We start from the raw sequence: 72,089 nt of genomic DNA on the forward strand, positions 1-72,089 counted from the left end.
GCTTGCCCCTAACCGAATACATGCAACACCAATCTATCTCATGTGGCCGAATATGCATTTCTATGTTGAGGCCAATTATATGCTTAATACTTCCTACAAATATGGTTACTTGTATTAACTACATACCATTTTGTTTCAAGTTCAAAACTCGGCTAATACACATATGTACACTAGTAATCAAATACTAATATTTGCACTTCACCTTACTACCATTTCTCATGCAAATAACATGAACAACAACCATATTTCCTACTATGGCCGAATGCATCAAGACACCATACCATTTCAATTTTGGTCATGGGTTAAACAAAGAACCTAATGTCTATCTCAAAAAAATGCTAAAAAGAAAATCCAAGAGGCATCAATCCACCATCACATGTATCATTATAAAGCTTCACATTTAGCATGCAAATGACATCAACACAAATCCACCTTAGCCGAAACTTAACTCATCTTCATGCATCATCACCAACATCAAACACCACCCAAGAAGACAACACCAATGGCCGAATATCATCTCCATCACATAGCAAAGATTTAAACCATGGGCTAGGTAGAACTCAAGCTAACAACTAAAACATGCATGCATCTCATGGAACATCATCAAACATACCTTAATCTAGATACAAGTATGGCCGAACCTCCTCAACCTTTTCTTCCCCTTCTTCCTTTGATTTTTCGGTCATGAAGAAACAAATGAGAACCTTTTCTTTTTTTTTTCATCATCCTACTAACCATTATTATTTTATCATTTCTAACGTAAACCATTAACACAACATGTTTATGACATGTTTTACCCATCACACTTTGTCCACCCTTATTGTCATGGCCGGCCACTACCAATTAAATGGGGGAAATTGACATGCAAGTCCACCCTTTTGATTACATGCACTAATAGATCCTTATAGATTAACCTATCACATTACAAAAGTGTCACACATAAGTCCTATTAACTAAATTCACATGCAATTAACTAAATCAAAGCTTAAAACTTTCATACATTCATATTCACATATTTTAGACAATAATTATCATATTCAAATAATTTGGTGACTCGGTTTAGCGGTCCCGAAACCGCTTTCCGACTAGAGTCAATTTAGGGCTGTCACAACTCTCCCCCACTTAAGAAATTTTCGTCCCCGAAAATCTTACCGGTAAATAGGTTTGGGTATCGTTCTCTCATAGAGTTCTCGGTTTCCCAAGTAGCTTCTTCGATTCCGTGTTTGAGCCATAACACCTTTACTAACGGAACCCTTTTGTTTCGCAACTCTTTCACTTCACGAGCTAGGATACGAATCGGTTCTTCTTCATAACTCAAGTCAGATTGAATTTCAACCTCTGATGGACTAATTATGTGCGAAGGATCAGATCTGTAACGTCGAAGCATCGAAACATGAAAAACGTTGTGGATCCTTTCAAGTTCAGGGGGCAAAATCAATCTATACGCAACTGGACCGACTCGTTGGGATATTTCATATGGCCCGATGAACCTCGGACTCAATTTGCCCTTACGCCCAAATCTGAGTATCTTTTTCCAAGGTGAAACTTTAAGACACACTTTATCTCCCACATGATACTCAATGTCCTTTCGTTTCAAATCCGCGTACGACTTCTGACGATCTGATGCTGCCTTCAGACTTTCACGAATTATTTTTACTTTCTGCTCAGCATCTTTAATCAAATCAACTCCGAAAATTTTAGTTTCACCGAGCTCGATCCAAAACAATGGTGTACGGCATTTTCGACCGTACAAAGCCTCGTAAGGTGCCATCTTAATACTTGATTGAAAACTATTGTTGTAAGCGAATTCAATCAAAGGTAAATACCGTTCCCATGAACCACTAAACTCAAGGATGCAACATCTTAACATATCCTCGAGTATCTGAATTATCCGCTCGGATTGACCATCGGTTTGGGGATGAAAAGCGGAGCTAAAATGCAACTTGGTACCCAAAGCTTCTTGCAATTTCTTCCAAAATCGCGAGGTGAATCTCGGATCTCTATCCGACACAATAGAAATAGGTACCCCGTGTAATCTCACAATCTGAGAAACATACAATTCAGCTAGTTTATCCAATGAAAAATCCGTGCGTACGGGGATAAAGTGAGCCGACTTAGTCAGTCTATCAACAACAACCCAAATCGCATCTTTCTTACTTGCCGACACTGGCAACCCAGTTACAAAATCCATCGTGACTCGATCCCATTTCCATTCAGGTATCATGATCGGCTGAAGTAATCCCGTAGGCACTTGATGTTCCGCCATCACTTGCTGACATACTAAGCACTTCGAAACAAAATCGGAAATGTCTCGTTTCATACCATGCCACCAAAACTGACGTCTCAGATCGTTGTACATTTTCGTACTCCCCGGGTGAATTGACATTCGGCTACAATGAGCTTCGTTCAGAATCATCGAAATAAGTTCCGAATTTCTTGGAACACACAAACGACTTCTGAACCTCAAACAATCGTCATCATCAATTTGAAACTCTGATTCCATATTCGAGACACATTCAGCCTGTTTTGCAACCAGTTCATCATCGACTTTCTGAGCTCCACGAATTTGATGAATCAACAATGGTTTGGCCTTTAATTCTGCCACTAACACATTGTCGGATAGAACAGACAAGTGTACATTCATCGCTCGTAATCACATTAGCCTTTAAATCAACAATGGTTTTACGACTTAAGGCATCCGCAACCACATTAGCTTTTCTCGGGTGATAGTCAATGACAGGCTCATAATCTTTCAACAACTCGAACCAACGTCTTTGTCACAGATTCAAGTCTCTTTGAGTCATCAAATATTTGAGACTTTTGTGATCCGAATATACATGGCACTTCTCACCAAATAAGTAATGTCGCCATATTTTCAAAGCGAATAGGATGACAGCCAGTTCGAGATCATGGGTTGGATAATTTTTCTCATGTGGCTTCAGTTGCCTCGACGCATACCCTACAACTCGACCTTCTTGCATCAATACACAACCCAACCCAAGTAAGGATGCATCACTGTAAATGACGAACTCCTTGCCTAATTCGGGCTGCTCCAGTACTGGAGCTTCCATCAAATGAGTTTTCAATTGATCGAAACTTTTCTGACACTTTTCCGTCCATTCAAACTTAACATCTTTCTGAAGTAGTTTCGTCATTGGTGTGGTTATCATCGAGAAACCTTTTACAAACCGTCGGTAGTTATCGGCAAGTCCCAAAAAGCTCTGAACCTCAGTAATATTTCTCGGAGGCTTCCAGTTAAGTATGGCTGAAATTTTGCTCAAATCAACTCGAATACCCGATGCGGATACCACATGACCCAAGAAGCTCACCTCTCTCAACCAGAACTCACACTTACTGAACTTAGCATATAATTGCTTATCTCGTAAAATCTGCAACACTAATCTCAGGTGCTCAGCATGCTCGATTTCGTCTCTTTAGTAGACCAAGATGTCATCAATAAACACAACTACAAACCAGTCTAAATACGGTCTGAAGATTCGATTCATCAGATCCATAAATACCGCGGGGGCATTAGTGAGCCCAAACGGCATCACTAAGAATTCCTAGTGACCGTATCTCGTTCTAAAAGTAGTTTTGGGTATGTCCGAATCTCGAATTCGCAACTGATAATAACCCGATCTCAAATCTATCTTTGAAAACACCGAGGCTCCCTTTAGTTGATCAAACAAATCATCAATACGCGGTAACGGATAGTTATTCTTTATTGTCACTTTATTCAGCTGACGATAGTCGATGCACAACCTCATGGTTCCGTCCTTCTTTTTCACAAACAATACTGGTGCACCCCAAGGTGAAAAACTTGGTCGAGCGAAACCTCTATCCGTCAACTCTTGCAACTGAGCTTTCAACTCTTTTAACTCGGTTGGTGCCATACGATACGGAGCTATCGAAATCGGTGTAGTCCCAGGTACAAGCTCAATACCAAACTCTACCTCCCGAACAGGTGGTAAACCCGGTAATTCTTCGGGAAAAACATCCGGGTATTCACAAACCACCGGCACAAATTCAAGTTTCCTTTCTGGCTCTTTATTATCAAGTACATACGCAAGGTATGCTTCACACCCCTTTCTTACATATTTCTGAGCCAACATTGATGATATTACAGCTGGCAACCTATTCAAGTCAGTAGACTCAACTCGGATTACCTTGTTATTTACACACCTTAAATCGATGATTTGTCTTTTGTAATTTACAATTGCATCATGTACGGTCAACCAATCCATACCGAGGATAACATCAAATTTGTCAAACGGTAAAAGCATCAAATCGGCCGGAAAACAGGAGCCTCGGATTGCTAGGGGACATTTCTTACACACTTTGTCGACAAGCACGTAACGACCCAAAGGATTTGACACCCGAATTACAAACTCAGTAGACTCAACAGGTAGAGTCTTACTGGATGCTAAGGTTTCACATATATAAGAATGAGTAGAACCACGGTCAATCAAAGTAATCAAATTAGTATCAAAGAGAGTAAAAGTACCGGTAATAACATCTGGCGAAGAAGCATCCTCGCGTGCGCGTATGGCATAAGCTCTAGCAGGAGCACGAGCTTCAGATCTGGTTGTAGCATCTCTAGATCCTCTCTGACCGCCACTAGCATTGCCCGTAATCCTAGATCGTCTACCCCGAGCAGTAGTAGCACTAGGTTTCCCACTCTGATTTACGTTCTGTTCAGACAATCGCTGGCAATCTTTAATAAAGTGGTCAGCTGATCCGCACTTGTAACAGGAGCGATCATGGAATCTACAACTCCCCGAATGCAATTTACCACAATACTGACACTCCGTTCTGTCTTGACGATCATTTCCAACACTGGCGACCGAAGTGACTCGTGCACTCACAGGGGGTCGATCGCGATCTCGTCTAGAAAAACCCGAAGTGTCTCTAGACCGGCCTAAGTCATCTCTAAATTTCTTCGATGACTGTTGGAAGGGCTTCCCCGAAGACCTCTTACGAAACTCCTTTGCTCCCACCTCAGCTTTTCTTTCCTCCATACTGAGCTCCTCGGCTTTGCAAGCTCGCTCGACAAGTACCACAAATTCTCGGATTTCCAAAATGCCAACATACAGCTTTATATCATCATTCAACCCATCCTCGAAACGTTACACATCACGGCTTCTGAAGAGATACATTCTCGAGCGTACCGGCTAAGCCTTACAAACTTTCGTTCATAGTCGGTAACCGACATGGAACCTTGTTTAAGTTCAAGAAATTCCTTCCATTTTTGATCCGTGAATCTCTGACTGATATACTTTTTCTGAAACTCGGTTTGGAAAAACTCCCAAGTTACTTGCTCTCTGGGCACAACAGAAGTAAACGTATTTCACCAATAGTAGGTAGAATCACATAGCAAGGAGATAGTACACTTTAGGCACTCATCGGGTACCCGAATAGTGTTGTCCAACCAAAATTCAGCTTGCTCGGCATCATCGCTGTCCGTAGCTTTAAATTCAGTAGCCCCGTGTTTTCGGATTCTTTCGATTGGGGGCTTATTTGACCTTATTTGGTCAGCTGCCGGAGGTATTGTAGGTGCGGGGGTGGTATTAGTCGGGAATGGAGGTTGTGGAACAGCCGTATTAGTTCGAATGTATTGGTTGAACCAATCATTCATCACGCTATAAAAAGCTTGTCTAGCCTCATTATTCGGATCACTAGCAATAGGTTGAGAGTCCGCCGGTGCTGTCCCTTGTGCGGGAGCAGGCGCTACACTCTCAAGATCATCAGCTACCGCTCGATTGGGATTGGGATCCATTACTATAAATAAACACATTTTCAATTGTAAAACACAGTTCATTTAAAATTTCCAGACAAGCTGGCTAACTGCGTCACTGTCACCTTAAAAACCATATCTTGAGTTCCAAAACTTGAAAACTAGTTTCGTAAATTTTACCTGAAACTAGACTCACATATCCTTCTACAAATTTTTTTATAGAATTTTTAGTCGAGCCAATTAGTACAGTTTATTAGTTAAAGTCTCCCCTATTACAGGGTTCGACTACTCTGACCTTCATGGAATACGACTTCGCTATCTTCCTGTACAGGGCTTTAATACTTATGCCGTTTATTTCTAACGAAACTAGACTCAAAAAGGAATCTATACATATATGGAATGACTTCTAATTTTCTCTGGTTAATTTATAGTGAATTTCCAAAGTGAGATCAGGGGATCCAGAAATCGCTCTGGCCCTGTTCCACAAAAACTTAAATATCTCTTAAAATACGACTCATATGATCGTTTCGTTTCTTCCATATGAAATTAGATTTATCAAGGTTCGATTACATAATTTATTCACTATTTAATTCCAATCCTACTATATTTAGTGATTTTTCAAATCCACACCACTGCTGCTGTCAGCATCTGTTTTTAAGGTAAACTTTACCTATTTCATGGTTTTCCATGAATCAACTAGAATTTGTCATACAAAGCACCAAAATGATCATGATTAACCATTCCAATGGCTAATCGTTACCAAACATTTCCATACCTCTCAAGGTACAACATACAAAACGATTATAATGCTATGCTCAAAGTATATATAAGCCATTTTCGCATGGCTATCCAAATTTATACAAAACCAAAGGGTACATGACTAACAACAAAGAGGGTAGTCCTATACATGCCATTAGCAGAGTTCAACTAAAAGAGTACCAAAAGGGATTTGATAGTGTGGACAACTTCGACTTCGACAATCCCGAGTCCGATAGCTGACGAACCAAAATCTATAAAATAGAGATTCAAGGAACGAAGTAAGCATTTAATGCTTAGTATGTTTTGAGCAATGAAATCATGCACAACTGAAGTATAGCATTCATACGACTAAACGAATAATTTCATACCTTCGGGTCTTAGCCCGGATATAGCAACTCGGACAAATGCCTTCGGATCTTAGTCCGGATATAGTCACAAGCATAAAAGCCTTCGGGACTTAGCCCGGATATCATTCGAATAACCATGCACATATATCAATAATCACGACACATCCATATTTCATTTTCATTACCAAAGCTCAAACACAAGACACTTATCACACTTACTAATTTCGGCTCAATAGCCACGTACAAAGAGCACGATTTTGATTTGCATTATGACATGATCTCTATGCACATACGGCTACCCAATATATGTATAGACTAATTAATTCAACATATAATTCAAGTAGAATCATTATATCACCGTATTTTTGTTATGACTATACGTCATGACTTAATCAAATTGTAAACTAAGTTTCATTACTCGAAAACTTACCTCGGATGTTTTCGAACGATTTCGGCGGCTATTCGATCACTTTTTCCTTTCCCTTGTCCAACTTTGGTCCTCTAAGCTCTTGAGCTAATTCAAGCAAATTTAACTTATTAAGGTCTCATTATGCTAGCTTATGGCCGAATATGACAAGGAGTTGATAGGTCATATGGCCACCTTTAGCTCAAATACAAAGCGGTCATACGCATTTTTAATCACATTGAGCAATTTAGTACAATTAATCTAACATTTCCTCATGTGCACCTTCATGACCGAATACACATATCATTAACCTAATATCAATTAACTAAGCACTTTAACAAATTCTCCTTGAGCCGATTATCTAAGTCAAGATAAAAGCATCAATATGCTTGCCCCTAACCGAATACATGCAACACCAATCTATCTCATGTGGCCGAATATGCATGTCTATGTTGAGGCCAATTATATGCTTAATACTTCCTACAAATATGGTTACTTGTATTAACTACATACCATTTTGTTTCAATTTCAAAACTCGGCTAATACACATATGTACACTAGTAATCAAATACTAATATTTTCACTTCACCTTACTACCATTTCTCATGCAAATAACATGAACAACAACCATATTTCCTACTATGGCCGAATGCATCAAGACACCATACCATTTCAAATTTGGTCATGGGTTAAACAAAGAACCTAATGTCTATCTCAAAAAAAATGCTAAAAAGAAAATCCAAGAGGCATCAATCCACCATCACATGTATCATTATAAAGCTTCACATTTAGCATGCAAATGACATCAACACAAATCCACCTTAGCCGAAACTTAACTCATCTTCATGCATCATCACCAACATCAAACACCACCAAAGAAGACAACACCCATGGCCGAATATCATCTCTATCACATAGCAAAGATTTAAACCATGGGCTAGGTAGAACTCAAGCTAACAACTAAAACATGCATGCATCTCATGGAACATCATCAAACATACCTTAATCTAGATACAAGTATGGCCGAACCTCCTCAACCTCTTCTTCCCCTTCTTCCTTTGATTTTTCGGTCATGAAGAAACAAATGAGAACCTTTTCTTTTTTTTTCATCATCCTACTAACCATTATTATTTTATCATTTCTAACGTAAACCATTAACACAACATGTTTATGACATGTTTTACCCATCACACTTTGTCCACCCTTATTGTCATGGTCGGCCACTACTAATTAAATAGGGGAAATTGACATGCAAGTCCACCCTTTTGATTACATGCACTAATAGATCCTTATAGATTAACCTATCACATTTCAAAAGTGTCACACATAAGTCCTATTAACTAAATTCACATGCAATTAACTAAATCAAAGCTTAAAACTTTCACACATTCATATTCACATATTTTAGACAATAATTATCATATTCAAATAATTTGGTGACTCGGTTTAGCGGTCCCGAAACCGCTTTCCGACTAGAGTCACTTTAGGGCTGTCACAACTCTCCCCCACTTAAGAAATTTTCGTCCTCGAAAATCTTACCGGTAAATAGGTTTGGGTATCGTTCTCTCATAGAGTTCTCGGTTTCCCAAGTAGCTTCTTCGATTCCGTGTTTGAGCCATAACACCTTTACTAATGGAACCCTTTTGTTTCGCAACTCTTTCACTTCACGAGCTAGGATACGAATCGGTTCTTCTTCATAACTCAAGTCAGATTGAATTTCAACCTCTGATGGACTAATTATGTGCGAAGGATCAGATCTGTAACGTCGAAGCATCGAAACATGAAAAACGTTGTGGATCCTTTCAAGTTCAGGGGGCAAAATCAATCTATACGCAACTGGACCGACTCGTTGGGATATTTCATATGGCCCGATGAACCTCGGACTCAATTTGCCCTTACGCCCAAATCTGAGTATCTTTTTCCAAGGTGAAACTTTAAGAAACACTTTATCTCCCACATGATACTCAATGTCCTTTCGTTTCAAATCCGCGTACGACTTCTGACGATCTGATGCTGCCTTCAGACTTTCACGAATTATTTTTACTTTCTGCTCAGCATCTTTAATCAAATCAACTCCGAAAATTTTAGTTTCACCGAGCTCGGTCCAAAACAATGGTGTACGGCATTTTCGACCATACAAAGCCTCGTAAGGTGCCATCTTAATACTTGATTGAAAACTATTGTTGTAAGCGAATTCAATCAAAGGTAAATACCGTTCCCATGAACCACTAAACTCAAGGATGCAACATCTTAACATATCCTCGAGTATCTGAATTATCCGCTCGGATTGACCATCGGTTTGGGGATGAAAAGCGGTGCTAAAATGAAACTTGGAACCCAAAGCTTCTTGCAATTTCTTCCAAAATCGCGAGGTGAATCTCGGATCTCTATCCGACACAATAGAAATAGGTACCCCGTGTAATCTCACAATCTGAGAAACATACAATTCAGCTAGTTTATCCAATGAAAAATCCGTGCGTACGGGGATAAAGTGAGCCGACTTAGTCAGTCTATCAACAACAACCCAAATCGCATCTTTCTTACTTGCCGACACTGGCAACCCAGTTACAAAATCCATCGTGACTCGATCCCATTTCCATTCAGGTATCATGATCGGCTGAAGTAATCCCGTAGGCACTTGATGTTCCGCCATCACTTGCTGACATACTAAGCACTTCGAAACAAAATCGGAAATGTCTCGTTTCATACCATGCCACCAAAACTGACGTCTCAGATCGTTGTACATTTTCGTACTCCCCGGGTGAATTGACATTCGGCTACAATGAGCTTCGTTCAGAATCATCGAAATAAGTTCCGAATTTCTTGGAACACACAAACGACTTCTGAACCTCAAACAATCGTCATCATCAATTTGAAACTCTGATTCCATATTCGAGACACATTCAGCCTGTTTTGCAACCAGTTCATCATCGACTTTCTGAGCTCCACGAATTTGATGAATCAACAATGGTTTGGCCTTTAATTCTGCCACTAACACATTGTCGGATAGAACAGACAAGTGTACATTCATCGCTCGTAATCACATTAGCCTTTAAATCAACAATGGTTTTACGACTTAAGGCATCCGCAACCACATTAGCCTTTCCCGGGTGATAGTCAATGACAAGCTCATAATCTTTCAACAACTCGAGCCAACGTCTTTGTCACAGATTCAAGTCTCTTTGAGTCATCAAATATTTGAGACTTTTGTGATCCGAATATACATGGCACTTCTCACCAAATAAGTAATGTCGCCATATTTTCAAAGCGAATACGATGGCAGCCAGTTCTAGATCATGGGTTGGATAATTTTTCTCATGTGGCTTCAGTTGCCTCGACGCATACGCTACAACTCGACCTTCTTGCATCAATACACAACCCAACCCAAGTAAGGATGCATCACTGTAAATGACGAACTCCTTGCCTGATTCGGGCTGCTCTAGTACTGGAGCTTCCGTCAAATGAGTTTTCAATTGATCGAAACTTTTCTGACACTTTTCCGTCCATTCAAACTTAACATCTTTCTGAAGTAGTTTCGTCATTGGTGTGGCTATCATCGAGAAACCTTTTACAAACCGTCGGTAGTAACCGGCAAGTCCCAAAAAGCTCCGAACCTCAGTAATATTTCTCGGAGGCTTCCAGTTAAGTATGGCTGAATTTTTGCTCGGATCAACTCGAATACCCGATGCGGATACCACATGACCCAAGAAGCTCACCTCTCTGAACAAGAACTCACACTTACTGAACTTAGCATATAATTGCTTATCTCATAAAATCTGCAACACTAATCTCAAGTGCTCAGCATGCTCGGTTTCGTCTCTTGAGTAGACCAAGATGTCATCAATAAACACAACTACAAATCGGTCTAAATACGGTCTGAAGATCTGATTCATCAGATCCATAAATACCGCGGGGGCATTAGTGAGCCCAAACGGCATCACTAAGAATTCCTAGTGGCCGTATCTCGTTTTGAAAGCAGTTTTGGGTATGTCCGAATCTCGAATTCGCAACTGATAATAACCCGATCTCAAATCTATCTTTGAAAACACCGAGGCTCCCTTTAGTTGATCAAACAAATCATCAATACGCGGTAACGGATATTTATTCTTTATTGTCACTTTATTCAGCTGACGATAGTCGATGCACAACCTCATGGTTCCGTCCTTCTTTTTCACAAACAATACTGGTGCACCTCAAGGTGAGAAACTTGGTCGAGCGAAACCTCTATCTGTCAACTCTTGCAATTGAGCTTTCAACTCTTTTAACTCGATTGGTGCCATACGATACAGAGCTATCGAAATCGGTGTTGTCCCAGGTACAAGCTCAATACCAAACTCTACCTCCCAAACAGGTGGTAAACCCGGTAATTCTTCGGGAAAAACATCCGGGTATTCACAAACCACCAGCACAGATTCAAGTTTCCTTTCTGGCTCTTTATTATCAAGTACATACGCAAGGTATGCTTCACACCCCTTTCTTACATATTTCTGAGCCAATATTGATGATATTACAGCTGGCAACCTATTCAAGACAGTAGACTCAACTCGGATTACCTTGTTATTTACACACCTTAAATCGATGGTTTTTCTTTTGCAATTTACAATTACATCATGTACGGTCAACCAATCCATACCGAGGATAACATCAAGTTCGTCAAACGGTAAAAGCATCAAATCGGCTGGAAAATAGGAGCCTCGGATTACTAGGGGACATTTCTTGCACACTTTGTCAACAAGCACATAACGACCCAAAGGATTTGACACCCGAATTACAAACTCAGTAGACTCAACAGGTAGAGTCTTACTGGATGCTAAGGTTTCACATATATAAGAATGAGTAGAACCAGGGTCAATCAAAGTAATCACATTAGTATCAAAGAGAGTAAAAGTACCGGTAATAACATCTGGCGAAGAAGCATCCTCGCGTGCGCGTATAGCATAAGATCTAGCAGGAGCACGAGCCTCAGATCTGGTTGTAGCATCTCTAGATCCTCTCTGACCGCCACTAGCATTGCCCGTATTCCTAGATGGTCTACCCCGAGCAGTAGTAGCACCAGGTTTCCCACTCTGATTTACATTCTGTTCAGACAATCGCGGGCAATCTTTAATAAAGTGGTCAGCTGATCCGCACTTTTAACAGGAGCGGTCATGGAATCTACAACTCCCGAATGCCATTTACCACAATACTAACACTCCGTTCTGTCTTGACGATCATTTCCAACACTGGTGACCGAAGTGACTCGTGCACTCACAGGGGGTCGATCGCGATCTCGTCTAGAAAAACCCAAAGTGTCTCTAGACCGGCCTAAGTCATCTCTAAATTTCTTCGATGACTGTTGGAAGGGCTTCCCCGAAGACCTCTTACGAAACTCCTTTGCTCCCACCTGAGCTTTTCTTTTCTCCATACTAAGCTCCTCGGCTTTGGAAGCTCGCTCGACAAGTACCACAAATTCTCGGATTTCCAAAATGCCAACATACAGCTTTATATCATCATTCAGCCCATCCTCGAAACGTTTACACATCACGGCTTCTAAAGAGATACATTCTCGAGCGTACCGGCTAAGCCTTACAAACTTTCGTTCATAGTCGGTAACTGACATGGAACCTTGTTTAAGTTCAAGAAATTCCTTCCGTTTTTGATCCATGAATCTCTGACTGATATACTTTTTCTGAAACTCGGTTTGGAAAAACTCCGAAGTTACTTGCTCTCTGGGCACAACAGAAGTCAACGTATTCCACCAATAGTAGGCAGAATCACATAGCAAGGAGATAGTACACTTTAGGCACTCATCGGGTACCCGAATAGTGTTGTCAAACCAAAATTCAGCTTGCTCGGCATCATCGTTGTCCGTAGCTTTAAATTCAGTAGCCCCGTGTTTTCGAATTCTGTCAACTGGGTGCTTATTTGACCTTATTTGGTCAATTGCCGGAGGTATTGTAGGTGCGGGGGTGATATTAGTCGGGAATGGAGATTGTGGAACAGCCGTATTAGTTCGAATGTATTGGTTGAACCAATCATTCATCACGCTATAAAAAGCTTGTCTAGCCTCATCATTCGGATTACTAGCAATAGGTTGAGAGTCCGCCGACGCTGTCCCTTGTGCGGGAGCAGGCGCTACACTCTCAAGATCATCAGCTACCGCTCGATTGGGATCGGGATCCATTACTATAAATAAACACATTTTCAATTGTAAAACACAGTTCATTTAAAATTTCCAGACAAGCTGGTTAACTGCGTCACTGTCACCTTAAAAACCATATCTTGAGTTCCAAAACTCGAAAACCAGTTTCGTAAATTTTACCTGAAACTATACTCAAATATCCTTCTACAAATGTTTTTCTAGAATTTTTGGTTGAGCCAATTAGTACAGTTTATTAGTTAAATTCTCCCCTGTTACAGGGTTCGACTACTCTAACCTTCATGCAATACGACTTAGCTATCTTCCTGTACAGGGCTTCAATACTTTTGCCGTTTATTTCTAACGAAACTAGACTCAAAAAGGAATCTATAAATATATGAAATGACTTCTAATTTTCTCTGGTTAATTTATAGTGAATTTCCAAAGCCAGATCAGGGGACCTAGAAATTGCTCTGGCCCTGTTCCACAAAAACTTAAATATCTCTTAAAATACGACTCATATGATCATTTCGTTTCTTCCATATGAAAGTATATTCATCAAGGTTCGATTACATAATTTATTCACTATTTAATTCCAATCCTACTATTTTTAGTGATTTTTCAAATCCACACCACTGCTGCTGTCAGCATCTATTTTTAAGGTAAACTTTACCTATTTCATGGTTTTCCGTGAATCAACTAGAATTTGTCATACAAAGCACCAAAATGATCATGATTAACCATTCCAATGGCTAATCGTTACCAAACATTTCCATACCTCTCAAGGTACAACATACAAAACGATTATAATGCTATGCTCAAAGTATATATAAGCCATTTTCGCATGGCTATCCAAATTTATACAAAACCAAAGGGTACATGACTAACAACAAAGAAGGTAGTCCTATACATGCCATTAGCAGAGTTCAACTAAAAGAGTACCAAAAGGGCTTTGATAGTGTGGACGACTTCGACTTCGACAATCCCGAGTCCGATAGCTGACGAACCAAAATCTATAAAACAAAGATTCAAAGAACGGAGTAAGCATTTAATGCTTAGTAAGTTTTGAGCAATGAAATCATGCACAACTGAAGTATAGCATTCATACGACTGAACGAATAATTTCATATACACATATTCTCACAATCATACCTACTTCACATTTCCAACCTTTATATTCATACATAAGGAATCAACTTGTCTAAAAGCCGGAAGCTTGTTAGTCGATTGAGCAAATACTATTTAGAGGGAATCAATTATCTCAATGCACATACGAAACATACCTCATCGTTGGGATTTTACGAGCGTATTAATTGAAATTATTACAGCAAGATTGCTCATTCCCAAACCCAAGTATCTTCGGGAATTAGCCGGATATAACCACTCGCACAAGGCCTTCGGGTCTTAGCCCGGATATGGTCACTAGCATAAATGCCTTCATGACTTAGCCCGGATATAATCGCTAGCACAAATGCCTTCGGGTCTTAGCCCGGATATAGCAACTCGCACAAATGCCTTCGGATCTTAGTCCGGATAGTCACTAGCATAAAAGCCTTCGGGACTTAGCCCGGGTATCATTCGAATAACCATGCACATATATCTATAATCACGACACATCCATATTTCATTTTCATTACCAAAGCTCAAACACAAGACACTTATCACACTTACTAATTTCGACTCAATAGCCACATACAAAGAGCACGATTTTGATTTGCTTTATGACATGATCTCTATGCACATACGGCTACCCATCATACGTATAGACTAATTAATTCAACATATAATTCAAGTATAATCATTATATCACCGTATTTTTGTTATGACTATACGTCATGACTTAATCAAATCGTAAACTAAGTTTCATTACTCGAAAACTTACCTCGGATGTTGTCGAATGATTTCGGCGGCTATTCGATCACTTTTTCCTTTCCCTTGTCCAACTTTGGTCCTCTAAGCTCTTGAGCTAATTCAAGCAAATTTAACTTATTAAGGTCTCATTATGCTAGCTTATGGCCGAATATGACAAGGAGTTGATAGGTCATATGGCTACCTTTAGCTCAAATACAAAGCGGTCATACGCATTTTTAATCACATTGAGCAATTTAGTACAATTAATCTAACATTTCCTCATGTGCACCTTCATCACCGAATACACACATCATTAACCTAATATCAATTAACTAAGCACTTTAACAAATTCTCCTTGAGCCGATTATCTAAGTCAAGATAAAAGCATCAATATGCTTGCCCCTAACTGAATACATGCAACACCAATCTATCTCATGTGGCCGAATATGCATGTCTATGTTGAGGCCAATTATATGCTTAATACTTCCTACAAATATGGTTACTTGTATTAACTACATACCATTTTGTTTCAAGTTCAAAACTCGGCTAATACACATATGTACACTAGTAATCAAATACTAATATTTGCACTTCACCTTACTACCATTTCTCATGCAAATAACATGAACAACAACCATATTTCCTACTATGGCCGAATGCATCAAGACACCATACCATTTCAATTTTGGTCATGGGTTAAACAAAGAACCTAATGTCTATCTCAAAAAAAATGCTAAAAAGAAAATCCAAGAGGCATCAATCCACCATCACATGTATCATTATAAAGCTTCACATTTAGCATGCAAATGACATCAACACAAATCCACCTTAGCCGAAACTTAACTCATCTTCATGCATCATCACCAACATCAAACACCACCCAAGAAGACAACACCCATGGCCGAATATCATCTCCATCACATAGCAAAGATTTAAACCATGGGCTAGGTAGAACTCAAGCTAACAACTAAAACATGCATGCATCTCATGGAACATCATCAAACATACCTTAATCTAGATACAAGTATGGCCGAACCTCCTCAACCTTTTCTTCCCCTTCTTCCTTTGATTTTTCGGTCATGAAGAAACAAATGAGAACCTTTTCTTTTTTTTTCATCATCCTACTAACCATTATTATTTTATCATTTCTAACGTAAACCATTAACACAACATGTTTATGACATGTTTTACCCATCACACTTTGTCCACCCTTATTGTTATGGCCGGCCACTACTAATTAAATGGGGGAAATTGACATGCAAGTCCACCCCGTTGATTACATGCACTAATAGATCCTTATAGATTAACCTATCACATTTCAAAAGTGTCACACATAAGTCCTATTAACTAAATTCACATGCAATTAACTAAATCAAAGCTTAAAACTTTCACACATTCATATTCACATATTTTAGACAATAATTATCATATTCAAATAATTTGGTGACTCGATTTAGCGGTCCCGAAACCGCTTTCCGACTAGATTCACTTTAGGGCTGTCACAAAATAAGATAAATTTGATTACATATAGATCAAGAAAAGTGAAGTTTGGATTTAGATCGAGGGAAAAACAAAGTGTTGGACTAATCGACTCATTTCGTCATTTTTTCATTCGAGGTAAGTTCGTATGTTAATAAGCATTAATACAATTGTGTTTTAAATACTTTATTATTGAATTATTTGTGAATACGACCATGCGGATATGTTCGACGATGATTCAGAAAATGTGAAATCTCGGTTCAAGCTTAGGAATAGATTAGGATACGAATGACATGTCATTAGAGGTTATGTGATTTGGGTATTGGTCCGTACGTCCTATTGGTGGTTCAGTTATCCAGCTTGTGTTGCAGATTCTCGTCAACTTGTTTGAGCAGCACCGTGTAGCTACGTCATGACTGTCAGCTTGTGTGAGCAGACCTATTGATAGCTCGAGAGTGAGCATTATATGAGATATGAGATCGGGATAGCTTCTGTAACACCCCAAACTGTATCCGTCGCTGAAATAGGGTTACGAGGTATTATCGGCGTTTACAAAACATTTACCGCTAAATAGAGTCAAATACTATTCAAATCCTAAAATTCATCATAACATCCTTTAGATGGGTCCTCAAGGCCCAAAAAAATGTATTTGAAATGATTCGGGACTACATCGGGATGATAGGGAACTTTTTGCAAAATCCCCAAAAAAATTTCATTATTAAAAGTCTCAAGCCCATGTGTCACACACGGCCTAGACACACATCCGTGTCTACCTGTGTGGACAAAAACAAGGCTATATCCATGCCTCGTTTCTCACCCATTTTCATCCAGTACCTACACCAAACTGTTCCAATACCAACCAAGCAATTTCAATATTGTTTCAAACCATTTTAAACACTCAACAGTATGTGTTTATGCATAATCATAGTTCGACTTATTAACATTTCAAAACCAAGTTAACACTAGCTATGCTAATAGCTAGGTTTACAAGCATACATTTCAACATTAACATTAGTATCTTCTTTTTTAGCCTATACATGCCATTAACTCAAAATGAAACATTTTTATATACAAAAATGTGATGGTTGATAGTGTGATGTGGCTCCGACCTATTTCCGACCTCCCGAGCTTTCGAAAGCTATAAAATAGGGAAAATGAAATGGGATAAGCACTTAGTACTTAGTAAGTTCATGTAACAAGAATTAAACTTACCATATATTTCCATGAAAATTAAATCAAACATGTACATGTCCATAACAATAAAATACTTGGCTAACACATACAAACTCAACCCATGGATTAGTCAAATAACATCATATAATTTCAATACATAGATGAATGATGAGCTTATCAATTTCATGATTACACGTACTTGCCATTTTCTATATTTTTCCCTTTGAATTTCTCAGAATTTTGATGGATTTCTAGTAGTACACTTATAGTGTACGAGCTCAAGTCCGTCAATTCATATTTATCCTTTCCAGGGAGCACACTCCTGAGTCTCATTTCACGCAGCGGAATTACCAGTCCAGGCTAAATCCCCTGTAACATATACTCAAAGAGTATTTGTCAGGATTACCAATTCAGGCTAAATCCTTTCAATGAAAAATACTCTATAAAGCTTGATTTGGATTACCTGTCCGGGCTAAATCCTTTTATTTTCCCATCTAATATCTTTTTTCAGTGATCTATCGAATTCCTTTTATCCACCGGGATTATTTTTCCTTTTTATCAAATATATTCAAACATTTCATCATTTACCATACATTAAACATTCATGTCACATAAACATACAATTCAAGCATTAAAGAATTCAATTCAAGTTACATGAACTTACCTCGATATTCGTTTGTTAGTAAAGTTTACTAATCCAAGACTTTTTCCTTGCCTCAATCTAACCTCGTATTTGAGTCATCCGGATCTAGAAAAGTGAATTTAACGATCAAATTCATTCAATTTATATTTTATTGAGTTCAATCTACACTTTAGGTGTAACACCCCTAACCCGTATCAATCGCCGGACTAGGGTTAAGCGGCATTATCAAACATATCGAAACTGTGACACCCCTAAAGTGACCCTAGTCGGAAAGTGGTTTCGGGACCACTAAACCGAGTCATAAAGATAATTAAAAAATAAAATTGTAACACCCCGTACCCGAGACCGTTGCCGGAGTCGGACACGAGGGGGTCACAGACTAAATTCGCTTACTATCGCAGTCCATTTTAAAATTTTCCAGGCAGTTGGCTAACTGCGACACTGTCACCTTAAAAATCATATCTTGAGTTTCACAACTTGAAAATCAGTTTCGTAATTTTTTCCTGAAACTAGACTCATATGCTCATCTACATATTTTTTTCTAGAATTTTTGGTCGGGCCAATTAGTACAGTTTATTAGTCAAAGTATCCCATGTTACAGGGATCGACTACACTGACTTTCGCGCATTACGACTTGGATATCTCCCTGCACAGAGCTTCAATACTGATGCCGTTTGTTTCTATAGAAACTATACTCAGAGAGGAATCTATACATATATGTCATGACTCCTAATTAACTCTGGTTAATTTATAATGAATTTCCAAAGTCGGAACAGGGAATCCAGAAACCGTTCTGGCCCTGTCTTACGAGAACCTGAATATCTCTTAACATACTGTCCATATGATTGTTTTGTTACTTTCCTATGAAAATAGATTCATCAAGGTTCGTTTACATAATTTATTCATTATTTAATTCCAATCCTACTATTTTTAGTGATTTTCCAAATCTACATCACTGCTGCTGCCAGCATCTGCCTTTAAGGTAGACTTTACCTATTTCATAGTTTCCATGATTCAACTAGCCCTTTTAGCATAAATAGCACAAATTATGATAGTGATTAACCATTCCATACCAAATGATTATAACATTATGCTCAAACATATATAAGACATTTTCGCATGGCTATATACATTAACCAAAATATTCTTCCGCCACTAGTCTATTTTATACATGCCATAAGATAATCCAAAACATAGCAGTACCAAACAGTGGATAGTGATAGTGTGACTAGTTGCTGATGATCCCCGAGCCTGTAGCTTCGCAATGAGATCTATAAAACAGAGGAAACAGAGTAAATGGAGTAAGCATTACAATGCTTAGTAAGTTTTAAGCAGTGTCAACAGATAACAATCAAATTATAACATAGTTGTTCGTATTTTTATTTCACTCTTCCTTCGGGCATACCATCCCTTTACCGAATATGCACATCTCATCATATACAATAGGCAGATAAACTTTCACATAAAAGTGAGCTCATGTGACATAGATATATCGTATGATTTCACATAACCTCTCACTCTGATCCGATGTCACATAATCATAGGAATAGTCTCATAGATTGCTCTCGTATGCGTCACATAACTACCTTATGATTTAGTGCAAATCAAGCTCACATATAAACTTGGAGTACATACCTGTTTAACCTTTCGCATTGAATATATTTATAAGCAATTCTTATTACGAAGTCTTACCCGGACATAATCTCCACACGAAGTTATCGGGTCTTACCCGGACAAAATCCCCACACGTAGTCATCGGGTCTTTAGAGCTCGGATATAGTACGAGCACGAAGCTTACGGACATTAATCAGTGATAATATTCTCGCATAAAGCCTGCGGGGTTTTAACCCGGATATAGTACTGACACAAATGCCCTTCGGGACTTATCACATTCATCACATCGGCCATTAGGCCCTATCACATATATATACACTTTCACATTCATCACATCGGCCATTAGGCCCTATCACATATATATACACTTTCACATTCATCACATCGGCCATTAGGCCTTATCACATATATACACTTTCACATTCATCACATCGGCCATTAGGCCTTATCACATATATACACTTTCACATTCATCACATCGGCCATTAGGCATTATCACATATATACACTTTCACATTCATCACATCGGCCATTAGGCCTTATCACATATATACACTTTCACATTCATCACATCGGCCATTAGGCATTATCACATATATACACTTTGACATTCATCACATCGGCCATTAGGCCTTATCACATATATACACTTTCACATTCATCACATCGGCCATTAGGCCATACTATCATTTCATATTCGAATACTCATAAACTTACAATATCACGATTTAGAATTCAAGTATGGGTTTAATCAATAGCTTGTGAGCAACTAAAACAAGTTTATCAAGGTTCACAACATAATCTCAAATTCAGCACAAGTTGTTTTTCCTGAGCAATAGTCACTAAATTATTTATGACTGGAGCTACAAAACTCCAAATCACTTTCCGTTAATTTTTCCTCAATACAGACTCGTGTATCTTCCATCCATAAAATTTACAGAATTTTAGGTTTGGCCAATCAATACCAGATTTTTCTTAAAGTTTCCCCTGTTTCACTATTTGACTAATCTGACCACTCTTCACTACGAATCAAATTTCTCATTTTACAGAATTCAAATGTGTTGTATTTGATTTCATTTGAAACTAGACTCATTAAGGAGTCTAAGCATATAAATTTTATCTTATAACCATTTTTGTACAATTTATAATGATTTTCTAAAAACAGAACAGGGGATTTCGGAGTCATTCTGACACCGTCTCACACAACTTTAAATATCTCATTATCGGAAATTCCTTTGCTTACACGGTTTCTTTTATAAGAAACTAGACTCATTAAGATTTAATTTCATGTCTCATTCAGCCTCTAATTCAAGTCCATAAATTTATGGTGATTTTCTAAAGTCACGTTACTGCTGCTGTCCGAAGCAGACTATTTCAAATTACCCTTAAATTCCCAAGCTCAAACACTTAAGAACTTACCATTTGAGCTTAGAACATATCATTGCCACATCATATCTTACTAAATCAACTCATCATGTCCTATTATAATTGAATTTACTCAACGTTTAAACACTTAAAACTTACCTCGGAAGTTGCCGAACGATTATGACGGCTCTTCGATCACCTTTTTCCTTTCCCTTATCCAACTTTGATCCTCTAGGCTCTTGAGCTTAATCTAGTGAGCCTTCATAGCCGATTTTTCTCCAAGCTCATTCCCTTCCTTTCTTTCTTCTATTCGGCCAAAGATGTTCAAGGATGAACACTTTTTTTTCTTTGTTTCCTTTCTTCCATTCACAGAAAAGGGGGGGGCATGGATGAGACCATTTTTTTTTCATCACTCCACCTTTTTGCATTACTTTAATCCTAACCCCTTTTTTTATTCTTTCTAACATAACTCACTAACACAACATGTTTGCAACATGTTTCCACCCATAGCATGGCCGGCCACTATGCTTTAATTTTGGGTAATTTGACATGCAAACCCATCATTTCACAACATGCATTATTAGGCCACTTTACATTTGCCTAGCACATTTCCAAATTTTCTCACATAAGTCCTATTTGATAAAATTCACTTACTATTAACAAAATTCAAACATGAAATTTTCACACATGCATATGTACATATAATGAGCATCAACTATGACGGTTAATTATCTTTATGACTCGGTTTAGTGGTCCCGAAACCACTTTCCGACTAGGGTCACTTTAGGGGTGTCACAACTCTTCCCCCCTTTAGGGATTTTCGTCCTCGAAAATTTCTACCGATGCATAGTTTAGGATAACGTCCTCTTATTGAATTATATCCATATAAACATTAGCTCATCGATAGCAATTGTAATTCATTACTGATTTCGCATCGATCCATAAAATTATTTTCTTATCTTAAAACAAATACATAAACATTTCTACAAGTATGCACATATATCTCATTTTCTTGATTTCATAAGCAATAATCACTTAAATTAATTCACAAATGCATTTCAAACACATATTAACATGTATAATTCACATCATCAACCCACATATTTGTAACCCACATTTTCATTCATGAATAAGCTGTAACCTAACCGAAAGTACACATATACTCAAACATCCCAATAAATATCCTTTATAACTTTATCACATCTCAATATTCAACTAAACTCGTTTAGCTTTAATTTCATGTCTCATTCAGCCTCTAATTCAAGTCCATAAATTTATGGTGATTTTCTAAAGTCACGTTACTGTTGCTGTCCGAAGCAGACTATTTCAAATTACCCTTAAATTCCCAAGCTCAAACACTTAAGAACTTACCATTTGAGCTTAGAACATATCATGGCCACATCATATCTTACTAAATCAACTCATCATGTCCTATTATAATTGAATTTACTCAACATTTAAACACTTAAAACTTACCTCGGAAGTTGCCGAACGATTACGACGGCTCTTCGATCACTTTTTTCCTTTCCCTTATCCAAGTTTGATCCTCTAGGCTCTTGAGCTTAATCTAGTGAGCCTTCATAGCCGATTTTTCTCCAAGCTCATTCCCTTCCTTTCTTTCTTCTATTCGGCCAAAGATGTTCAAGGATGAACACTTTTTTTTTCTTTGTTTCCTTTCTTCCATTCACGGCAAAGGGGGGGGCATGGATGAGACCATTTTTTTTCATCACTCCACCTTTTTGCATTACTTTAATCCTAACCCCTTTTTTTTATTCTTTCTAACATAACTCACTAACACAACATGTTTGCAACATGTTTCCACCCATAGCATGGCCGGCCACTATGCTTTAATTTTGGGTAATTTGACATGCAAACCCATCATTTCACAACATGCATTATTAGGCCACTTTACATTTGCCTAGCACATTACCAAATTTTCTCACATAAGTCCTATTTGATAAAATTCACTTACTATTAACAAAATTCAAACATGAAATTTTCACACATGCATATGTACATATAATGAGCATCAACTATGACGGTTAATTATCTTTATGACTCGGTTTAGTGGTCCCGAAACCACTTTCCGACTAGGGTCACTTTAGGGGTGTCATAGAAACACTTTTCATTCATTTCACAAACATCATAGCATCATAGTCAAACATCAATATAAGTCCCTTTCTTAGGTCAATGAGACCTTAAACATGCATTACGAAGAGGTCAGAACTAAACCGAACCTATTTAGAATTATTAGAACTTAACCAATTCTTTCAAATTATTAAAGTCACATGCCCGTCCAACTAGGCCATGTGTCACACACGGGCACTAGACAAGACCATGTGAACCAGATGTGCCAAAAATAGGTCCTATACTGACTTTTTCACATGGCCAATAGGCACGCCAGTGTACTATGGCCGTGTGATACTTAGCTAGCTACTAACTTATGCCCATGGCCATATAACACGCCCGTGTGTCAAAGCCGTGTGATTTTTAAGAGATTACTGCCAAAAAAACACGGTCACAAAGCACGCCCGTGGCCTTTGACTGTGTGGCACAATGCAAGCTTGGTTTAAGCCAGCTTGCCACCCCATTATGGGTCAACCTACAAACAAGGAATCAAGCATATATGTACAACCCAATCAACCATTCTTTATGCTAAAACATAATGTAAGATTATATCAAAAACATCATCCATTCTCATACCATGAACTCACCAAACTTACCTTCTTCTTTACCCAATTAAGACATGCCATAATTGCAAATTAACATCACATATCAAAAGCCACTATCTAATATGAGTTCAAACGCAAATTAGCCAAATCTCATGGCTAACTATATACATCACAAAACATGCTTCCCAACTACTAGCCTATACATGACATACTTCAAATATTTACATTGTGAAAAGTACCAAAATGAGATCGATAGTGTAAAACAGACAGTAATCACACAGAGTAAGCTTTCAAAAGCTTAGTAAGCTCGTACTCAAAACATTCATAGTATATGAACATAAAATGATAACCTATGAGTATTTGCATAATTTCAATCCATATAACTATATCAACTTAATGAGATTCATATACATAACATTATCTACCACTTAGGCATTATACATACCTGAAGCTTCTCGTACTTATTCACTTTTGTACTTACCTCATGTTGAATGTTATAAGACTTTCCATAAGTTATTCGTATTTTATACATCAGCACACTTAGTGCTATAATGTTAGCCGAAGCTAAATATTTTCGCACACTTAGTGCCATCTCAAATAACCAAGACTAATTCGGTATCTCACACTTAGTGCCTCAAATAGCCGAAGCTAGTTAAATCGCACACTTAGTGCCAAAATTTCCGTTTCATCACCATATTATCCAATTCAACTATATACAACCTATGTATAATAAAGGCATCAAAACATACTTAACATCATATTTTAAGTACGAACTTACCTCGTACCCGAAATTGGTCGACTCAGACTATCTACTTGATAACCTTCGACTTTCCTCGATCTAAGTCTGAATTCCTCCTTTCTTGATCTATAGGTTTTCAAAATTAACCCTTTTATTCACCAATTAATACAATTCCATCTATAAACACATATTTAGGGCATTTTACAATTTAGCCCTCATATTTTCACATTTTGACATTTTAGTCCCTAATTCACAAAATCACAAAATACACATAATTTGCATATACTTATGCTTGGCCGAATTCTTCTAGTACTCATACTAGTCCACACATTTCATTTATTTCACATTTCAGTCCCCCAAAATAACATTTTCACAAATTAGCCCAATTTACTCAAATCCAACTAAAATCCAAAGACAAAACATGTAAACTCAACATCAAGCTTTCATATTTCACCATTTAACAACACAAAACTCATGAATTCATCCATGACACATTCTCAAATCATCAACAAAATCAGAAATTGAGGCATGGGCTTTATAGTACACTTAGCAACGATAAAAAAAAACGTAGAAATTATTAAAAACCGAAGTAAAAACGTACCCAAATTAAGCTTCCAATGTGCCGAAACCTAAAAGCCTTTATTATTTCTTTTTGTTCTTCAATTTCGGTGGATGAACACATATATGACATGATTTTCTAATTTGTTTTCATACAAATTACTTTAATAAACATTTTCCCATTTTTCCCTTTTATAAACAATTATAAATTCACCTAAAACATGCCCTTATAAGTCCATTCAAACTTCCAATGGTCAAATAACCACATAAGGACCTTTACTCTAGAAAGCCAACTCAAATAAGCACTTAAACATCTAGCACACAGCTTTTATATTTTATGTGATTAGGTCCTTTTTACAAATTAAGCACACAAACAGTTAAATTTTCACACAAGACTTTCACACATGTCAATTCACTTACCAAATACACGGAAATTAATATTAAAATATTTTTCTAACTTGGATTTGTGGTCCCGAAGCCACTATTTCGACTAGGGTCAAAATTGAGCGTTACAATTCTCCCCCTTTAGGATTTTCATTCCCGAAAATCTTACTGTTAAACAGATTTGGATATTGTTGTTTCATAGCATCTTCAGGATCCCACGTGGCCTCTTCAATACTGTACCGATGCCACATCACTTTAACTAATAGAATTGTCTTATTATGTAACTCTTTAACCTCTCGAGCTAAGATTCAGATCGGCTTTTCTTCGTAGGTCATATCAGACCGAATTTCAATCTCAGATGAAGGAATTACATGCGAAGGATCAGATCTGTACCATCGAAGCATCGATACATGAAACACATTATGTATCTTTTCTAACTCAAATGGTAGCCTCAATCTATAAGCAACCGGCCCAACTCACTCAATGATTTCATACGGCCCAATAAATCTCGGACTCAATTTGCCTTTTCTACCAAATCGAAGCACTTTCTTCCACGGAGATACTTTCAAAAACACTTTCTCACCGATATCAAACTCAATATCTTTTCTTTTCAAATCTGCATATGATTTCTGTCGATTAGAAGCTGCTTTCAAACAATCTCGGATCACTTTCACTTTCTGTTCAGTTTTTTTATCAAATCAACCCCGTGAATCTTATTTTCGTTGAGCTCTATCCAATATAAAGGTGTATGGCATTTACAACCGTATAAAGCTTCGTATGGTGCCATTTTGATGCTCGACTGAAAAATGTTATTATAAGTGAATTCAATGAAAGGTAAATATTGTTCCCACGTACCTTCAAACTCGAGAATGCAACATCTCAACATATCCTCAAGTATATGAATAATCCGTTTAGATTGACCATCTGTTTGCGAATGATAAGCTGTGCTAAAATGTAATTTAGTACCCAGAGCATCTTGCAACTTCTTCCAAAATCGTGATGTGAATCTCAGATCTCTGTCTAACACTATAGACAATGGCACACCATGCAATCTTACTATATCAGAAATGTATAATTCAACTAATCTATCAAGCAAATAATCAGATCGAACCGGAATAAAATGAGCTAATTTTGTCAAACGATCAACTACAACCCAAATGCCATTTTTCTTTCTCGAAGATAAAGATAAACCTGACACAAAGTCCATGGTCACTCGATCCCATTTCCACTCTGGAATCATAATCGGTTGTAGTAACCCAGACGGCACTTAATGTTCAGCTTTAACTAACTGACAAATCAAACATTTAGAAACAAATTCAAAGATATCTCTTTCCATTCCGGACCACCAATAATGTTGTTTCAAGTCATTATACATTTTAGTACTGCCTGGATGCATAGATAATTGAGTACTGTAAGCTTCACTCAGAATCATTCGAATCAACTCGCGATTTCTCGGAATGCAAATCCTATCTCGAAATCTTATACAATTATCTTTATCAACTTTAAATTCTGAATCAATCTCTACATTACATTGAGCTCGTTTAACTAAAATCTCATTATCAATTTTCTGAGCTTCGATAATCGGCTGTAACAACAAAGGTCTTGCTTTCAATTAAGCTAAAACTGAACCATCATCAGACAGAACTAAATAAGCTCTTCGCACACTAAGCAAATAACGATTTTCGACTCAAAGCATCTATAACAACATTTGCTTTTCCCGGGTGATAATCAATCACAAGTTCGTAGCTTTCAACAATTCTAACCATCTTCTCTGTCGCAAATTCAAATCTTTCTGAGTCATCAAATAATTCAAACTCTTATGATTAGAAAGCATATGACATTTCTCACCAAACAGATAGTGATGCCAAATCTTCAAAGCAAACACAATAGCAACTAACTTGAGGTCGTGAGTCGAATAGTTCTTTTCATGCGGCTTTAGTTGCCTCGATGCATAAGCTCTAACTTTCCCTTCTTGCATTAAAACACATCCAAAACAAATCAACGAAGCATCACTATAAATCACAAATTCTTTACCCGATGCAGGTTGTACCAATACCGGAGCTTCAGTCAACACAGCTTTCAACTAATCAAAGCTGTTTTGACATTTTTCAGACCACTCAAACTTCACATCTTTCTAGAGCAAATTTGTCAACGGAGTCACAATCATCGAGAAACCTTTTACGAATCTTCTATAGTATCCAGCAAGTCTCAGAAAACTGCGGACTTCAAAAACATTTCACGGAGGTTTGTAATCGAAAATAGCTAAAATTTTGCTCGGATAAACTCGGATACCCGATGTTGATACAATGAGACCCAGGAAACCCACCTCCTTCAACCAAAACTCACATTTACTGAACTTTGCATCCAACTATTTATCTCACAGAGTTTGTAGCACTATTCTCAAATGCTCAGCATGTTCAGATTCACCACGTGAATAAATCAATATATCATCAATGAATACTACAACAAATTGATCTAAATATGGTCTAAATATTCTATTCATCAAATCCATAAAGACAGTAGGTGCATTAGTCAATCCGAAAGGCATAACTAAAAATTCATAGTGGTCGTACTCGTTTTGAAAGCAGTCTTCGAAATATCTGAATCCTTCACTCGTAGTTGATAGTAACCCGATCTCTAATCTATTTTAGAAAACACAGTAGCTTCCTTCAACTGATAAAAAAAATCATCAATTCGGGGCAAAAGATACTTATTCTTGACAGTCACTTTATTCAACTAACGATAATCTATACACATTCTCATCGTACCGTCTTTCTTTTTCACAAATAAAACTGGAACACCCCAAGGTAAGAAACTCGGTCTGGCAAATCCTCGATCAGCCAATTCTTGCAATTGAGACTTTAATTCTTTTAACTCGATCGGAGCCATTCTATACAGAGCTATCAAAATTGGATTAGTACCAGGTACTAATTCTATGCCAAATCCTACCTCTCTAACTGAAGGTAATCCCGGAAGTTCTTCAGGAAACACATCAGGGAACTCACAAACAACAGACATAGATTGAACTTTCTTTTGTGACACTTTCGAATCGACCACATAAGCAAAGTAGGCTTCACAACCCTTTCTCACAATACTCAATGCTTTCATAGAAGATATCACAGCATGTAACCCATTCAAATCTCTAGATTCAACTCTAACTATTTCATCATTCTTGTATCTCAAATCAATAGTTTTTCATTTACAGTTCACCACAGCATCATGTATGGTTAACCAATCCATACCCAAAATTATATCAAACTCATCAAAAGGTAACAACATCAAGTCAGCAGAAAAATAATTGTCTCGAAACATTAATGGACAATTCCTGCAGAATTTATCAACCAAGACACATCTGCCTAGGGGGTTTGAAACTCTAATTACAAATTCAGTAGACTTTATAGACAAAGTCTTACTGTTCACCAAGTTCATACATATATACGGATGTGTTGATCCAAGATCTATCAAAGCAATCACATAAGTATCATAGAGAGTAAATGTACCCGTAATCACATCTGGTGATGAAGCTTCCTCGCGAGCTTAGATAGCATACGCTCTAGCAGGTGCCCGAGCCTCAGATCTAACAGTTGTGTCTTTTGTTCCTTTTTGACAACCACTTACATTTCCCATATTTCTAGGAGGTCTACCACAAGAAACATTACCACTCTGTCTCGGATTCTGAACATTATCTTTTCTAGCTAAATCTGGCCAATCTTTAATAAAATGGTTTCTCGAACCACAACTATAACAAGCTCGATTATTACACTTTCCCCAGCATTCACCAAAGTATCGTCTTCCATATTGCTCACATTCAGGCCTTTCATTCTTTGCATTATCAACACTAGCAACAGACGTGGTTGAAGATTTGTAATTCAATTGTGATATAACGCGATCTCTATTTGAATATCCATACTAGTCTTTGAATGACTGCTATCATTTCTAAACTTCTTGGATCCAGATTGAAATGATTTGCTCGATGATCTCTTTCGTACATCTCTAGCTTCAAAATCAGCCTTTCTTTTCTCTTTTCCAAGATCTTCTGTTTTACATGCTCGTTCAACAAGCACCACGAATTCTTTGATTTCTAGAATACCAACTAGCAGACGAATATCCTCATTCAAACTGTCTTCAAATCTCTTGCACATTATTGCTTCCAAAGATACACATTCACGTGCATATTGACTCAACCTTACAAATTCCCGCTCGTATTCTGTAACAGACATACGGCCTTGTTTAAGTTCAAGAAACTCTTTACGTTTCTGATCAATGAATTTTTGGCTGATATATTTCTTCCAAAATTCAGCTTGGAAGAAATCCCACGTAACTCGTTCACTCGAAACTACAGATCTCAAAGTTTTCCACCAATGATACGTCGTATCTCTGAAGAGAGAAACAACACATTTTATACATTCTTCGAAACTCAAAGACAACTCATCAAACACTTTTATCATGTTTTCTAACCAGAATTTGACTTTTTCAGCATCATCACATGTTGTAGCTCGGAATTCTTCAACTCCATATTTTCTAATCTTGTCAACTAGTGGTCTACCCAACTGTACTAGATTCACTCGTGGCATATCAGAAGTTTGAGGAGGATTAATCGGGGTGGAGGTTGTTGTATAGCCGGATTGGTTCTAATATATTCGATGAACCAATCGTTCATCATCTGATAGAAGGCTTGCTTAGCCTCGCTATCACGGATACTCATAGCTGATTGGGAATCATCTTGCACCGTCCCTTGCGCGGGAGTAGGCGCATTGCTTTCAACATCATCACCTACAGCTCTATCGGGATCCATTTGCTATATAAAAGCACATTTCAATGTCAGGATTCATCACACTATTGCAGTTTCAGATATATGGCATGTATAGCTAGACTCACATACGCTATGATGGTCCTAGAACTGACTAAACCATAGCTCTGATACTAACCAAATGTAACACCCCTAACCCGTATCCATCACCGGACTAGGGTTAAGTGACATTATCAAACATATCGAAACACTTCGCATTCATTTCACAAACATCATAGCATTATAGTCAAACTTCAATATAAGTCCCTTTTTTAGGTCAATGAGACCTTAAACATGCATTACGAAGAGGTCAGAACTAAACCGAACCTATTCAGAATTTTTAGAACTTAACCAATTCTTTCAAACTATTAAAGTCAAACGCCCGTGTGACTAGGCCATGTGTCACACACGGGCATTAGACACGCCTATGTGAACCAGCCGTGCGAAAAATAGGTCTTATATTGACTTTTTCACACAGACAATAGGCACGCCCGTGTACTATGGCCGTGTGATACTTCGCTAGCTACTGACTTATGCCCACGGCCATATAACTTGCTCGTGTGTCAAAGTCGTGCGGTTTTTAAGAGGTTACTGCCAAACAAACATGGCCACAAAGCACACCCGTGGCCTTTGACCATGTGGCACAATGCAGGCTTGGTTTAAGCCAGCTTGCCACCCCATTATGGGTCAACCTACAAACAAGGAATCAAGCATATATGTACAACCCAATCAACCATTCTTTATGCTAAAACATAATGTAAGATTATATCAAAAACATCATCCATTCTTATACCATGAACTCACCAAACTTACCTTCTCATTTACCCAATTAAGACATGCCATAATTGAAAATTAACATCACATATCATAAGCTACTACCAAATATGAGTTCAAACACAAATTAGCCAAATCTCATGGCTAACTATATACATCACAAAACATGCTTCCCAACTACTAGCCTATACATGTCATACTTCAAATATTTATATTTTGGAAAGTACCAAAATGAGATTGATACTGTGGTGACAATCCTCGACTATCCCCAAGCCTTCAGTAGCTATGATAACTGTAAAACAGACAATAATCACATAGAGTAAGCTTTCAAAAGCTTAGTAAGCTCGTACTCAAAACATTCATAGTATATGAACATAAAATGATAACGTATGAGTATTTTCACAATTTTAATCCATATAACTATATCAACTCAATGAGATTCATATACATAAAATCATCTACCACTTAGGCATTATACATACCTGAAGCTTCCCGTACTTATTCAGTTTTGTACTTACCTCATGTTGAATGTTATAAGACTTTCTATAAGTTATTCGTATTTTATACATCAACACACTTAGTGTTATAAGGTTAGCCGAAGCTAAATATTTCTGCACACTTAGTGTCATCTCAAATAATCGAGACTAATTCAGTATCACACACTTAGTGCCTCAAATAGCCGAAGCTAGTTAAATCGCACACTTAGTGCCCAAGCTAGTTTAAATCGCACACTTAGTGCCAAAACTTCCATTTCATCACCATATTATCCAATGCAATTATATACAACCTATGTATAATAAAGACATCAAAACATACTTAACATTATATTTTAAGTACGAACTTACCTCGTACTCAGAATTTGTCGACTCGGACTATCTACTCGAAAACCTTCGACTTTCCTCGATCTAAGTCTGAATTCCTCCTTTCTTGATCTATAGGTTTTCAAAATTAACCGTTTTATTCACCAATTAATACAATTCCATCTATAAACACATATTTAGGGCATTTTACAATTTAGCCCTCATATTTTCAAATTTTGAGACTTTAGTCCCTAATTCACAAAATACACATAATTTGCATATACTTATGCTTGGCCGAATTCTTCTAGCACTCATACTAGTCCACACATTTCATTTATTTCACATTTTAGTCCATCAAAATAACATTTTCACAAATTGGCCCAATTTACTCAAATCCAACTAAAATCCAAAGACAAAACATGTAAACTCAACATCAAGCTTTCATATTTCACCTTTTAACAACACAAAACTCATGAATTCATCTTGAAACATTTTCAAATCATCAACAAAATCAGAAATTGAGGCATAAGCTTTATAGTACACTTAGCAACGATCTCAAAAATGTAGAAATTATCAAAAACTGAAGTAAAAACGTACCCAAATTAAGCTTCCAATGTGTCAAAACCTAAAAGCCTTTATTCTTTCTTTTTGTTCTTCAATTTCGGTGGATGAACACATATATGGCATGATTTTCTAATTTGTTTACATATAAATTACTTTAATAAACATTTTCTCATTTTGCCCTTTTATAAACAATTATAAATTCACCTAACACATGCCCTTATAGGTCCATTCGAACTTCTAATGGTCAAATAACCACGTAAGGACCTTTACTCTAGGAAGCCAACTCAAATAAGCACTTAAACATCTAGCACACAACTTTATATTTTATGCGATTAGGTCCATTTTACAAATTAAGCACACAAACAGTTAAATTTTCACACGAGACTTTCGCACATGTCAATTCACTTACCAAATGCATGGAAATTAATATTAAAATATTTTTCTAACTCAGATTTGTGGTCTCGAAACCACTATTTCGACTAGGTTCAAAACTGAGCTATTATATTAGGCAAATTACCATTTTGCCCTTAAACTTTTCATTAATTCCAATTTCGTCCCTAGGCTAAAAAAACAAATTCATGCAATCTAATCCTTTACCCAATTCTAACTTGAAATTCTATTAATTCAGCCCGAAATTCATCAATTAATTCAACATAAACCATGTCCAAAAATCTACTAACTTTTAAAATTTCAACATATACTAAGTAGTATTTTGTTCTAGGATCATATAAACTCCAAAATTACAAGAAAAATAGTTAAATTAACTTACCAATTTGAGTTTGAACCTTAAAAATCCCTAATTTTCGCTCTTTTTTTTCTCCCTTTTTCTCCCATGTTTCGTCCTACCTATTTTGTTTCTTTCTTTTTCTTTTTTCATTTGTTTCTTTTACTTTATGTTTTATATAATAATAATAATAATAATAATATATTATAATATTAATACTTAAATATTAAGTTAATATATTAATATATATATTTTAACTAAAAATCTCAGATTTTTCCTTATTAAATCGCCTCAACTATAATAATGGCATAATTGCCTATTTAGTTCCTTTAGCTTTTCTTTAATCTGTATTTAAACTTTTGCCTCTATTTCAATTTAATTCATTTACCTAATTATTTTTAATTCAAGCAAATTCATTTAACTAAAACCTAATTAACTATACAACTAAATTCGTAAATATTTGTAACAGCTCGATTTAGACCCTAATCGGAACGGAGGTTTCAAGACCACAAATTCGAGTCAGAAAAATATTTTAAAATTATTTTCTGTGTTTATTTTGTGTGAATTTATATCTGTGAAATTTTCGTGATTAATTTTATTGTTTAGGTGTCCGATTAAATAAAAGGAATTAATCGCATAAATTGAAATTTTGGTAGTTTAATATATAAAGGGCCGAATTGTTAGTGGCTTTTAAAGATGAGGGATTTATGTTGTAAATAACCATAAATATATTAGTGGGACGGTTTAAGACTTATATTATGTGGTTTTTATATTAAACTATTAAGGTTATAAAAGTAATTTAATTATTAAAACATATATGTGATATAATAACATAAAATAAACTATGTTTTATCATTCTCTCTTGCACCGAATATAAGCTAAAAGAAAAGGAAAGAACAAAAGGCTAGGGTTCAGCCAATTTGAAGCTTAATTAAGGTATGAATTTAGCTCGGTTTTTGATAATTTCTACGTTTTTGAGATCGTTGCTTCGAGTACTACAAAACCCAAGCTTTAATTTTTGATTTTGATGAACATTTTGAGTTGTGCCATTGGTGAATGCTTGTGATTTTTGTTTTTTGATGATGAAAAATGAAAGATATGTTTTAGATTAACATATTTTGTATTGGAGTTTTTGATGATTTTTAGTAATTAAGACTTAATTGCAAAAATAATAATTTGAGGGACTAAAATGTGAAATTAGTGAATTATATGGGCTTGTATAGACATGGGTAATATTCGGGCTAGCTTGGGTATGGAGAAATTTGGTATATTTTGTGTTTTGTGCAATAAAGACTAAATTGTAAAAATTGTTAATGTTAGGGGTAAAATGGTAATTTTCCCATTTTTGTGTTTTTGGACTAAATTGAATGAAAATATGTTTGAATGATCTTAATTTGAATATGTTTAGATCAAGAACCAAAGAAATCGGATTTGGACCGGGGAAAAACGAAAGTTGTGGACTAGCAGCCCCGTCCCATTTTACGACGTCCGAGGTAAGTTTATAAGCAAATATATGTGTTTATTGATAGAATAATGTTACAATTACATGCTGTTATGAAATGTTATAATTAAATTATGATAAGGACGAATATGTTAAATTTGGCTATGACATTTCTGAGTTCGATTCAACCGAGATACGACGTCCAAAAGCCCCATATGAACCTTAGGAATAGCTAGGATACATATGTCATGACATAGGATTCCGATATATGTGTGCGAGTAAGTCCATGGCATCAATTTGTGATTCTGATATGTGTTTACGAGTAAGACCCTGTCTGGGACAGTGGCATTGATCCGTGGCTACATGTAAGACTATATCTAGGATGTTAGCATTGTACGATTTATGTGATTATCTGAGTGTCCTATCCAATTCTGAATGGTTCATCAGGCAAAGATAATTGTGTACGAATTGTGTAACACGAGTTAAATGTCCAGGTATGAGTTAGTTGATTATCAACAAAAATAAGGTAAGTGTATTTGGTCTATTGTACATTATTGAATGATTGTTAATTTTGTGTATGTGCATTTATGTGTATTCGGTCAAATGAGAAACATATGTACATGGGATTATATTATGAATGTGTGAACTAGGTACCTATTGATCATTCAGCCTTGAAGGTTAAATAATGGTTTGTTAATTTTGATTATATAAGCATTCAGTTTAAGTAAAATACCATTGTGTACAAATGCACATGATATTTTTAGTTGAATTCTTGTGCTTATGCGAATAAGTATGTATATGTATTTAATTGTATAGTGATGTTATAACCTAGGAAGTTGGTTTCACATTCGGTTAAAGTGGTTGTGATAGCATTCGGCTATATAGAAATATGCATGGAAATGCTACTATTTATTTCACTTATAAATTAAAAGTTAAAATTGGTTTTGTTTATACCATTCGGCTTAGCTTGAAAGAATTGATTAAATCTTAAAATTGTCTATTTTTTAAACTTACTAAGCTATGTTAGCTTACCCGTGTATTTGATTCTTTGTTTTATAGATTTTGGAGTCAAGCTACAAGCTCGGGAAACCATCAGCCAAGTTCATCACACTATCTACCGTTTTGGTATTTTATTGGCTAAACTTAAATTATGGCATGTATAGGCTGGAATATATTTTTGAAATGTTGATTTTGGTTATGTAACTAAGGCCATGCGAAAATGGCTTGTTACTTATGTTTAGTTTTAGTTTTATATATGCTTAATTTTGGTGTCCATGATTTTGGTTTGGTATATGCTACAATGCTTGATCATGGTTTGGTATGTGGTAAGTATCTTGGTATAATGATAATGATTTTATATTTTAGGTTGAATTCGGTTTAGGATTGAATTATTGTTCAAGCCGTTTGATAAATATATTATATGTTGTGGTCTTTTAAAGTCATTATGTTATCCTAGAAGTGTATTAAAGTATATATATAAATATAGCTTGCAAAAATACTTATGGTTTGGTCATATGTTTATAAATGATGATATTTATGCTAAGGTTTGTCATGTGTTTGCTAGGTTACAATTATGTCATATGCTTGTAATAAATTAATAACCATCAATATATATACTAGGACATGTGTATATGAAATATTCGGTCATCTTGATTTAGTTGAAAATTTATTTATACTTTACTAGGGCATAAAATGATTATATTATAGATGTTACATATATATATATAAATAGGCAAATGGTTGATTTTATTAAATGTGCAAGCTGCTTACAATTTATATATATGTTAGGTGTTCCATGTTTTGAATCGGTTTGGTGATGATAGACACTATGAAATAAAAAGAAAATGTTGGATAAGTGTATACAAGTTAATTGATTCGTTTGTTAAGTGATGAATATTGCATGTGTCTTGTGAATAAATAGTCAGTTGTTCTATCATGTGTTTAATGCAAAATGTGACCTCTACTTTAAGGTTGATTGCATATTATGTATATGTATATGTTAGTCTATTCGGCCATGGTGTAATGTATTAAACATCTATTCGTGATTACTTATTAAATTTCATAATATGGTTGCATGATTAGACGTGGGTTCTAAGTATTTGCTTTTAATGTTGATTTGCGAATGGCATTAAGAGATTAATAGTTAAGAAGCCCAAATATTGATTCACTTTGTATTAAAGAATAAAGTATGCAAGTTTATTTTTCCTATTTCCTATGTCGCATATGTGTTGGTTTAAAATATGTTTTATGGCTTATTAAATTTTTAATGTGTATGTGATTTGGTTACCATGTGAATAACCACATAACTGATGTTAGAGGTATATTTGACCATGTTGGTATTAGTTAATATCGCGCATGTAAATACTTCAATGCTGTAAGCAATACGTTGAGTTTAGTTGCGACATTGTTTATGCAAGATATAGGTCATTACTTGTTTTGAAGCGTAAATTGATTTTATTTTCTATTATAAATGAATTAAACTTGAGTGAATATATGCATATGTATAAATGTTTGGAATTGAACTGTTGATCAATAATGCCTCATAATCCTAATCCGATGATGGATACGGGTTAGGGATGTTACAATATTTATTAAAAATATTTATGAATCAAATTTACCGAAATGGAGTCCCCGGAATGCACTTGTTTTTAGTCCTTTCTCTAATTAACCACATAATCAATAGAATTTTTTTATCGAACTTTTCATGCAACCTTCCTACCATAATATTAAAATAAAATTTTCTTTTTATCTCGGATTTGTGGTTACGAAACCACTGTTTCGATTTTACTGAAATTAGGCCACTACAACTCTCCCCCTTAAGGATTTTCGTCCTCGAAAATCTTACTAGTAAAAAGGTTTGGGTATTGTTTCCTCATTGCCTCCTCCAGTTCCTATGTGGCTTCCTCAATACCATGTTGCCAAAGGACTTTCACTAGATTTGTCTTTTTGTCTCTAAGTTCCTTCGTCTCTCATACTCAAATTTGAACCTGTTCTTCACTGTAAGTCATGTCAGGTTGAATCTCAATTTCTGCCGGTGAAATAACATGTGAAGTTGTATCCCCGTAGCATAGACACATGAAAAACATTATGAATTCTATCAAGCTTTGGCGGTAATGCTAATCGATACGCAACCGGTCCAATCCATTCTGTCACTTCATATGGCCTGATGAACCGTGGACTCAATTTACCTTTACGACCAAATCGGAGAACTTTCTTCGAAGGTGATACTTTTAGGAATACTTTATCGCCAACATGAAATTCAATCTCTTTTCGTTTAAGATCAGCATAAGACTTTTGACGATCTGATGCTGCTTTCAAACTATCCTGAATCACTCTAACTTTTTCTTCATTTTCAAGGATCAAGTCAACTCCGTGTATCTTTTTCACTGAGTTCTGTCCAATACAATGAAGTTCTACGTTTTCAGCCATATAAAGCCTCATACGGTGCCATTTTAATACTTGATTGATAATTCTTATTATAGAAAAATTCAATCAAAGGTAAATACCTTTCTCAATTACCTTCAAACTCTAGCACACAAAATCAGAGCATATCCTCCAATACTTGAATTACACGTTTGGATTGGCCATCTAACTGAGGATGAAATGCAGTGCTGAAATGCAACTGAGTTCCCAGAGCTTCTTGTAATTTGTCCCAGAAACGAGACGTAAATCAAGAATCTCTATCGAAAATAATGGAGACTGGCACTCCATGTAATCTAACAATCTCAAATATATATAATTCAGCCAACTTATCCAAAGAGAAATCCTTATGTACCGGTATAAAGTGTCCTGACTTTGTCAATTGGTTGATGATTACCGATATAGCACCTTTCTTTTTCGGAGACAATAGTAATCCTGACATAAAGTCCATTGTTATCCTTTCCCATTTCCATTCCGGTATCGTGATTGGCTGTAGTAATCCCAAAGGTACCTAATGTTTAGCTTTGACTTGTTGGCATACCAAACATCTCGATACAAATTTTGAAATATCATGTTTCATGCCTGGCCACCAGTACATCTTTTTCAAATCATTATACATTTTATTACTCCCTAGATGAACCGACATAATACCATTGTGAGCCTCATGTAGAATCTTCTGTATAAGCTCTGAATTCTTTGGTACACACACTGTAACACCCCTAACCTGTATCCATCATCGAAATAGGATTACGAGGCATTATCAATTATTTCACAACATACGACATACATTTCTCAATCATAAATCCATTATTACATAAACATCAATCAAACATAATCACTTTGTCCCTTATAAGGATCTACGAGACCTTAAACATGCTTTAGAGAAGGTTCGGGACTAAACCGATCACATTTACAAACTTTAGGAATCACTTACAATTTTCAAGCATTCAGGGGTCATGCGCCTGTGTGAACAGGCTGTGTGCCTCACATGGCCACCAGACATGCCCGTGTCACAGGCCGTGTGAAAATAGGGCATACATTCTGACATGCACCACACGGCTAGAGACACGTCCGTGTGCCATGGCCATGGGAAAACTGGAGGGGTTACTGACTTAATTCGAAAGGGTACCCCAGGGGACACATGGCTGTGTAGTATGACCGTGTGTCGCACACGGCTGAGACACACACCCGTGTCTCTACCCATGTGGACAAAAATAAGCCATTTGCCAAGCCAATTTTGCCACCCTTTTCTCATGCACACCTAGCAACCAAAATGGTACCATTTCAATACATTTCATACACATATTATACCAATTCAACTTGGTACTCAGTTACCTAATTAATACCATTCATATGTCATTCACCAATTACAAAACAAGATATCATTTGCACATTTTCATTCCATCAATTCCTTGACAAAACATACCATGTATATCATGATTCATCAACCATAATCTCCTAATAATACTTAATCTATGTTCAACCAAAATCATGACCTATAACAATTTTAAACCACATATAAGCACATAACAAAATCAAATATTTATCCAACCATCTTGGCATTCATTTACTAGGCCAAAATCAAGCATAACACAATTACACATATTCATCACTTATCCTTAACCATTTAAACATCCAACTCCATACCTAAATATGCCAGTTCAAATCACCAACTTACAATCAAAGTATTAATATAGCAATCATAGACCAAACATCACAACTCATATACTCATATAATTATTTACTACCACATTCACCACATTTAAGCCAAATCACATGGCTAATTACCAAAGAAACACATAGGCATCAATTGCCAAATTTACATTTAACATTACCAAAACACATCTCCACATAACTCAAGCCTATACATGCCATATAACCAAGTCACAAGTGTATAAATATCAAAATAAAAAACGGATAGTGTGATGCGATATCCATCAACTTCCAACCTGAGCAAACGTCCGAATCACTATAAAACATAGAAAAAATAACACAAAGTAAGCTACAAACCTTAGTAAGACCGTATGATATAAACTTATATTATTGAATAAACTCATATTTAGCATTTACATATATTAAATCAACTATCAAAATAACTTCATTCAAACCAACATTCCTCACATTTTCTTTAACCAAGGTGAATTGTGTTAATTATCATCAAGTAACAGTATTTCCCACTTTATATACCTTATGTATATATAGTTAAAACAAACATAACTCAAGCGTTATTTAACATCCAATTTATACCTCTATATAGCCAAATGAACCCATTTTGGCATAAAACATATTTATACACAAATCTTTCTCATTTCATAAATACATGATACAATATGAACTCACCACTTTCATTCAATTCTCACATAAATTTTGTAAGTACCTGTATTACTTATTTTGATCGTACTTTCATTCTTGTCTTGACAATGCTTGTTGAACCCTTCAAAATCGCTAAGGATACTCGGATATCACATAAAACTCATACAATGCTATATCCAGATATGGTCTTACATGTTATCTCATATCGATGCCAATGTCCCAGACACAGTCTTGCACGTAATCATAGTACAATACTAATATCCTAGACATGCTTTTACATGTAATCTCATCTCGGTAATCCTAATGTCATGACATTTGTATCCTATACTATTCCTAGGCTCATACGGGACTTTCGGATGCCATAACTCTGCTAATTCTTGCTCATAATCATGACCATTCAGCATTCAATTCAATTCAATAATAAATAAGCATTTATAACACAATTTAAGTAAATTTATTAGCATACAAACTTACCTCGTTCACTGTAATGACAAATTAGGTCGACTAATCCGATACTTTGTTTTCCCCCGTTCTAGATCCAAATCTCATTTTTCTCAATCTATATAATAACAAAATTTACTTATTTAATCATTAATTCATTCAATTTAACACAATTTACATATTTTTGCAAAATTACACTTTTGCCCTATTATTTCACATTTTTGCAATTTAGTCCGTATCACATAAAATCACAAATTTCATGCAATTTCATCCTACCCATGCTTATCCGAATTCTTCTTATTACCTTAGCAGCCCATATTTTCCAAATAATCACACTTTCAACCACATAATTTCAATAATTCACAATTTAGTCCAAAATTGACATTTTTACCAAAATTCATTTTACGAAACATGTATATCCAACAACAGTAATTTATTTTCCATCATCAACTATCAAAATACTCATGCATTCAACAATGGCAACATTCAAATACTTTAACAGTTTTGAAACCAGAGGTACGGGCTACCTAGATTACGAAGCAGTGATCTTAAAAATGTAAAAATCATTAAAAATCGGGCAAAAACCACTCACTGAATTAACTTCCAAGCTTGGCCAAATACTCAAGCTTCCGTGGCTGTTAAAACTTTTCATTTTTGGTGGAGAATTGAAGGAGAAAGATGATACAAATGTTTGTTTTATTATTAAACTTATTTATTTCCTAAATTACTCTATTATCCTTAATTAATAAACATGTTAAACATCCATTTCATGTCCATTAATGTCCACTCAACATGTCAATGGTCTAATATCAACATAAGGACCTTTAATTTAATGTTCTATAGCTATTAAACACCTTTAGCTAATAGAACTCAACTTTTGCACTTTACGTGATTTAGTCCTTTTTACCGAATTAACCACTCAAATGGTAAAATTTCTTTACGAAATTTTTACACGACCATTCTATCATATTATAAACCTTAATAAAATAATAAAATAAATATTTTGACTTCAGATTGTGGTCTCGAAACCACTATTTCAATTAACCCTAAAAACAATCTGTTAGATACACTCTGCCTCTAAATAATAAACAACCAACCATACCAACCTGAAACTCTGAGTCAAAAACTGACTCACACTGTACCCGTTTAGCCTATAACTCTTCATCATTTTTTTGAGCTTCACAGATTTGTTGTGGAAACATCGATTTAGCTTTCAATTCAGCTATAAGTTTACCATCATTAGACAAAGACGGAAACAAAGTTTTTTGGCTTAAAGCATCAGCAACTACATTAGCCTTACCCGGATGATAGTCAATAACCAGATCATAGTCTTTTATCAATTCAAGTCACCTGTGTTGTCTCAAATTTAAATCTTTCTGCATAATCAAATATTTTAAACTTTTACGATTAGTATAAATATGACATTTTTCACCATACAAGTAATGCCGCCATATTTTCAGTGCAAACACAATAGCAGCTAACTCAAAATCATGTACCGTGTAATTTCTTTCGTGTGGTTTAAGTCGTCTTGAAGCATAGGCTATTACTTTACCTTTTTGCATCAAGATACAACCTAAACCATTTAATGGAGCATCACTATAAATAATAAATTCCTTACCCGATTTAGGCCGTACTAACAAGGTGCTTTCGTCAATAAGTCTTTCAATCTGTCAAAGCTCAACTGACATTCATCAGTTCACTCGAACTTAACATCTTTTTGCAGTAGACGAGTCATCGGAGAAGCTATCATAGAGAACCTTTGTACAAATCTCTGATAATATCCAGCTAATCCCATAAAAATTTTGACTTTGGATACATTTTTCGATGGATTCCAATTTACAATAGTTGAAATTTTACTCGAGTTTACTCGGATGCCTTCACCTGATACAATATGTCCGAGAAAACCAACTTCTCAAAGCCAAAATTCACATTTACTGAATTTAGCATACAACTACTTCTCTCGCAGAATTTGCAACATAATTCTCAAAGGATCTACATGCTCCTTTTCATCTTATGAATAAACCAGAATATTATCAATAAATACTATCACAAGCCTGTCTAAATACGATCTGAGTATTCTGTTCATCAAGTCCATAAACACTGGCGGTGCATTAGTCAGCCCAAATGGCATCACAAGAAACTCATAATGCCCGTAACTGGTTCTGAAAGCTGTCTTTGGTACATCTGACACTTTTACCCGTAATTGATAATAACTCGATTGAAGATCAATCTTTGAAAATATAGTGGCACCTTTCAACTGATCAACCAAACCATCAATCCGAGGCAACAGGTACTTATTCTTTACTATGACTTTATTAAGCTGACGGTAGTCAATATATAATCTCAAAGATAAGTCTTTCTTTTTTACAAACAAAACTAGAGCACCCCAAGGTGAATGACTAGGCCAAACAAAACCCCTGTCAACAAGTTCTTACAACTATGTTTTCAACTCCTTTAGTTATGTTGGAGCCATCCTGTATGGAGCTATAGAGATCGGAGTAGTCCCTAGAATCAAATCTATAGAAAATTCCACTTCCCTTTTTGGTGGCAACCCTGGTAATTCCTCTGGAAACACATCAGGAAACTCACATACAACTGGTACTGATTGTATCTTTGATTCAGATACCTTGATTTCCAACACATATGCAAGAAAAGCATTACATCCCTTTCTAACATACCTCTGTGCTGACATAGCTAAAATCACATTAGAAAATCCCCCTATTTTATTAGATTCAACATGGAGTAATTCACCATTCTGACATTTTAGTATGATAAATTTTTGTTTGCAATTTACCACTGCATCATGCTGGGTTAACCAATTCATACCCAAAATTACATCAAACTCATCAAAAGGCAATAACATCAAGTCGGTCAAGAAAAAATAACCTTTTACCTTAAGTGGACAATTTTTACAAATTTATCCACTATAACATACTGGCCCAGGGGATTTGAAACTTTAACCACAAATTTAGTGGATTTAACAGATAAATTTTTAACAAATACCAACTTTGTACATACATATGAATGTGTAGAACCAGGATCAATCAAAGCAGTAATATCAGTGTCAAGTAAAGAAAATGTACCAGTAATGACTTTTGGTGTGGAAGCATCCTCTCTACCACGAATGGCATATGTCCTTGCCAGTGCTCTCGCATCAGATCTAACTGTAGAGTCTTTTGTAGCTCCTCGAATACCACTAACATTTCCAGAAGGTCGAGGTGGTCTACCCCTTAAAACTAGATTACTCAGCTTTGCAGTCTTATCAATGTCTTTTTCTACCCTTTCTGGACAACCTCTGAGAAAATGATCAAGTGAACCACATCTATAACAGACCCCGCTTCTCAGTCGACACTCTCCAAAATGATATTTATTACAATATTTGCACCTCGGTTTAGGATTACCAACATTACCCACACTAGACACAAATGGAGTGGGAGATCTCGGATTAGAGCGTTGGAAGCCTCGTTCTTTTCCAAAATGCCCCATAACTGAAGAAGAATGGTCTTTATACTTCTTTGATTTCTTTGAAACAGAGAATTGTGATTTTCCCATAGGTCTTTTACTAAGAACCCGAGCTTCTCTTTCAGCCTGTTTCTTCTCTTTACTCAATTCTTCAGCTTTGTAGGCTCTTTCAACTAGAACTGCAAATTCCCATAATTCAGGGATTCTTATCAACAATTTGATATCTTCATTCACCCCCTCTTCAAATCGTTTACACATTTCAGCTTTGGTTTGGACCCATTCTCTGGCATATTTGCTTAACTCGACAAATTCTCTTTTATACTCAGACACTGTCATATTTCATTGTTTGAGCTCAAGAAATTCTTTCCTTTTCTTATCAAGGAATCTCTGACTGATGTATTTCTTTCTGAACTCTATTTGAAAGAATTCCCAAGTAACCTCTTCTTTTTGTACCACAAAAATTTTAGTGTTCCACCAATGGTAAGCTGTATCTTTTAACAATGACACGGCACATTTTAAACATTCAACTAGTGTACAAGATAATTCATCTAAAACCCGGATAGTATTCTCTAGCTAGAACTCAGCTCGTTCAGGATCATCTTCAACTGATGCTTTGAATTCCTCTGCCCCATATTTATGAATTTTGTCTACTAGAGCTTTACCTGTTCTGGCAGATTCAATACCTTGTTGCACCGCGGGGTTAGTTCTCAAGTATTGATTAAACCATTCATTCATAATTTGAAAGAAGGCTGTTTTTTCCTCCTCTCCTCGGCCTCAATCCTCTGTCTCGAGCCTTCTACTGCTAGTTTCTTCTTTTTGTAGTGAAGCCGAGGCATGACTCCCAGCTTCCTCAAATTGAGCTCGGTTAGATGACATTACTATAAGAAAAACACATTTAAAATGGTCAAAAGATATCACACAATCAAAAATAATTTAATGGCATGTATAGCTAATCCCGTATTTGCTATGTTGGTCTAAGAATCGGCTAAACTGTAGCTCTAATACAAACAAATGTAACACCCCCAACCCGTATCCGTTGTTGAAACAGGGTTACAATGCATTACCAGAGTTTACGAAACATTTATCACTAAATCGAGTCAAATACTATTCAAATCCTGAAATTCATCATAACATCCCTTAGATGGGGTCCTCGAGGCCCAAAAAAATATATTAGAAATGATTCGGGACTACATCGGGTTGATAGGGAACTTTTTACAAAATCCAAAAAAAAATTCATTATTAAAAGTCTCATGCCCATGTACTAGACAGTGTGTCACACACGACCTAGACACACATCTGTGTCTACCGGTGTGGAAAAAAACAAGGCTATATCGAAGCCTCGTTTCTCACCTGTTTTCATCTAGTACCTACACCAAACTGTTCCAATACCAACCAAGCAATTTCAATATTGTTTCAAACCATTTTAAACACTCAACAGTATGTGTTTATGCATAATCATAGTTTGACTTATTAACATTTCAAAACCAAGTTCACAATAGCTATGTCAATAGCTAGGTTTAAAACCATACACTTCAACATTAACATTAATATATATATTTTAGCCTATACATGCCTTTAACTCAAAATGAAACATTTTCATATACCAAAATGTGATGATTGATAGTGTGATGTGGCTCTGACTTATTTCCGACCTCCCGAGCTTCCGAACGCTGTAAAATAGGGAAAAATGAAATGGGGCAAGCACTTAGTACTTAGTAAGTTCATGTAACAAGAATTAAACTTACCATATATTTCCATGAAAATTAAATCAAACATGTACATGTCCATAACAATAGAATACTTGCCTAACACATACAAACTCAACCCATGGATTAGTCAAATAACATCATATAATTTCAATACATAGATGAATGATGAGCTCATCAATTTCATGATTTCACGTACTTTCCATTTTCTATATTTTTTCCCACTGAATTTCTCAAAATTTTGATGGATTTCTAGTAGTACACTTATAATGTACAAGTTCAAGTCCGTCAATTCATATTTATCCTTTTCAGGGAGCACACTCCTGAGTCTCATTTCACAGAGTAGAATTACCAGTGTAGGCTAAATTCCCTGTAACATATACTCAAAAAGTATTTGTCAGGATTACCAGTCCAGGCTAGATCCTTTCAGTGACAAATACTCTATTAAGCTCGATTTGGATTACCTGTCTGGGCTAAATCCTTTTATTTTCCTATGTAACATCCTTTTTCAGTGATCCATCGAATTCCTTATATTCACCGGGATTATTTTTCCTTTTTATCAAATATATTCAAACATTTCATCATTTACCATACATTAAACATTCATGTCACATAAACATACAATTCAAGCATTAAAGAATTCAATTCAAGTTACACGAACTTACCTCGATATTTGTTTGTTAGTAAAGTCTACTATTCTGAGACTTTTTCCTTGCCTCGATCTAACCTCGTATTTGAGTCGTTTGGATCTATAGAAATGAATTTAATCATCAATTTCATTTAATTTATATTCTATTGAGTTCAGTCTACACTTTAGGCAAAATTACCATTTTGCCTTTAAACTTTTTATTAATTCCAATTTCGTCCCTAGGCTCAAAAAAAAGGAAATTCATATAATCTAATCCTTTACCCAATTCTAACTTGAAATTCTATTAATGCAGTCCCTAATTCGTCAATTAATTCAACATAAACCATGTCCAAAAAGCTACTAACTTTTAAATTTTCAACATATACTAAGTAGTATTTTGTCTAGGATCATAAAAACTCAAAAATTACAAGAAAATGAGTTAAATTGACTTACCAATTTGAGTTTGAACATTAAAAATCCCTAATTTTCCCTTTCTTTTTTTTTCTCCCTTTTTCTCCCCTGTTTCGTCCTACCTATTTCGTTTCTTTCTTCTTCTTCTTTTCATTTGTTTCTTTTACTTTATGTTTTTATATATATAATATAATATAATATAATAATATATTATAGTATTAATACTTAAATATTAAGTTAATATATTAATATATATTTTTTAACTAAAAATCTCAGATTTTTTCCTGATTAAACCGCCTCAACTATAATAATGGCATAATTGTCTATTTTGTCCCTTTAGATTTTCTTTAATCTATAATTAAACTTTTACCTCTATTGTAATTTAATCCTTTTACCTAATTATTTTTAATTTCGGTGAAATCAGAACAGTGGTCTCAAGACCACAAATCCGAGTCAAAAATAAAATTTATTTTTATTTTATTACATGGTCTGTAATATGATGGAAATGTCATGTGAAAATTTTGATAAGAAAATTTTACCGATTATGTGTTTAATTACGGGAAGGACCAAATCGCATAAAATGCAAAAGTTTAATTCTAATAGCTAGAAGGATTTAGTAGCTATGGAATTCAAAACTTGAGGTCCCTATATGGTCATTAGACCATTAATGAAAAGTTAGTAGATATTTTTGGATGATTCAACCATGGAAAATTAGAAAAAGGCTAAGGGCTAAATTGGAAATCAAAATTATTATAAGATGATAAATTATTAAATAGAAAAAAAATCATTTTTATCATCTTCTTCCCAAAAATAATACATGGAAACCCTAGGAGAGAGAGAAGAAACTTTCATGGCCAAATTGGGTAAGCCTCCTTGGCTTGTTTTTAGTAATTTTGATATTTTTGAAACTGGGATAGCTTAATCTATCTATTTTGGGGATCAATTTGAGAGGTTATCAAAGTATGGAAAATGGGTCATGTATGTATATACTGAAAATTAGAGACTAAAATGTAAAGTTGTGAAATTGAAGAAAAATGCTGAATTTTTATGAATACATGTGCTATAAATTTTGTAATGGGATTTTGGCTAGGCTTGGAATATGGAGTAAATTCCACAAATTTTATTTTCCGAGCCTAGGGTCGGAATGGGAATTTATCAACTTAGGGGCAAAATAGTAATTTTGCCTAGGATGTAAGTTGAGTCTAAATGAGTATGAGATATGAGAAATTGATGTAAAATTTACTCTTATAGCTCTGGATAGGCAAAATTCGAAGCTAGAAGAAGAAAGAGAAAAATGTCAGATTAGTAGATTTTACGTACACGAACATTGTCAAGGTAAGTTTGCGTAACTAAATTGTGTTTATTTGCATGCTTGCATTGATTGTGTTTATGTAAATTGTATAAATGTCATAAATATATGAAATGATCACATACTCGTTAAAGCCCGATAAATAAAAGTGTCTGATCAATTATAATGCCCGACTAATGATAAATGATAAAAATGTTAATTTTATGCTTGAATTGAATGTGAACATTTGAATTGCATAAATGCATAAATATATGAGATTGACCACATGCTTGATAATGCTTGAAAGATGCAGAATTCCATTTGAATAAATGGAAAATTCGATGGATATGTGATTTCTAGAAATGAATGAGGTCTTGCATTTGTTGCGGACGGGTAATCCTGATATAAGTCCTCTGGAGCATATGTTATGGATTGGATTTAGCCCGGACGGGTAATCGAGATCAAGCTCCTTAGAGCATATATCATAAAAATGATTTGCTTGGACTGGTAATCCTATTGTATATATGTGTGCCTCGAGAGTTTATTCTTTGAAATAGTACCTTATAGATATCATTGGTCATGAATTGATAGATTCTGATTTGTATACTTTGGGTGTACTACATGTGTATCCATCGATGTTCCGAACAAATTCAACAGGTAAAAATCCTGACATAAAAGGACATGAATAAGAAATGAGTTATTACACGTAGTTGTCTGCAATCCATGAAAATGATGCTACATGACAATTGACATATGAAAACATGAGATGATGATATTTGTACATGGGATTCTTTTGATGAATATGTTCATCCTTGGTTATAGACTTGTACACTTTAAGTGTACTACTACGCGTGTGACATTGATATTTTAAGTAAAATGTGTAAAGCTTTGATATGAAATAATCTAAACTCGAGATGTGTTTTATAGAAATATACTTGAGATATAGTAATGTGAATTATACATATTGTGGAAAGCATATGTGCATGGAAACTTGATTGATATTGAGCCCATACATGTTTTTGATGTTATTATGGAATATATGGCTAACAAGAGCAATGAGGATATGTGTAGGGCTTGAGGTCAAATTGAATGAATGTGCCTTACATAGTTACCTCAAAATAGAATAAATGGTAAGTTAAGTACCATGTTATATGAACTTGCTAAGCATTTTATGCTTACTTAGTTTTATTTTCCTGTTTTAGAGTAAATCGGAAGCTCGTTGCATTAAAAGCTTGGCAAAGATCACTCACACTATCCATCAGCCTATATTGGTATATATGGTAAATCAATTATGTTCGTAATGGCATGTATAGGTTATAATGGCCATATTGGCATGTAAATGTAAATAATGCTTGCAATCTAGCCATTGGAATGGCTAGTAATGGTTTGTTTTGATATATTTGTAATGCCATACTATGGTAGCTACATATGTGTTAAGTAGTTATATCAAACTATGTTTAACTTAAGGCCTTAAGTAAGGTAAGATTATATACATGTAAATAATATACCTTGTTGAATGAAGGAATTTGCTTAAATTGAATGCTTGGAGTGGCTAGATTGTACTTGGTATGTTTTAGTGCAAGAAAATGGTAAATTTGGGTGACAAAGGAGGCTAGGAAATGACTTTATTTTGTCCACACGGGTAGACACACGAGCGTATGTTTAGACCTTGTGTGATAGACAGTCGAGTACATGGGCATGTAGTTAGGCCGTGTTTCCCCTGCACCATAAATTTTGAGAAACAGAACGCTCAGAATTGAACACACAGGCAGAGACACGGGCATGTGTCTTAGTCGTGTGTGCTACACGGCCTAGAACATGGGCGTGTGTGTCTTGGCCGTGTGAAACCTGTACCTAATTTTGAATTGAATTAATTGACCACAGACCTAGCACATGGGCGTGTGGCATGGCCGTGTGCACAAGTTAGAGGGTTACACGGGGTCAAACACGGCCTGCAACATGGGTGTGTCCCAAGGTCACACGGGAGTGTCCCTTAGACCACACGGGCGTGTGAGCCTTACACCTTGGAAAAATTTTGAAATTTCGTGCAAAATTCTTAGAGTTTCTGATTAAACACCGACTCAATTCTGATGCTCTTTTTGGGCCTTGAGGATCCATTTAAGGGACAATATCAATAATCTTGGTTAGTGAATAGAAATTTTACGAGAATTATTTGAAAATTTTTTGAAAGTTTTGGCTATGCTCCGTAACCCTATTCCAGTGACGTATACAAGTTAGGGGTGTTACAATGGATGAGTATGAGATTGATACGAGTTGGTACAGTATGTACATGAACCGTACAAGCATTAAATCAAAGAAACTTGTGAATTTCATATCTAACCTTGTGAATGAATATGTGATAGGTTTGTGGATCAATACGAAATTATATTATGATATGTTTAATTGCATAAATTGTGCATGTATGGTAAGTTGTGTTTATTACTATACGAACTTACTAAGCTTTATAGCTTACTTTGTTTACTTTTTCGTGTTTTATAGTGTAATCGAAGCTTGCTGGGATTTAGGAGTCGTCGGAGATCTCATCACACTATCAAGCTTTCACTTTGATACTTTTGAGCTTATGTTTTTGGTTATATGGCATGTATAGGAATTATGGTCATTTTGATATATAGTTTGGTAATAGATTTAGCCATTCGAGTTGGCTTGTAAATTATGAATGGTTGTTATGTGTATAGCCAAGTGAGTTGGCTTATTTTGGCATGTTTAGTGATGTATGTATGTATGTGGAAAAAGGCTTTTGATATATTGTGTATAATTGTCATTTATATGCTTGTTGTGAATTGGCATTATGGATGCCAAATGGTTGAAATTTGAAGTTGATATGCTTATGGTTTTAGCCAAGATAATGTATGCATGAAGTTAACCATTTAAGTGATTTGAAAATGTGAAATTGGTATGAATTGAATAGCATATTGTGGTACTTGTGTGCCTTGTAGTTGTTGGTATTGATATGCATGAATTGAACTTGGTTTGGATAAGTTTAAATTCCATTTGAAGTTGTGGTTATATGCAGAATTGGTTGTAGGTGAATGAAAATTGGGTGAGAAAAATGGCTTGGTAAATAGTTTATTTTTGTCCACACGGGCGTGTGTCTCAACCGTGTGTGATACATGGTCTGGTGACACGGCCGTGTGTCCCATGGTGTTTAATTAGAATCCAAGTCAGTATGCTCTACACGGCCCAGCACACGGGCGTGTGACTTGGCCGTGTGGCATAAGTTAGTATACTGTACAGGTTTGGCACGATCTAGCACACGGCCTGGCACATGGGCATGTGAGACCATTTCAAAGGGCTTATGGGTGTGTGGTTGGCCGTGTGACCCAAGTCAGAGGGTTACACGGGGTCGGACACAGGTTGGGACACGGCCATGTGATCCCATTTTAAATGTCCACACGGCCTGTGACACAGGCGTGTCTTTGGCCGTGTGAGACACACGGGCATGTGTCCCCGGTATTTTGTAAAATTTTCTGAGTGTTCCAAAAATTTCCTGAGTTATCAGTTTAGTCTGAAACCACTTCTAAAGCATGTTTTGGGCCTCGCAGGCTCGTATTACAGACGTTATGAATGATTGTGAATGTATTAGATTGGGAATGGAAAAATGTATGAGAAATGTATGTTGAGTTGTGAAATCAATCCAGTAATGCTCTGTAACCCTATTCCAGCAATGAATACAGGTGAGGGGTGTTACACGTCGGATTTGTGGTCCCAAAACCATTGTTTCCGGTACCACTAGCAAATGGGTTGTTACACCCTGCGACACGAGACTTTGAAGAAAAATTATTGAAAATTTGGAGGCCATGTTGTGACACGCATAAGTTGTGTTGCAACATGCTATTTGGAATAACAAACCTAAAAACCTAAGACTTCGTGTTCAACATAAGGGGTGTATGTTGGACACGATTCTGTAATTTCCTAACACTATTTAGCCACTCCAAGCAATGTTTTCGTTCTTCATTTCTGCCATTCTCTGCTCCCATAAACTATGCAGCTCTAGTTCTTTTTATTTATTTAGGTTTAATATTTTTATTTTTCATTTTCTTGTAGGTATTTTTCGTTCACTTGGTGCACAAAAATCTCAAGAACTTCTAGACAACAAGAATTCAACCTCTTCAGGAAATTTTTCTTGTTTTCACTTCATTTCTTTTACATTGTGGGTGATGTATGTTCTAAAGTGTAGTGGAAGTACATAGGAATTTTTTTCCAATTATTTGTGTGTTTTATTTAATTATTTAATATACTGAAAAAATAAAAAATATGTGTTCTTGTTTTTGGTGGACTCCGCTCTTTAGAAGGCACTAATTTTTTGGAGCTTAACAAGCAAGGGGGAGATAACGCAACAACAATTAGGACATTGACATGCCAAAATAGGTAATTTCATTCATTAATGATTATCGAATCACATTAGAGATAACGTGCTATATAAAGTGTGGAGGTGATATAGATATTTAAAATTTTTTTTGTTCATTCTTTTTAATTTCAGTAATTTTTAGTGTTAAATATTTTTTTATGTTTTGTTTATGCTTGAGCTTGTAGAAATACAATTGATTGGTTAGGAGCATGTACATAGGTTATTTGTTTAAACTGTAAATATAGCTTGAGAATAAATGATTTTAGGTTAGTTGCATTTAGACTAGTTAGTTCAGTTTTTTAAACTATGAATAGGAAAAATGAGTTAAATGTACCAAACATAGGTATATATGTTTGTTGAATTCTAGGTTGTTTAAATTCGAATACTCAGTAATTAAATCCATGGTTATTGAAATGGTGGTATACTATAATCAGTATAAAATCCTTACAAGTATGTACCTTAAAATAAAAATTCATGAGCAAACAAAATTATTGTGAGGGTTAAAAGCATAGAACGAATAAAAGCTAAGGGAGTGAGAGTGATCACAGTGAATTAAATTGAAAATATGATAAATTCGGAAAATCTCACTCATATTGGCGTAAATACGCGTGAATTGCTTGTACTTATAAATATTATATTAGAGTTCAAAGCATGGATAAAAGAAACCTAGTAATTAGAATTTGAACTACATTTGCTCTTCAACCGTAAATGTTATATTTGTGCATATCTTTTGATGGAGCCATATGTTTGACTTACTTTGACTTGTTTGCTTTATAATATATTGAACTAGCATGTTTAAATATGAAAATTGTAAGTCATTTAAACATCTAGCTAGAATTCCTTGTTTAGCAAATTTTCCTATTGTCATTGCTTCGACCCAAGCTCGTGTACAAAGCATGCTCAAGTACCTTAGTTTTAGTTGTGTGTTTTCTTTTTTTTTTTATCTTACTTGTTTTTGTTTTCATTTTTGTTTTCTTGAAAACAAGCAATGACTTAAGTGTGGGGGTATTTGACCTGCCACAAATTGTTGTGGCAATCTAAGTACTTTTTGTCACTAAATGAACTTATTTTCTAGCCATTTTAGTATCATTTATTGCATTTCCGGTTTTATTAGTCTCTATTCTAATTATTAGAAAATAATCATCTTTACACATTTTTTAGTGTTTCAACGACCTGTTAGGCTAACTCGGGTATTGTAATGAGTAATAGACTATTTTAGTGTGTAGGGTGTCATTTCAGGCTATGGAGCACAAAGGACAACAGTTGTGTGGTGACACAAGGGGGTCTGTGTCACGACACTGAACTTCGAAGCTTCCAACGCTAAAATAAGGTCAACATCGTGACATGGAGGAATCCGACGTCTTGAAATCAGGTTGACGTTTGCTAACATCAGCAGGCGTGTTTAACAGATTTTTAAGCTATTGTTCATTAATTAGACTTTAATAGTATCATGGGTATTTTAGCCATATGGCACCTCAAAATTTAGCCTATATAAAGAGGCTTTTGTAACCTTAAATGAGGCATCATCACACATAGAGTCGACCTGGAGAACAATATTATTTCTTCAATTTAAGTTCTTAGCTTTATGTTTTAGTAGTCAAAATTCTTCCTGTTCCAATGTGAAGACGATTGCGAGTGGCGATTACTTTGAAATGGCGTTTCCATTTACGTATTCATGAGCATTCTCTTTATTCTCTTCTTTTTATTCCTTTGTTTATATTTTGTTAACTTGATCAACTAATATTTGTGTGAATATTGGGATAAATTCTTGTGCGTTATTTATATCTGGCATGTCTCAATATGGAACTGATTAATTGATTAAGTAGTTTAATGAACGTATGTGAGATTAATTAATGGAAGAACGAAAGGTTTCACATAAAACTAGTTGGTATAAATTATGTATGCTTAAACCCTAGGATTGACGACCCTAGGAAGTAATCTAAGTCAAATGAGGCCAAAAGATAAGTTTTTCGAGTAAATCATAACTTATCCCAGTCAAAAAAGTGAGGTTGAAAGATAAGTGGGTACTAGTCGGTTAATTAGTTAGTAGAGGTCGAAAGGTAATATAGGTTAGTTAATAGCTAATTCACTAAAACATGAGTTTTGACATTAAGTAGAACCACTAAATTGAGTTAATCTTCTCCTTGTTAATCAATCATAAGCTAAGAGCTCGCATCGCTAACACTAAGAATAGGAAATTCCTTTAGGTTAACTTAGGTTAAGTAATTTAATTTAATTCGTAACTCGATTAGATTAGTAATTATTAATAATAGATTTCTCCAAACTGGAATCACTTAGGTATTGTCATAACGTGGTCTACATAAGGGTACAGGGAACTAGTAAGAAAAGCTAGACACGGAGGGCCTAAATTACCGTAGAGTCGCCACTAACTAATTAGGGCTAGGTTGGTTAGCCACCTATCTAAAAGTCTCGAATTAATACTACGAAAAATATTAAAAGTCTAGACTCGATCTCATCACCGAATTTCAGGTTCAGGAGTACGGTTACGTGTGAGGAAGGTTATAGTACCCCCAATGCCTATCCAGGGATAGTCCTATGGGGTCTTAGGAGCTATGTTTTTTTTTATTTAAGCATATTAATGTTTTAATCTAGCTAAAATCTTACGGAAATCTTAAATAAAAACTCTACAGAAAATGTCTTCGATTTACTTGTAACTCGATTAAGATGTGTTCACCAAACTTATCTAATTTGAAACTTAAATTAGAGATTTTTACTTTTAACGAGAACCCTAAAGGATACCTAAATAATTCTTGTAGAATACCTTCAATTCTTAAAATTAATTCTATTTTAGAATTCTAAAAAAACCTAGAAATTACCAATGAATTAAGAGAAATATTAAATTCATCTACAACTTATTTGATCTTTTATTATTATTATTTAAAAGATTTAATTAATAATATTGAACCTATCAAGATCTTACGAAAGTATCCTATGCCGGGTTTATTGAAACAACTCAATTTTTAGTGGTGTCAGAAACAGTGATTCGAGATCACTAAACCCGACGAGTGAGTTCGAAAATTTTATTATTTAAATATTATTTATGAGTCAAGTATGATTTTAGAAGACTTTTGAATTAGTAATTTGTGATTTAAAAGAATTTATTAGGTTAAGTGGTTCTGAAAATGAGGTATCAAGACCTCGATTTCATAAAATGAGTCATAAATATTTATAAATATTTATGGAGTGTCATTAAGTTAGTATTAAAGTTTCGTTAGAAAATTTTAACGTTTTCATAGTTAATTGATTAAAAAAAGACTAAATTGAAAAAGGTGCAAAACTTGCGAAAGTGATAAAAATAGCCTAAATGTTAAATGGAGAAGGACTTAAGGAGAAATTATGCCTACAATAAAGGCATGAGGCGGCATAAGCAGAAAAGAAAACAAAAAATCATGTGATTAAAGGGCAAAATTGTAAATTTTGTGAAATTAACTTAAATAAATTGAATTCTAAATTTTTTTAGGCTATTATTCTTCAATTTAGCAGCCAAAAATGCCATAAGACAAGGTTTTAAGCTAGTTTTATTTATTTTACTTCATATAAGTTCAATTATTGCCTTTTTCTTGTACTTTTTGTGTTTTCAAGACTTTTGCAATTAGGTCCAACTATCTAATTCATTAGTTTTTTATTTTATGGGTAACTCTGAAAGTTACCATTGATGAGTGTTGGATGTTTATGATGAATTAACATGGATTTGAGGTTTTAATTTTGTTATATGATGATCTTATCAAGTAATTTTAATAGAAATTGATTTTAGGACCAAATTGTGAAAAAGATTAAATCTTAGTGTTTGCTATTAAATTCTATTTATCAAAGACTGTGTAATAGCTTAGAATATTTAGGTAAAGTTTTAATTGAGAAAAATTAGCTCATTTGATAGGTTAATTGGTGAGGGACTAAATTGTAAAAACTGTAAAAGTTGGGTTAATTGTGAAGTAAATTGAATTGAAATATATGTTAATGAATGAATAATTTTACCTTTTAAATCAAGAGCCCTTAGATCAACAAGAAAAAGAGAAATTAACAGAATAGTCCCTAACTACTACAAATTCCACAATTAGCCCAGGTAAGTTCGTTTGGTTAAATTTTAATGTTTATTTACTAATTGATGAATGTTATTATGTAATTAGCCTTTTTTTTGTTGAAAATAAAAATTATTGTTAAATTTTAAAATCAAATTGAATGATTAAATTTAGTGGAACGCGGGATTGAGTACAATCATTCTTTGACAAAGGATGAATTGACGGATAAGACCATGGTTGGATCATGACAGTGTTTATATGTAAGACCATAGCTGGGCTATGGTATTCTAATGATAAGACCATAACTGGGTTATGGCACTACGGATGTAAGACCATGGCAGGGCCATGGCAACATATATGTAAGACCATAGTTGACTATGGCACAAAGAAAACAATGTACTCATATCTGTAATTCGTTCTTCGATTTAGTAAGAATTGGTAAAAGACTTATGTGATTGGAATTTGAAAGATTTATTTATTATTATTGTTATTAATTTGAAGGACGTGTGTTCATTGATTTATGTTGTGTTTGACAGGAAGAATGTATGATTTATTTGCAATTTAATTTATTATATTGAGTTCGGTAAGATCAATGTTTAACCTAATAAACTTACTAAGCTTCGATAAGCTTGCTCGTGTTGTTTAATGTTCTTGTAGATTAACGTGAAATTGGAGGATCGGATCAGCGCATCAAGCCACACTATCCAGCTTGCTCTGATAGATTTTGTTATACATACTATAGTTTATATGGCATGTATAGGGATTGGTATGATTTTAAGTAATGTTGGTTTGTGTAATACTATGATGTATACTTTGTTTATGTTTCCAATCAACTTATATAAGTATGAATTAAACATGTATGAGGTGTGTTTAAAATGGTTAATTGATTGTTAATTAATAGGTATAATGAGGTATAATTTGACTTAGTAAATTTAGTAAAATATGCATAAATGTGTACATGGTTGATTTGGTAAGATTGGATATTTGAATATATGTAATGATATGTTAGTTATAAGACTTGGTATTGGTTTGAATTGAAGGTCTTATTGTGTTTTGTGAATGTGTAAATGGTTATGCCTAGGTTGATACTAAGATTGGGTGAGAAAAATGACCTTAAAAATAATCTATTTTCATCCACACGGGCGTGTGGTTTGGCCGTGTGTCCCTTGCATCTTAAAATTTTGAAATAGAATGCCCAGGTTTTAGCACATAGCCTAGCACACAGGTGTGTAGTTAGCCGTGTGACCCAAGTCAGAGAGTTACACGGGTAAGGACACGAGCTGAGACATGGCCGTGTGTCCCATATTGAATGCCCGCACAGCCTAAGACATGGTCGTGTCTCTTGGCGATGTGAGCCACATGGCTAGCCACACGAGCGTGTGTCTCCTATTCCTAAGAAAATTTTTGAAATTTTGGAAAAAACTTTCTAAGTATTCGGTTTAGTCCCGAATCACTTCTAAGGTGAATTTTGGGTCTCGAGGGCCCACCTAAGGAACAATATAAACATTATATAATTGATTCTTAATATGAATAATAAAGGTGGAGAAATGTTTGTATTTATCCCGTAAAGTCTGATAATGCTCTATAACCCTATTTTGGTAAGGAATAAAGGTTAAGGGTGTTACATTTATTGGTATCAAAGCTTCGGTTTAATCGATTCTCGGAACAAATGTAGTGTGTAAAGTGTTTAGAAATACATGCCATATAAATCTGTGATAGTGTGATGTGTATGATTTGATCTAACCCTTGTTTTTCTTATAAATTGTAAAGATGTCAGATAGATCTGAACATGTTGAACATGATGAGGCTAATAGTAGAGTTCAAAAATCCGAACACAGGACAAGTAGTAACGTCCCAATTCCTCCGGCTTAAGAACAAGAACTTAAAAACATGTTCTTTTGGTTTATGAATCAATGGTTTAACGAATTTATGCAAGAGAGAAATCAGGCTTAGCAACCTCCTCCCATTATTGCACCATCTATAGAGCCTCCGGTTGCTCCTCCGCCTTCTCTAGTAACTAAATCCAGTAAGCATACTCCAATAGAAAAGCTCAAAAATTTTGGGACCAAAGAATTTCGGGGTAGATCAGATGCTGATCTAGTCAAAGCTGAATATTAGCTTCAAAATACAGTAAGAGTTTTTGAAGAAATGGCTTGTTCCAAAGATGATTATTTGAGATGTGTTGTTTCCTTACTGAAAGAGGAAGCATATAATTGGTGGATGACTATAGTGGTCGTGGTTGTGACAACCCTAATTTGGCCCTAGTCGGAAAGTGGTTTCGGGATCACAAAACCGAGTCATGTGTTTATTTCTTGTGAAAGTGCATCTGTGAAAATTTCATGCTTTGATTTTTCCATTTGTGAGTGAAATTATGAAATAGGACTCATGTGAAAATTTTTGAAAATGCTATAGGCTAATTTGTAGTGGCCAAATAACTTATAGTATGAAATAGGTGGATTTTCATGTCAAATTTCCCACCTTAAAACATAGTGGCCGGCCATGATGGGCATGATAAGCATTTGTGCAATTTTTTTATTGAAATTACGGCATAAGTATGGCACAAATAATATATGTTTTTTTTGTGTCATAAAATGTTAGTAATAAAATAACAAAAGGAAGTAAAAGACAAGGTTTTTTGTTCATCCTTGTTCTTCATAGCCGAAAATAGGAGAGCAAGAGGGGAAAAAGCTCTTGAAAAATTCGGTCACTAGGGGAAGAAAAATCCAAGGTAAGTTCATGGTAGTTTACTTCTATCTTGATTTTCATGAGTTCTTCTTGATTCTACCTTAACTCATGAAGCATATTTTTTATTTTTGGTTGTGTTGTGAGCATTCGGTCATGAATGGAAATGAAGGAAATGGTTGTTGTTCCATGTTCTTTTGATGAATAATGGAAGATAGGTGAAGTTGAGCCAAACAAATGAGCATGCATGTGCCTAAGATGCTAAGGGGGAAAATCGGCTAACATGTTGTGTGTATTATGGCCGAATGTGAACTTGGATAACATTGAGTAATGTTTGTGCTTTAAAATGATGAAATGGAGATTATGCTTAAGTGAAATCAAAGGTATGTGATGATTGATTTGTGATATGCATGTTTGAATAACATGCATGCAAGTTATGTGTGAAAGAGTGAATTGGTAATAAATCTGCTTGGGACAGCAGCAATAACATGATTTTGGAAAATCACCATAAATTGTGGGAGATGATTTAGAAGCTGAATAAATTATGTAATTAAAGATTAATGAGCCTAGTTTCTTATAAAGAAACCGTGTAAGCAAAAGAATTGCCGATAATGAGGTATTTGAAGTGATGTGGGACAGGGTCAGAATGACTTCTAGATCCTCTGTTCTGTTTTTATAAAATCATTATAAATTGTACAAAAATTATCATAAGATGAAATTTATATGATTAGACTCCTTAATGAGTCTAGTTTCAAATGAAATAAACGAGAACATATTTTTAATTCTGTACAATGAGAAAATTGATTCGTAGTGAGGAGTGGTCAGATTAGTCAAACGGTGAAACAGGGGAAACTTTAAGAAAAATCTGGTATTGATTGGCCAAACCAAAAATTCTAAAAATTTTATGTATAAAATATATATGAGTCTATTTTCAGGGAAAATTAACGGAACTTGATTTGGAGTTTCGTAGCTCCAGTTATAAATGATTTAGTGACTGTTGCTCAGGAAGACAGCTTGCAGTGAAATTATGATTATGTGGTAAACATTGACAAAAATTTGTTAATGAGTTGCCTATTGATTTCTTATAAGCTTATTATGATCAGTAGGTGTGAAATTCGAATATATATATTATATTTGTGACAGCCCTAATGTGACCCTAGTCGGAAAGTGGTTTCGGGACCACAAGACCGAGTCGTAAAATAATTAATTGCTATATTCTATGCTTATTATGTGTGAACATGAGTATGTGGAAGTTTCATTCCCTAATTTTTCCAATTGCATGAGAAATTGTTAATAGGGATCGATTTGAGACATTGTGAAAATATGATAGTCCAATTTAAAATGGTCTATTAGTGCATGTACCAAAAAGAGTGGACTTGCATGTCAAATAGACCATTTTTGAATGTGAATGGCCGGCCAACATACGCATGCATTATGGTGTTCCCTTGTCTTCATTTTTTTATATTTGGTGGGAATTATGTATAATAAATTTATATTAGTAAGTGGTGATAAAAACAAAGTTCCATCATCTTTTCTATCATCTTGCCGAAACCATAAGGAAAAGAAAAGAAAAATGGAAGCTAGGACATTCGGCCAAGTGAGTTTATAGATTAAGGTATGATATCATGTGGTTCTTTTGGCATTTTTTTGTGAAGTTGAGTTGTTTTGATGCTCATAACATGACCCATGTGTTGATTTTTGAGTTGTGTTGCAAGAAACCTTTGGTTATGTTCTTATATGCCAAATTGATGATGTTTTGTAGTATGTGATTTGAAATGGTTATAGATGAATATGAACTAAGAAACATGTATTATTGAGTAAGTAGAAGATAGAATGGGGTTTAAATGGGAGGTTCATTTGATTTATTTTTGTCCTTGTATGAAAAGTGGTTCTTTGTTAAGGCCGAATGAGTCATGCTAGATTAGTTGAAAAGAATGTTCATGTTATGAGGTAATTTGAATAATTGACCGAAACATGGAAGGAAGGGCAAGATTTATAAATTATGTTTGAGGGTGAAAGGAATAATGAAAGTTGTATTAAGTTAATGTGCATACTTTAGTCTAAGTGTTGAGGAGTATTCGGCTAAGATAGTTAAAATGTGGGTGTTGCCGATTTTTAAATTTAGATAATGGGAGTGGCTATAATGGGCATTAAGATGTTGAACTTAAGAAATTAGAAGTAAATGAACTTGATAGTATTTAAGAGATAGAGGTGATAGATTAATGTTGCACATTCGGCTATGGTTAGGCATGTTGATGATCTTATCTTGATTTAGATAATTAGGCATAAAAGGGTGGTAAAGGGGATGAAATTGTCGAATGATTAGTTGGGTAACAAAAGAAGCATTCGGCCATCACTTGAGAGCTTGTGTGATGTTGGGTTTAAAATTAGTAAAGGTAACTTACCTAATGCATGTGCATGTGTGATTAGATTTTTGATGATATGGTAGTTGCATGAGGTTATTAGCCGAATATACTAACATACATATACATGTGAAATTGGATTGTAAATATTTAGCAAGGTGGTTAAACTAGTTAAATTATTGATTAAGCTCAAGGAGTTAAAGGAGGTGAATCGAGCAAAGGCAAAGAAAAGGTCATCGAGTAGCCGAGTTGGAACCGTCTTACCCAACACGAGGTAAGTCATTAAGCATATAGTTGGTATTAATTCAAATGGTCATAACGTTTATGTAATGATGCTGAATGGAATGAATAAATATATATATGCATGTACGTATGTGATGATGAAAGTGTTGAATGAAAAGAAAAGAGGTGAGATGTATTGAGTTGTTGATCTCGGCACTAAATGTGCGAGTATAAACATTTATGACCACGAGATTGGCGCTACGTGTGCGGGTTTAAATTGTGCAGCACTAAGTGTGCGAATTGACTATGTAGCACTAAGTGTGCGAGTTTGACTATGTAGCACTAAGTGTGCGAGTTGACTATGTAGCACTAAGTGTGCGAGTTTGATTATGTAGCACTAAGTGTGCGAGTTGATTATATAGCACTGAGTGTGCGGACTTAATATATATTCTTGAATCATTATGGACACTAAGTGTGCGACGCTATTGAGTCGATCACGGACAGCGGATCGGGTAAGTGTCTTGAGTTCATGGCTAATAGGTGCTATGTCTATACTTGGTGTTGAGCTTGGTAAGTTTGAACCTATGTGACAAATATACTTGAAGTCACGTACATGAAATTTATCGTAGAATGGGTGAAAGGCCGTTTAGTTGTATGTTTGTAACGAAAATAAAATGATTTATGAAAATGCCTCGAATATCCTATTGATGAGTATGTGGATTGTGAATGCATAAATTGGTATGAAATTAAACCGATAGGTCGGAGGAACTATGGTATGGTTCAGAATGGATGGAGTAATTAGCCTCGTTCCATTTTGTTTTCTCTTGTGATAATGTTATTGATGGATGGTAGTGCATAGCTTATGACTTACTGAGTTATAAACTCACTCGGTGTTTCCTTGTCACCTATTCTAGGTTTCTTGGACACATCTCTTTTTGCGTGGTCGGGCCGTCATCGAAGTCATCACACCGGATAGCAAGTTTTGGTACTTTCTTCTTAGTCGGCTTAGGAGAATATTTCGGCATGTATAGGCTATTATGTTGTGTTTGAACTATAGTATGTAAACTTTAAGCCATACGAAAATGGCATGAATGTTCGATTGAGTTGGATCAAGGAGTAGGCATGAAATGGACCTAGTTACTTTCGTAACAGATGCTGGCAGCAGCAGTGACATGAGATTGAAAAATCACTAAAAAATAGTAGGAGTGGAATTAATTGATGAATAAATTATGTATTCTAAGCTCGATGAGTCTATTTTCATATAGAAGCAACGAAAAGATCATATGGACAGTAGGTTAAGAGATATTCAGGTTCTCGTGAGACAGGGCCAGAACGGTTTCTGGATTCCCTGTTCCGACTTTGGAAATTCATTATAAATCAACCAGAGATAATTAGGAGTCATACCATATATGTATAGATTCCTCTCTGAGTCTAGTTTCTATAGAAACAAACGGCATCAGTGTTGAAACTCTGTGCAGGGAGATATCCAAGTCGTAATGCACAAAGGTCAATGTAGTCGATCCCTGTAACATGGGAGACTTTGACTAATAAACTGTACTAATTGGTCCGACCAAAAATTCTAGAAAAAAATGTGTAGATGGGCATATGAGTCTATTTTCAGGGAAAATTTACGGAACTGGATTTCGAGTTTCAGAACTCGAGATATGATTTTTTTAGCGACTAGTACGCAGACTGGCAGCTTGTCTGGAAAATTTTTTTTTAAGTGGGTTGAAGTCTGTTAACACCTCGTGTTCGACTCCGGCGACGGCCTCGGGTTCGGGGTGTTACAATATTTTGAAAGTGATGCTGGAATAGTCGAATAATGACTAGTTTAAAATCTTTGAATTTAAGCTCAAGAGCATAGAGGGGCAAATTCAGATAGGGAAAAGAGAAAGTAATCGAATAGCCGTTGTAATCATTCGGCAACGTTCAAGGTAAGTTCTTAAGTGTTTAAGCTTGATTCCTTCTTATATGCCTAAGAGCTAAATTAATATGGCAGAGAGAATGTAAATTTTATTTAGTTAATATGCCGAATATGTAATGATTTAAGGCTATAAGCCGATTATGGCTATTATGCTTAAGTTGAATTGGATTTGGAAATTTGATGCACTAAATGAGTGTTACAATGAATAAACTATGTCGTATATGTGCTAGTAGAGATATCACGATTTGTGATTATTAAATATCTAAAGGAAACCATGATGTGTATAAAATTATTTTTATTAGTCCTTTGTGGTAGCCGAATGTGGCTTGGTACTAAAGTGATTAAATGTGAACTTCGATGAGGTAACTGTTAGTGATTGATGATATAAGTTATGCATTATAATATATATTCGGGTTTCAAACCTAGTAGGTGTAATGCTGGTGAAATGACATCGGACTTAAAGGTCTAGCAGGCTTATGGCCGGCGATGAAATCAGGTTATTACCTAGCAGGCAAATTGCCGGTAAACTATTAAAAGTGTGGTGCTATAAGACTATGGGCTAATACGATATGTGGATTCGTTCCGTAAAGTAAACTATTCAGGTACAAACAACCTAATTAAGTACATGTGAATTAAATGAATTTGATGATTGATGTGAATCGGACATAGAAGAAATGGTTTCATGTTTATGTTCAACTATGAGACCTTGTGTTAAATTGACAATCGATTTCATTCAATACATTAAGTTGGTCAGGTATGCGATATGTACTTATGCATGTTAAATCGATTGGAATTGAATCATGAATGTGAATTGAGAAGCATAGGTGAAAATGCCTATGTCATATATATGAGTAAGGATAAAATCATCGTAAATTATCGATAAGGATGGGCTATGTTCGAAACCATCTTATAATTGCTAATTTGAATGGTTGTGTGCAAATCAGTGAGCAAGATGTATTGTATTGAGATGATGCTTCAGTGAAAATATACATATGTTCTTTGTGTTGAATGAATATTAAATTAAAGTTATGAGCCGTATGTGACTAGCATATCTAGTCGAATTTGATACTATTAAATGATGTACTAAGATATGTGTTCCAATGTGGAAATTAAACCCTATGTGGTTGAAAGGATGAAAATCTTTGTTCATAGATATGTGTTTCAGTTATACATGATTGAAGTATAAGTTATGAAAGTGGGAAAGAATAGGTGAATTGTCTATCGAAATGTGATATTCAGGCTTCGGGCCTAGCAGGCTATAATGCCAGTGAAATGATATCGAACTTTGAGCCTAACAGGATATAATGCCGGTGAAATGAAATGTTATGTGAATTTGGTGTTCCTTGTAAGATAGGGATTTAGCCGAATGTTTAAGATGAAATGATAGTGTATTATATCATGCTTATATGGCCTAATGGTAAGTATAACATGTTGGTAAATATGCAATGTGCTTTTATAATCGATTGATAAGTTTGAAATGAATGTGAGTAAAATGTTATGCATAAGCTATCAAATGCTAAGTGTGAAAATGAGATGAAAGAAAAGTGTTGAAATGTGTTAATATATGATTAAATATGCATGATATTTGTATCCGGCTTAAAGACCGCAGGCTATATGCTAGAATTATATCCGGGTTAAATCCCGCAGGCTTCGTGCTGGTAATATATCCGGGTTAAATCTCGCAGGCTTCGTGCTGGTAATATATTCGGGTTAAATCTCGCAGGCTTCGTGCTAGTATTATATCCGGGTTAAATCCCGCAGGCCTAGTGCTGGTATTATATTCGGGCCTTTGAGCCTAGCAGGCTATTATGCTGGTGAGACACTATTCGGGCCTTTGGGCCTAGCAGGCTATAATGCCGGTGAGATACTATTTGGGCTTTCGAGCCTAGCAGGCTATAATGCCGATGAAATGATAATCAGGCCTCGATCCTAGCAGGCGAAATGCCGGTGATTTGAGAAAAGTCTAAGACTAAGGTACCTCGTGTTAGATTGACAAATGAATACATTCAATACGTTAAGTGGGCCAGGTACACATTATGTACTCATATGTGAGTTTGATTTGAAGTAAATCATTAGTGTGTAATGTGATACATACGTGAATAAATGTTATAACTATATCTATGATCATGATACATCGGGTCAGGGTGTGAAAGTATGTGAAAGTATTTGAGTTAATTATGTTATATGAATTCAGATTATGTATGATAAGAATGCTGAACGTGCATTATGTGTTTGTGTGTATTCGGCCAGATGGCAATATACCTAGAATATGGCCTCTTGAGAAATTGAATAATCGAAGTATAATTGCGTTTATTTGTTTGCATTGCTTAAAACTTACTAAGCTTATGAAAGCTTACTCCATTGTTACATTCCTCTGTTTTGTAGATTGTTAGCTCCAGTTATTTGCTCGGGTTGGAGTTCGTCGGAGATATTATCACACTGTCGAGCTCACACTATTGGTGTAAGTAAATCCTAGTATTTCGAGTCTATGGCATGTATAGGGTTTTAATGTTGAGTATGTGATACTATAAGTTAGCCAAAGGTGGTGGCTTGTATTGATAAAGTGTTTTGGCCATGTGAATTGGCCTATGTTGGCTAGTGATGTTTTGGGCCTCGTAAGCCCATATATGGGACAGATTGCATGTGAAAAGAAAATACTTAAATTGATTGAAATTTTTTGGCACGGTTTTTGTGTGATTGACTGAGTTTAAGTCAGGTAACACCTCGAACCCTGTTCCGGCGAGGGATACGGGCGAGGGGTGTTACAGTGGTGCCGAAAGAGAAAATCACTTGGGAATTCTTTCAGAGTGAGTTTAAAAAGAAATATATCAGCAAGAGGTATTTAGATAAAAAGAAGAGTGAATTCCTTGATTTGCGACAAGGTAATTCATCAGTAGCCGAGTATGAAAGGGAATTTATATACCATAGTAGATATACCCAAGAAATTGTACCAACCGAAGAAGAAATGTGTATTCAATTTGAGGAAGGATTAAATGATGAAATTAGAATGATGATTGAGGGCACTAAAATAAGGGAATTTGTTGTTTTACCAGATCTTTTTCAAAAGATAGAAGAAGTTCACAATAGAAAGATGCAGAGAGATAGAAGAAGTAAAGAATCCTACAAGAGAAGCTCCTCCAAATCATTTTCAGCATTTTCGACTAAAAAGCCTAAAGAGGAATACAATCGAGCTACTTCAATGCTTGAACGATCAAATAAGAAAAAAATGACTCAACAAGATTTAGAGATAACTATTAGACCTACGGCTAGTGTGGGTAGTGTGCAAAATGTTCCAAAGCCCAAATGTAAATATTGTGCGAAAAATCACTTCGGTGAATGTAGAGGTAAGGCAGGAGCTTGTTACAAATGTGGGGCCACTGACCATTTTATTCGAGACAATCCTCAACTGAAAAAAGAGGAGGAAGAACAAAGAGAAAAACAAATAATCACTTTCGAAAGAAGTAAACGTTCAGGTCAAAGCAATGCTACTGGGACTACTCATTCGAATATGAGAGATAAGGCTACTGTAACACCCCCACGCCGGGTCGGAATATGAGGTATTACCTAACTTAAACTTATGCATATAGACATTTTCATAACACCAAAACATGGTCAAATTAAAACTTTTTCAATTTTATTTATAAATTCCTTAATAAGAGCCTACTAAGCCCAAAACATCCATTGAAACCCATTCGGAAATAGTCCGAGTCCTTTAAAGAACTCTGAAAATAACTCTTAACACAAGAGCACACATCTATGTGGGAGGGGCAACATGCCCGTGTGACATTTCAACATGCTAGTGCTATTGGCCCGTGTAGCTCACACAGCCTAAGCAATACAGGGACACGCCCGTGAACGATACTCATGTGGAATTAATTCTAAATGCACACCTACAGGGGTTTTCACATGGCCTGGAACACGTCTGTGTCTCTGGTCCGTGTCCTTCACACGGCTATGACACACCCATGTCCTAGCCCTGTGCAAAAACTTGGACATTCTGTTTCTGACGTCAACAATCCTTAAGGGCCACATGGCTAAGGCACAATCTCGTGTGCTAGGTCGTGCCCTTCACACGGCTGAGATACACGGTCGCGTCTCTGCCCGTGTGTTTACTACCATGCATACTGATTTACAATTCTTACGTGCAGGCGACACACGACCATATCAGATGCCCATGTGGTGAACCGTGTGTCACACACAGCCTAGACATACGCCTATGTGCCTACCTATGTGGACATAATAAGGCTATTTACCAAGCCTTTTTGTCACCCTTACTTATGTAACCTGTACAAAATCACTCTATACTAACATAAGGGCACATCACATCACCAAAATAACCAAAATGGACAACATTTCATTTATGCAATTTACTCATCCATGAAAATATCATCTTCTCTTTATAAATCAAAATGAGTATTGACCATCATCCATGGCCTTCTACAAAATGAGTATCATATTAATCATATGAGCCAACATATTATGGCTAACTAATAAAACACTAAACAAAGACTCGAGTCCCTATACATGCTAGAAAACAAAACAATGAAACTAGCTATACCAAGGTCTTGAGTGATAGTGTGATCGAAGCTTTTGATGTCATTGGATCCCCGGTGCTAGCTTGGCGGCACTATAAGGAAAGAAAAGAAAGGAGGGTAAGCGTGGGAGCTTATTAAGTACATATATGCAAATAAAGTGTAATTATAAGAAAATCATATTCATCCAACGGTAGCTTGTCATGCTTAAAAGATATAAATCACTTAATGTCTCTATCTTACTCTTCTTTTCATTCGTGTATACTTAAAACACCTAGTTCCTTACTCAGGTCCTAACCATGAGTTCAGTATACATACCTCATCAAAATATTCATCAACTAAATCTTCGGGTTATTTGTTGAACTCTCAAAATACATATGGATATGTGAGGAATTTACATCTAAATGCCATATAAGAAATCAGGGCTACCTTGTGCTATGAAACACTCACATTTAAGCTACTCATAGGCCTTTTTATCAAGTCAGGACCCGTACCCCATAGCTATCATGTAACGTATGCTCATTGAGCCACTCACAGGTCTGTACAAAAAGCCAGTACCCAAACCAACGTTACCTATAGCATTTATCTCATGAACTCAGACTCAACTCATGAGTTCAGACCACATAATTTCCATAACATGCCCCTTTGTATCCTATGCTATGTCTAAGGTTCAACGGGGCTTCATATCTAATCGAATAGCATTGCATTTGCTCACATTGTAATTTACTCACATAACATATCATTTAAACATTCATGGTAACAATTGGAATTTAGATACATAACAACAATAAGCTAATTATATATGTATATTATTAAAATATACCAAAGTAAACTTCAATAACACATTATTTACATATGTACTTGCCTCGATACAAAATGATAAAGGCCAGCTTAATCCTCGTAAACTTTGTTCTTACCCCGATCAAGACTCGAAGCACGTTTCTCTAGATCTAAATTAATAAAATTCATTTATTTCATTAGCTTATCAATTTAGACGCCCGAAAGTTCATAATTGAGCAAAATGACCATTTTGCTCCTAGACTTTCACAAAATAACCATTTTACCCCTATTCTTGAAAATCAATTTTTATTGAAATTCTTCATTTTATAAGCCTAGCGGATTACTTTTTATACTAGAAGCAATCCAAAATTTCCATTCTTTCTCACATTTATCAACAAATTTCCAACTTTTGCAAAATAGTCCCTATTAGGGTTTTCATGAAAAATCCCTTCATAAAAGTTGTTTATTACACATCGAATACTCATATTCTTCCATAAAGTTTTAGAAAACTACACATGCTTTCATGGCAAAACCCTAATCTCTCAACCATTTTGCAAAATAATCCCCTTTATAGAAAGCTTATGTTACAATGAGTCCAAAAATATAAAAATCATCAAGAATAACCTTATAAATGACTTACTTGTAAGAGATGTTAATGGCTGATACTTTGAGCTCTCAAAATCCCCCTTTTGAAGATGAAAATCGGTTCAAGAAGAAATAAAAACATGAAGCCTTTTTTGATTTATTTTATTTAAAACTAGTTAAAATTGGTGACCAAAACATCACCTAATTTTGACTTCCCCATCAATTTGTCCCCCCCATGGCCGACCACCCTATTCTTTAAGGATATAATTACTCCTTAAGGCCCACAATTTAGGTTCTTTAGCTAATTGACACTCTTATCTCACAAAATAGGATTTTTGTACTTTATGCGATTTAGTCCTTTTTCACAATTAGGCAAGCAATCGCTAAAATTAATTCACCAAAATTTTCATGTACTTATCTAATCATGCTTTAAAATAATTTCCTCGACCTCGATTTAGTGGTTCCAAAATCATTATTCCGACTAGCCCCAAAATCAGGCCGTTACAATTCTCCCCCCTTTAGGGATTTTCGTCCTCAAAAATCTTACCTATAAAAAGGTTTGGGTATTGGCTTTCCATGATCTCTTCGGGCTCCCATGTGGTCTCTTCAACCCCATGTCACTGCCATAATACTTTTACAAGGGGAACGCTCTTATTTATCAGTTGCTTAACCTCTCGAGCTAGGATCTTAATAGGTTCCTCACCATAGGACATATACGGATGAATCTCAACCTCAATTGGCACAATCACATGCGAAGGGTCTGATCTATATCAACGTAGCATGGACACATGAAACACGTCATGAATCTTTTCCAATTCTGGTGGTAAGAAAAATTGATAGGCAACTGGCCTTACTCTCTCGGTAACTTCATAAGGTCCTATGAAATGAGGACTCAACTTGCCTCTCCTACCAAATCTAAGAACTTTTCTCTATGGGGATACTTTCAAAAACACTCGATCGCTAACTTGAAATTCAATCTCTTTCCATTTCAAATCCGCATAGGATTTCTACCTATCCAAGGTGGCCTTCAAACAGTCACGAATCACTTTAACTTTCTCTTCAATCTCCTTGTGTAACACCCCTTACCCGAGACCATTGTCGGAGTCGAACACGAGGTGTAACAGACTTAATTCATTTATTTGCACAGTCCATTTTAAAAATTTCTAGACAAGCTGGCTAACTGCATCACTGTCACCTTAAAAATCATATCTCGAGTTCCAAAACTCCAAAACTAGTTTCGTAAATGTTTCCTGAAACTAGACTCATATTTCCATCTACAAATGTTTTTCTAGAATATTTGGTCAAGCCAATTAGTGCATTTTATTAGTTAAAGTCTCCCCTGTTTCAGGGTTCAACTACTCTGACCTTCATGCATTACGACTTAGATATCTCCCTGTACAGGGCTTCAATACTTATACCGTTTGTTTCTAAAGCAACTAGACTCGAAAAGGAATCTGTACATATAGGGCATGACTTCTAATTATCTCTGGTTAATTTATAGTGAATTTCCAAAGTCGGAATAGGGGATCCAGAAATCGCTCTAGCCCTGTTTCACAAAAACTTAAACATCTCATAAAATATGGCTCATATGATCATTTCGTTACTTTCATATGAAAATAGATTCATCAAGGTTCGATTACATAATTTATTCACTATTTAATTCCATTCCTACTATTTTTACCGATTTTTCAAATCCACGTCACTACTGCTGTCAGCATCTGTTTTTAAGGTAAACTTTACCTATTTCATGGTTTTCCATGGATCAACTAAAATTTTGTCATACATAGCACCAAAATGATCGTGATTAACCATTCCAATGGCTAATCGTTACCAACATTTCCATAACACTCCATGAACAACATACAAAATGATTATATCGCTATGCTCAAAATATATATAAGCCATTTTCGCATGGCTATCCAAATATATACATTACCGAAAGGTACATGACCAACAACAAAAGGGTAGTCCTATACATGCCATTTTCAG

This window comes from Gossypium hirsutum, chromosome A08, assembly GCF_007990345.1.
Source record: "Gossypium hirsutum isolate 1008001.06 chromosome A08, Gossypium_hirsutum_v2.1, whole genome shotgun sequence".
Taxonomy (NCBI): Eukaryota; Viridiplantae; Streptophyta; class Magnoliopsida; order Malvales; family Malvaceae; genus Gossypium; species Gossypium hirsutum.